The sequence below is a fragment of the Leptosomus discolor genome, chromosome 22, assembly GCF_034619465.1.
Source record: "Leptosomus discolor isolate bLepDis1 chromosome 22, bLepDis1.hap2, whole genome shotgun sequence".
Classification (NCBI taxonomy): domain Eukaryota; kingdom Metazoa; phylum Chordata; class Aves; order Leptosomiformes; family Leptosomidae; genus Leptosomus; species Leptosomus discolor.
The window spans coordinates 1,502,548-1,563,495 of NC_141412.1; the positions used below are offsets into that span (position 1 = coordinate 1,502,548).

The following is a 60,948-nucleotide window of genomic DNA, read 5'->3' on the forward strand; positions in this document are numbered from 1 at the left end:
GGACCCCAATTTTGTTTTCAAAATGACATAGATAAACTGTTCATTCCCAAGCATAAGAATGAGTCTGCAACAACATCATGGGTGTCACACTAATAAACTGCATTAAATAGTAATCAAAACCCTATTTCTGAAATACTACAGTAGTAAGAGCAGGCAATTGTAGAAGTAGGGTGTAAATGCAGAGCTTTTATGTCTCAATATATGAGAGAAACAATCACAAGTGAGCTACTTCTCACGTTGCTGGTACAAGAGCGCTCTATGCTTCTGCATACAGAGCCATATTTGAGTGGCACTGTAATTTGTGAAAGCCAAACACTCCCAAGACTGCCGCCTGTTTACTTGATGGCAAATGAACCCTTGCAACAGTAAAGAGTCCGAAAGAATGAAATACATCTCTAGCGGAAAGAATAAGAGCAGATACACAGCCCTTCTTCCTTGGCCCCCTTCGCTGGGATGCCCATGTTCTTCAGTCAGCTGAGAGCTGGCATGCTGCTGGCAATCACAGCCAAGAGAGAATGCACAGTGGTGAGAAAGCATAAGACTGAAACTATATTGAGTTTACAATTCATTTTCAGGCACCTGTTTATGAGAGAAAATGATAAAACAGAGAGGGGAGCAGGGGAAGAAGCCATAATCAATTAGCCCATTAAATACTAATGCAAAGCAACACAAACCCACTGACATGACATAGACTGTCGAGAAACCACAATACTAATTATCACTCTAGTTAATTATTGCTTTCATGGCGCTTTAAAAATGTAAAGCATCATGCATCTGCTAAAGCTTATTAACATGACCACAGGCTGGTTGTGACTGTAGTCAATGCCTCTGGGACTAGTTCGGCTCTTCTATTGTGTTCCTCTTTTGCGACACCCATTTTAAGCAGAGGCTTATGCTGCAAGAAGCTCTTGCTCTCTTAGGCCCAGCTATAAAAGTCTCTCAGACGCTTCTTATTTTAACGTGGAAGAATAAAGCACAAACGATGTAAGATTCTTTGTCCTTTCTGGGCTCATACGTGCATGGAGTTGGTCAGGAACCTCAGCTTCCTTAGTCTACCAAGTAGGGCAATCAGGCCTCTACATCTCAGCATTTTTTTTTTATTATTATTTTTTTTTAAATTTACTTTTGCCCTTTCTGCTCTTATTCACACTCCGCTAAACCTACTGCTAGCTTGAAGCAACAAAAACCATGACAAATAGTTGCTGACAGCAAATGAGCCATTGGACTGACGTGGGTTAGGCACGCTGTGGTCTCTCTCTGGGTCTGCAGTCTGAAATCAAAACCAGCCAGAACCCTCTGCTCTGTAAATATCTTCATCTTTTTTTTTTAGGCTTTATGTCACAAGCTCGGACAAAAATGAATGTCAAAAGGAAATCCTTTTAAAAATCAGCCTCCATGCAAACAAATATTCTACCTCCAAACTTTTGAGGTTTCTCCTACATAAATGAAAGCACTAAGACAAAGAACTGCTGCAGTTTACAACATCTCCTATAAACTCGAGACTATGCATTCAGGAAACTGATTTTGCAGAGGCTTATGTCTGGCTGGAAACCTTTGCCTTTGGGCAAATTCTCATCAAAGTTACTGATGCATCTGTCTCTTAAATGCTTTTTTAATCACTGAGTATTCATCTGTCACTCAGGCTTCAATGCAGTCATTCTTTCTTCCTTCTTTATGCTGCCTATGGTTATGTATATCAGAGCAGAAATAACTGAAGAATAGGTATCTTATTCATTCTATTTTCAAATGCAGTAGGACTCTATTTTTATTAGAGGAAAATATACTTTTTTCATCACATGTCAAATACAGCAGTCCTAATAATTGCTATTAAACTTAATTGGCAAAGTTCAGTTTCAATAGCAAGAGAAGCAAAGAGAAAAAGGCTACTGGTAACTAGAAGTGTGATCATTAGTTCTTTGTCTTTATCACAACATGTAGGGTGTCAGAGAATTTTCACTGTGAATTAAATTCATTTCGTTCACAAAAAAAAAAAAAAAAGTGAGGAATATCTATCCCAATTTTTTAAACTGAGAAATGAAGGAAAGCTCCTGCTTCTCTACTGCCGATCTTTGCTAGGTATAATTGCAAAAAAAATGTCTAATAAAAAGCTGTAAGTACAATTAGAGGTGCTCGGGATATAAAATTAATGTATTTCCTTCCTAACCCTTCTTTGCCATGCTTCAGAGACCTGTTTAGGCTCCTACATAGTTCTCTCTCACTTCGAGGAGACTTGCACCCCCTTTTGTTGTTGGAATATAAGCCCAGGGTCGTGTTCGCTGTTTGGGCTGCCCAACTCAATACAGAGCAACAGGATAGAATTAGGAAGGACAAAAATCACACTAGCCTGATGCTCTAAAGAGTGGTCTGGATGGAGCAGAGTACTTCCTTTGTGTCCATCCCATCATTTGAGACCTCTAAACTAGACAGGGCAAAGTCCTCAAAGGCACTCAATGGCAAACAGTCCTACTTGACAGGGCATGTGACTGATTGCAAGTGGCCTGATTCCAGCTGGAACTACTGTAGACAAAATTTTGATCCCTCTTGAACCAGCAGAACTCCAGCTACAAGCAAGCATCTATACCTTGTGCAAAATTCTCCCTTTAGACCCTCTCGAGAGCGTATCCCCACAGAATTCTTTTACTGACCTCATTCTCTCTTTTTGCAGGTGGTTGGTGAGTGGAGGTTTAGTCGGATCCACTGTGATATCTTTGTAACTCTCGATGTTATGATGTGTACTGCCAGTATCCTCAACCTCTGTGCCATCAGCATCGACAGGTGAGGGCTCCATGGCAGCAAGTTGTGTCAAATCCACAGCAGCAAGTCACAGCCATCTTTATATGGTCTAATTTTACCTGTGACTCAGAGATTCCAAAATGGTGAGAGCTATTGTTGTTGACTTTTGACAAGCAATTTGGAGGACCTAACTGACATCTGAGCAGGGATTCCATCAGTAGCAGACATAGAAACGCTGAGAATGTAAATGGAATTATCTGTGTACGTCCTCATTAGTTGAGCCCTTCTGTTTATATACTTGAGTGGCGGAGCAGATACCAGTGGGAAAGCAGTAGCCCAGAGAGAGTGGAAGAAAAATGCTGTGCTAAGCTGACCTCAGCCTCGTGCCTTCCCAAACAGGGAATGCAGACATCCTGGAGACTCACGAAACCTGACTTGACCTGTATTCTCTTGCTGGACCAGGCTTTTCAGACACACACTAACTAGGTGTAATTTCCCACAAAGTTTGTTAGCACTGGCAGAATAACAACAGACTGGGTTTGTATCTTCACACTGCAGGTACACAGCAGTAGCAATGCCGATGCTGTATAATACCCGCTACAGCTCGAAGCGCAGGGTCACGGTCATGATTGCTGTGGTCTGGGTGCTTTCATTTGCCATCTCCTGCCCGCTCCTCTTTGGCCTCAACACCACAGGTGAGTCTTATGCCACCTGCAGCTGGCTAGTGGCATCCTCCTGGCTTTACTGGGTCCCCAGATATTCTTCTGTCACAGTCCGGAATAAACATGGGGACCAGGTCTTAGTGCATTGGGATATATCCAACCCCGTTTCAGGTGTCCTTTCCCGGCGTCATCCCAGACTATTTCTGTCAGCTGCTTCTGGATCTGTTTCATCTCCTGCTGCTCCAGACCAGTGCTTTAGACACATCAGAACTGAGGCTACTGAGAAGTTTACATAACACTCGTCAATGTTACATTAACATTTGTCCAGTACAAAATCAACATCCCTCCTACACTAAAAGCAGTGAAAAGGAAAGTCACAGCTTCACTGAGACAGGAGAGAAAAGAACTGGCTGTTCAGCCATCAGTTTCACAGGAAGACTGGATTGTATCCAGCGTGGCATCGGCAGGCTTTTAGTTACAAGACAAGCAATAGCCGAGGACTTTGGGTCGTATGTGACTACCTGTGGCCGAAGGGGAGTTTGCTGTTCTCGTACCACTTCCAGCTGACATGGTGGTCCCCCTTAGAACGCGAACTCCTCGCTCTTTGGGCATCTCTGTGCCTTCCAAAAGAGGGAGAGAAGAGGGGGAAGCCAGTGCTAGCTCCTAGCAGCAGGGACAAGCCTGAAACTTTTTTGTCTTCCAGATGAGAATGAGTGCATCATTGCCAACCCTGCCTTTGTCGTGTATTCCTCTATCGTCTCCTTCTACGTTCCTTTCATCGTCACCGTGCTGGTGTACGTGCAGATTTACATCGTGCTCCGGAGGCGCAGGAAGCGCGTCAACACCAAGCGCAGCAGCCACGGCCTGGACTCGGACACGCAAGCCCCGCTGAAGGTAACCAGACCTCTGCCTTGCTCTCTGCAGCCTCCGTCCTTTCCCCTTCCTGCTCCACTTCATTCCCCAAAGCACTCCCTCCTTTCCCCAAATGACACTGGCTGGACTAGGTGAAACACTGGATCACAAAGGTGAATGCTGTGTCCTGTGCCATTCTGGAGTCCCAGTTGCACACTCCGGATTATCAGGTCACTGGCTGGTGCTTCACGGGCCTCCCTGCATCTCAGGGGATGTTTCATCAGCAGATCTGCATTAGGAGCTGCTTCATTAACCAGACTGCATTTCCTTTGGCTCTGCAGAGTTTGGGTTGGGGTACGCAGGACTACAGGCTATACTATTTTCCAAGTCAGTCCTGCTGTCGTGATGAAGAAGTTGAATGGAAATGGTTTGCGTGGCTGGGGTGCAAACTACATCACTGGTAATGATACCTCTGCAGTGAAAACAGCCTCTCAAAGCATGAGATACGTATATAAGCGGAGTCCAGCTGAGCGCGAGAAGCGTGAGACCGCTTGTCAAAACGCTACTCTCACAGCACATGCCAAACAGCCAGGAGGAATGCATAGTCCCAGAGCACTACCTCCAAACCGCATTACCTCAGAGGCCAGTGCCATGTCAAGCAAAGGAGGCAGTAAGACAGGGATAGAGTGAAACATAAGCAGATCTTCGTGGTTTCCTTCCTTGGTGAAAAGCACGAGGGATGCTTGCCTCCATTACTGCTTCTTCAGAGTAGTTATCCATCATTCTCAGCACCTTAGTTGCACTGATTAATTCCTGCTTCATGCCCTGTGTTTGTATTTCCACGTGCCTCCCTTACCAGCCTCCCTTCCCAATTACTATCTGCTTGTGTAACCTCTGAGCCGGTGCTTGCCCCTTAGGACAAATGCACTCATCCAGAAGACGTCAAGCTCTGCACAGTTATTGTGAAGTCCAATGGGAGTTTCCAAGTTAATAAACGCAAAGTGGTGAGTGTTAAAGAGAAGTGGTAGCTTTTCAGAGCATTTAGCTTTCCCCTTTTCTCCCCTCAGGATGCAAAATTAATTTATGTAGCGGGGGAGAAAAATAAACTAAGAACAAAGGTTGCCATTCAATCTCAACATTTAAATATTCTTCCCATTCCTTAGAGTGAAGCAGCGGGTTTAAGATCACAGATCTCAAAAAGACAGACTAAGCTCACCTAAAGATCAGCTGTAAAAGCTGTGACATTTTAACATTTTGTGTCTTTGATTTTCTTCTCCTCTGTTATTTATTTTAAGTCTTGGACTGCACTGGCTTTGTCGGGTTTTCCTGTTGATTTCGGGGTTTTTTAATTTATATTCTGAAAACCGAAACAAAATCTATGGGAAGTGGAGACAGTGTCTCTCCCATTTCTTAGCCCCTTTGCACAATAAAGGAGAGTCATTCACTGCAGTTCTCTCGGTCCCATCTCCCCAAAAGTATCATCTGTAAACTCTTTACAGTCTTTTCTCCAAGCGTCTACCAAAAATGTAGGGAGGGACAAGAGGGATTGACTGTTCTTCGACATCATCCAGCTTCACTCTGTAAGGAATGTTCATTGCTCCTCTCTGTATATTTATCTGTCTTTATGTTGTGGACATTTGATTCTTGTCCAGGAGGCGGAGAGTCACATAGAAGACATGGAAATGGAGATGGTGTCCAGTACCAGTCCCCCTGAGAAAACCACCATCAAACCTGCGGCACCAAGTAACCATCAGTTGGTTGTGCCAGTTGCTTCTCATCGGGGCACCAACCCAAGCCTGCAGGCACGCTTGGACAGCCCTGGGAAAGCAGAGAAGAATGGACACGCCAAAGAAACACCCCACACAGCCAAGGTCTTTGAGATCCAGTCTATGCCCAATGGCAAGTTAAGGACCTTTCTCAAGGCTGTGAACAGGAGGAAACTGTCACAACAGAAGGAGAAGAAAGCCACTCAGATGCTAGCCATTGTACTCGGTGAGAGCGCGCATTGGCTTCCTCTCATGTTTCTGCAGGAAACCAATAGCTGCCCAGGATCAGGGTGGCCAGTCTGAATGTCTGGTGTAGACGGTTTTTCCGAGCCTCCACAGTAATCATTTCACTTGATGCACTAGAGGATATGTAGGCAAGTAGGCAAGAGGCTGCCAACAGGAAGGCTACCTCCTTCCCAGCAAGGAACAGTTCACAGTGCTGTGCCAAAGGCTCAGAAAGCTGTCCATCTGTGGGGTGTTTGGACTGCCAAGAGACAGCTGGGTGCTGGGGCAAGAGAGCTCATGGGCTTTCTAGAACACAAAAGGCAGCATAGCTCAGCCAGAAACCAGCACAGGGTCTGGATTTTTTGATGTAACCGGTCTAATTACATCAGCAAAGAAGTTCTTTACTACCCAGAATGTAGACTATGAGACTTAACAGACAATCAGGAGGCTTATTCCTCAGGGAAACATATTTCCTTTATATCCGTAAGAACCTTACTGTTCTCACAGTCTCAAAACTTGTCCAGCTTTCAGCAATCCAAAATCTGTCTCTTTCCTTTTCCCCCAGGTGTTTTCATCATCTGCTGGCTCCCATTCTTCATCACTCACATCCTGAACATGCACTGCGATTGCAACATCCCCCCAGCAATGTACAGCGCCTTTACGTGGCTTGGATACGTCAACAGTGCTGTCAACCCGATTATTTACACCACCTTCAACATTGAATTTCGCAAGGCTTTCATGAAGATCCTCCACTGTTGAAAGTAAAAACAACCACCGCATTTTAAGAATGAGAAAACAGAAACCTATGCCATTCACGCACACAAACGGGCGGCCACGGAGAGGTCTCCAGCTCTTGTATCGGGCGTGAGGCCTACAGTGTCAAAACAGTGCCATGCCCATGCACCTGTTGGTAGGGACGTTACAAGAACCTTCATGGGGGAGGTTTTCTCATCCCTCGAGGGCGACCTTTGGACCCTGGGACACCAATCCCAAGGGCACTTTCCAGAGCTACCCTCACACTGTGTTTAAAGCGGAAGCAAAAATCAAGACACACTCACTTGATTCTTGCCTGTGGCCGTCTAACCTTGAGTGCATTAAACACAGACAGCCGCAGAGCCATGCGAAGGTAGCGGTAAGTCACTGTCGCTACTGGCTTGCGTGTTACGTCATTGATACAATTCTCACCAAAGACAAGATCATCTTTTCCGCTTTGCAATAGGAGCCAGAAAGAGCTTGCGGAAACCCCATGCAATAGCTTTGCCTTCACCTCAAGCTGACTTACCCAGTATTAAACTGCTGAAGCCTTGAGAAAAAAAAACTTTAAGAGGTCCCCAAAGGGGCTAAGAAGGTTCTGCACCTACAGATCCAAACCCTGCAACGATGTGGACCTACAAGCAACGGGCGGAAGGAAGAAGGGGAGCGTAAGTCTCATGTGGGACCACTACATCCGTGTAAATACGAACAAATAGAATGAATCGAACAGAAGCCCAAGCCAAAAACTAGGTGGAGAGAAACTAAAGAAGCGACCCCTTGTATTGCATGGAATACACGCTGGTCAAACAGGACACCAACTATCATCTATCATCAGCCTGCCCAGCAGCAACCTCTGCCCACCAGCATTTCATCTCCAGTCTCTTACAAGAAGTTACAAAGCTAGGTGAGGAATGTTAGTGTGACGAACGTAGAAACGCGACGACAGTGTGCCAGGTGAAGAACCTGCAGCCGTTTCCGCCTCAGATGTGAACTTGAACAAGTCAGTTAGGTCCAGTTAAAGTTAGGTCCAGTTCTTCTCACCTAACTTCAGGGTGCCATGAAGCCAAGGACCGCCTCAGATATGATTTGCCTATGTCTCTCGACAGAGAGCATGCAGAAGAGCATCGTGCCTAATTTAAATTAACTGTAAAGGAGATAAAACTGTGTTTTGGAAAAAGCCAGAATAAAAGCCCAAGAAAGTCCCTAACTGGACCTGCTCCTGTGTCCAAGTCGGAATCTGGAAAGGTCTGGATATTTCCAGCATCTCTTACCCTCTGATATCTATCTTTCATGGATTAAAACAATTGAAAACCCCTAACAGCATAATTTCACCATGCTGACTCCGGCATTGCCAAATTCACACTGCACTTACTAATTGTATTCAGTTCACAATATATTTTGTAATATCTCTGTAAATAAAATACAGTAAGATGAATAAAACAAGACTGAAATAGGTCTGGCTAGAAGTTAATGTAGGATGTGGAGAACTAGATGATGACGATAGCCATATGCAGAGGCAGGCTCCCAAGTTCTAGTTACCTGCCGTTTTCTAAAGATGTTAAAACACAATCCAGAGAGCAATATAATCCCTTTTCTCTCTATGCAGTTCGTGGAACATTCACGTAGTTTCTGCTTCAGAATAGATAAAGACTGCTGCCAAGGGGAGTTTCTTTTATTCTGTGGTTTTCCTATATTACTAACAAACATTTTCCTGTGGGATAGATTGTGCTGGTAGAATGTGTTCCAGCTGTATATCGAGAAGAGATTGTGTCAAGCAGCCGTAACACGTGCTCTCAGCCTTTTTCTGAAATTGGAACAGGAGTCTCACCTCAACCCAAAGGTTTCCATTCTAAACCTTGTGCTCTTGGTAGATGCCAATAACCAGTTCATTAGTGTTTAGCCCATGGACTTGAATAACATTTGAATTCGGCTTTGCAAGGTCTGCCCATAGCTATACATTTAAACAAAGAGTGATCCTACAGATGTCCCAGCTTCGTGAAGAGTTTTAGCATAAGCAGAATGCTTCTGATTTTACCCTCAGCAGAAACAGGTCCCATGTATTAACTGATTAGGAGAGTACCTGCTTATCAGAGCAACATTTTGTTGACATACAGGAACCAGGCGTTACGTGAGGCTGTCAGAACAAAACGTTACAAACATGTAAGATGGGGCCAGTCACTCTTCTGTCCTAGCATTGTAACGCACAGCTAAGGAACCTTTGTACTTTGTATGTTAGTAGGTTTATAGGCAAGGAAAAAACCCCACTTCTTACAGAAGCAAAGGAAACTTTCCAATCTTAATCAGAAAATTGGAAACACTAACTCAAGAGATCTCAGGCACATGTTATTTGGGTTTGTTTTTTTTTTTCCAGTTTTAACCAAGCAAGTTCACTCAGTGATGGGAATCATCTCAGACTGGTATTACTTAAAAGATTCAAAGAGTAATGTAAAGTCAGTAGTGTTTTTGGTGGAAAACCAGTAACAAGATACTCCTCAATTTTCTAACATATTTACAACTGCAAAGCAGAAAGATGCCATTTGACTTAGTGAATTAACAGATGGGGAGCTGAATCAAGATAGAAAATAATATGGATATAGACAAAAAAAAAAAAGCTTTAAAGCATTTGGAAGTTGCTATAGGCAATATTCGCCCTGTACTAAAACCTGGTGTGAGCCCTCAAAATAAGTGGAATGTAAATAATGTGTTAACTTTGTGCCATAATTTTATTTTGTGTTCAGTGTTAACCCGGGACAAAATAATTCTCTTCAATACTGCATACCTTGTTGAAAAATTTTGTTTCTGAATCTAGATGCAGAACCTTATAGCTGAACTCACCTGAACTACTAGATGAAACTCTCCCAAAATGTCATGGAGGAAAAAAGCTGCTGAAAAAGGGCCTATGCCCTTCATGTGTTTGCTAACTCGGACCAAAAAAAGGTGTCATTTCCTAGAGATTAAGTATTTGGTGGCAGAACTTACCTGCAGCCCATCATTCATCCCAATGACATTTTAAGCCACTTGTTCCTAACCCTCCAGACTCAAAGGTATCTTGTGGGAATATCTATGCCCCCACTGCCCTTGGAAAGTGGGTAATGCCACATCCGTTCATGTCCTCTGCAGCAGGTTTTCCTTTCCCATAAAACATCTGCACTTAAAGACAACAAACTAAAGCACTTTCCACCCAGGAATCAAGCCTTCATAACTCTTTTTGAGAGAGGACCAAAATACATCATCATCTCTGGCTGTACAAAGAACAAACTAATGCCAAGAGCAAGGACGGCCTTTGCAATGTGTGTAGCACCTGGCACAATGACAACCAGCCCATAGTTGTGATGGAAGGAGTTTGTAGAAACTTCCAAAAATCGTGAGAAGTCAGTTGCATCACACAGGACGCTGAGGCCTCTTGCCCACAGATCTGAGTCTGGCAAATACAGTCCTCACGGTTATTTCCACTCTGGAAAAAATACTGCTTTCCCAAGGACTTCAGATGGCAGGACATGCTGATGATGGTAAGCGTACTGATATGTTTTTTAAAACACCTTAGTGAGAAGATTCGATTTCTTTGATCCTGAAGAAGAACTTAAGACCCTTGCTATAGTCCCTATTTTGTGATTCATTATTTGTAATTGAAGCTTTGGTTCTGCTTATTGAGTCTTCCTGCTCCTGCTTTTCTTCCCTGTGATTCACAGCTCGCTGAAGCCCGTGTGGCTCTCTGAACCCTCTGAACAGGTCTTAATTAAGAAGCTAGAGAATTCTGCCTGCACTGTATTTGGCGCTTGCCTGCTTGCTCCCACTACAGTCATGATACTGTTTAGCTTCCTGATTGAAGAGTAAACTAATTACAGTAGGTCTAACCAGCTTATTAAATCCTGCCGAAATGAAAAGGAAAACAGGAAAAAAAAAGCCACTACCTCTGTGGTGAAAATCTCCAGTGAAAACACGACTCCCTCAAGAGTCAAGAATGTACGATACCCATCACAAGTAGATGTGACACCAATAAATGTCTTCATGCAGCACTGTAATTAAATAGAGACTTGCACAAGCTACCCTGATGTTATATGCTTATTTTGTTCTTTTTACCAGAAGCAGCAACAATGGTGTTTAGCTGTAAGGGGTCAGACTCTAGGGACCTATGATTACGCTACACACCGTACAAACACGCAACAGGAAAAGATGTCCTCCACACGAGACTGTGCGGTTTTTTCTGACTTGCTTTTCAGATTAGTTGCATTTTTTTTTCTTTTTCTCCCTTACCCCAGTCTATCCGTAAGAATTCTATCTTTTGTCTAGACTGAAGCTAGGAGAATCAGACATGGGAAAGAAAGGGTGCAGAAAGACACAGACAGAAAAGAAAATGTTCTTAAATTTCTCCATCTCTCTTCTCTTCTAGACAGAAGCAGACTGGGGAGGATTTGGAGGAGGAAGGGATGAAAAACAGCTAAGTACCTAAGAGCAGTCATGCTGGTACTTCTGGCATCACAACAGCTGCCTGTATTTACTTTTTGGCACTACTCATTCACATCTGGTCCATAGCAGTACAGGTTCAAGATGGGGACTGAAAGCCACTGCTCTCACTGGGACACCGTTTGTCTACCTGAGCTGTAAAAGTTGAGGAAAACAAACACATACGAGTCAAACATACGCACCAACCTGTATGAGTTTGGTTGGCAACAATAAACAGTTGTGTGGAATCTACAAACTTGCGACCTCTCTGCATGGAGAAAACAAAGAGAAGCTGTCAGACCACTATGGCACTGCAGACAATTGGTATGACAAGTACAATATTTTTAATACTGTATTTTACGCAGAAGTTAATACGCCCCCAAAACGTAATTATGGGCTTCATTTGGCTAAGCACACCTAACGTAAGAATTCACATCAGTGGGAGTATTTCACCTGTCCACTGCTATCACTTGGTCTTGCACAAAAGGTTTTGCTGAAGATGCTGCATGGGGCTGGCAGTGCAGAGGGCACACTGCAGCTGAGCCCTGTGTAGTAGCTCATACCAGGGTTAAGTAACTAGTCACACGGAGGGTTTTTTCCTTCTGTGTTTCACTTGGCTTCTATGCCCGAGAACTTCATTATTTTGTTTAGGAATGTTTACATTTATGTTGCACTTACTGTTGCACTGCTTCCTCAAGCTACCCGCTGAAATGTTTGAAGAACTAATCCAACAGGTGCATGTGAACCTCAGCCAGGCTTAGTCAGCACAACAGTAAAACCTCAGCTTAGGCTGCCACACAGCTGGGGTTCATGGATAGGTCTCTCCAAGATTATTTTGTTTATAGAAAAAAAAAGGGAAGAAAAAAAAAAAAATCTTTCCTACTGCTAGGATAGAAATCTCCAAGAACTAACAAACTGAAATTCCAGTTTCATGGCATTTTGGATCCTTGGCATGAACCAAAGATCTTGGTCTATTCAGTTTTGAACCAAACTGAGCAGAAAGATAATCCCTGCCCTGAAGTCTTCAGCTGATACAGTAACCAGAATCTCCAAAGCTACTAAGTTCAACTGATGCTTAATTCTCCTTGCTGTACGATCCAACTCAATGACACCACGACTACGGAAAATTAGATGCCCAAATGACCCCCCACCCTAACACAACAGAATAAATTATATTCCAAGAGGAAACAACAGGACACACACCAGCTTGTTTTTAGCATGCCTAGCCCCAGCCTGTCAGGATAAAAGGCCAGCCACTATGAGGTGCTCCCTTACAGCAAAATTTTATTTCCGAGCCTATGGACTACAAAACAACCCCAGCAACCACTGCCAGCAAGCACTCTTCACACCAGTCAAAGGAAATAAAGCAGAACTGATCTGTCCATCTCCTGGGGCATTTGAGCGAGTCCTATAGTTTCAGGTCAGGCCTGACGCTAATGGATATGCTTTCTTCTGCACATCTAGCAAAAAAAAAAAAAAAAAAAAAAAAAAAAAAGAGAGAGAGAGAAAACCAGTTGCACTTGTTAAATTAACTCACTCTCTTTAATCAAAGCTTCTTTTAATAACGAAAACTGCTCCCCCAACTCCCATCTTTCTGACGATACCAGACTGTCTGCTTCATAAATAGCTTTTGACTCATAAATCACAACTTTCTTCACCAAAGAAAGAGCAATGACCGTGGACTAAATATAATTAAGGTATAATGAATAATTAACCTAGAAATGCATTTAAAAAGACTTAAGAAACAAAGCAAAACCCAGGCCCTTTAAATGAGGAAAAACATTCTGCATTCCCAAGCTGCCATGCTGGGCCCATGAAAAAAAGTGGGATAATGAAAACAAGTTAGCACATTTAACCAAGCTTAGCATTGCTTCCCTGCTGCATGCAATCAACTGCATCCATAGCTCTGATGAGACTGTAAAGATTACATCACTTAAGTCTCAGCTGCAGGATTTTTTTGCCAGACTTACTGAAGGGAAGCAAGCAAAGAGCACTGAGGTTTTGTGCTTGCCCTACATCAGAAGCCATTGCTCCTGTTTTTACTCAAGCTGCTACAGAAATATTAACACACTAGGGGAGTTTGTAACATGTGACAGGAATACGGCACGTCGTACACTAACAGCAAGTTTTATGAAAGCAGAGCAAAACAGAAGCCACAAATGCACAGAAAGCTGATTAAAATAGGCTCTAAAGGGTGATTGTGTAATTCAGCTGCTGTCACTTCACTGGAGAGTCTCCTCAACGTAGAACAGACATGGTAAATCAGCCTCTCGGGCCCACTGCCCTGTCTCAGATGTGAGAGATTCATCAGCTCTGACTGTGAGAAGCCCAAGAGGACAGGGGACTGCACATCACCTGCCTAACCCAGAAGTTGTTGGAGAGAGGTAGCTATGAAAGCCACACGCTGGTTTCCCACTCCAGCAAGCCCTGCGCCCACACCACAAGCCTTCTCCCCCCTCCCTCCTGCCACCTCATGCACACCCGTGCCGGCAGCAGCCTCCTTGCTTTAGCTTCTCCCCAGCACGCCCCAGGGAGCTGCATCACCCAGCCCCGCTGGAACAGCTGCCTTTAGCCCCTTTTGGGCCAGCAGCACATGCCTAGCTCATCCTGGGGCTGGGGACAGACGCCACATCACCTTTTAACCTGGAGCCCGTCCCATGGAGAGAGGTGGGACAGGGGACATCGTAAGGCACGAAGATTCCTGATCACAGCAAGTCACGCTGCTTTTCAAAATAAACAGGCCCCAGGATCTGAGCAAGCAGAGGACAGGGAGCCACATAAACCTCTACCTGTGATCTCAGTGTAGCCAGAGGACAGAAGATCCAGGCACTGTCCGCATCCTTTTTCCTGTGGGACATATTGCATATAACACAGACAGCAGCAGAAGACTTAAGAGGCACGGTCAGGGCCTGATTCCTCACCAGCAGATACTACCTTCAGGAACCTGGCACACACAGAGGTCCTGTTCAATGTGAAATGCTGCACTGTTTCTTTCTGCTCATAAACCGAGCACACTTCAGCACCACTGGAACAAAATCTGAGACTGATATTGTGGGCTTTTAATAGCGACTACTACATGGAGGGGGGGGGGGGGGGGAACAACAACAACAGTAGAAGACAAGCGTCCTCACGGAGATCTCTGCTTCCTATCTGTATTCATCTGTGGTTTAACCACTACATAAACCCCTTTCTATTGCATGCAGACCAGATGTAAAGGGCTACAAACCTCACTTGGGAGAAAATCGGGCCATAACTTCAGGCTTTGTGACTGCATCAAACATTTTGTAATAACCATTGTTAATATTTATTTCATAATGCAGCCATGAAGCTCATTTTCTTTTCAGACCATGAGAAAAAGCAAGAAAACCCCAAATTAACATTAGCAAGAAATCTAATCTCGTGTCCAAATAACAGCAGCAACACAGCAGCCAACAGCAACAAAGAAAATCTCGGTGCAGATCTCGTGAGCGTGAGTTCAAAGAACTCTGTCAAACCATAAGCTGGAAAGTGTACAAGGCTACAGAGGGAAAACCCAGGAGCTGGAAATATGATGGAATGAGACAGGTTATGAGTTGAGAGCTTGTCTGTGCGAAGAAATGGGCAGTCAGTGCTAGTCAAACAAACATGCCTGTACATCTCTTTCAGAACACCTCCCTCTGGGACAGCTCTAGTCAAAATAGAAGTGACTTTGATCAGGCATAATTCTTCTAGTTTGCTAGAAAAAGCCCAGCAAGATTGCAAAGTAGCTGATGTGGTTCCTTTAAAGAGACTTGCATGTAATGGCATGAGAATGACTTTGCTCACAGCAGGGGACAGCCAATGCCTGGTCTGAAGCAGACATAAATAAGGTGTCATGTGCTCTGGCCAGTAGGTTAAAAACATACTTATGTGCCCATGTCTGGCCTGGATTAAATCCCTTGCATGACACGATTCAGTGACACATGGAGCTGATACTAAAAAGCCGAACTACTGCTTCTACCTCCCTATGAGCTGTGGGCTGGGTTCATCAGCAGGAAATAGTACAGGTAATGACACAGCATGAAGGGGTTTGACCCAAAACAAAACTGGTGAGTTGGGAAACGGGCTACAGAATCTAAATCTAATGAGTAGGCTGGCTAAAAGCAGAGATATCAGGAAAAATGTTTATGCCTTTGTAGCAGCATACACCCACTTTCCACTGTTTTGCTATAAATGACAGTGCAAGTGCAGAACAACAGGGAATCAGCTCCTGCAATATATATGAAGTCTGGAGTCTAGGTGCAAAAGTCACACCAAATTAACCCAGGGATGTAGATTTACGACCGAATTATTGTGGCTTGGTAATTTACTGTGCTACGGTAATTGAGTTTGTGCATGTTTTCAGCAGGTGGCAGATGCTCTAGGTTACATTCCTTCATTATGTTTACATTAACATGCCTACCTTGCACTTGCTGCGAGTTAAGATTATGCAAAATGCGCTTTACTGTGGCTCAGTTAATGTATGGTAACCTGCTTAGCCGAGGAGATGCGTCTGTGTGTCTGAGCCCACCTATCAAAGGAAATATTCAGGTCTACGTGGCAGTTCTCAGGGCATCTTGTAAGAAACATGTCTGATTGTCTTTTTGATAAATGAGATCAGTAAATTACTTCAAAGATGAAGCCAGAATCACTCAAGAAGATTACAGAGTGAAATACTAGGAACTGTACCGCAACTCAAAGCTATCAGTGCAAGGGAAAATGCTAGTAAATTCTACCTTCTTAATTAAAACAAGCAAAGGGAAGTTTTCCCTGAAGCAGACTAATTTTCAGACACTATTCTTCGCCCAGCCAGTCTGACCAAGAAAGTCTGTCTGAGTAAAGCAACGTGCTTGAAAACAGATATTTAAAACAAACAGCCTTGGAGTAAAGCTGTCACCCTGCAGTAACAGCGACTGCACCTCCACCAAAGCGGCGCCAGCAGTGGGGTAGGGTACCCCCATTCACAGGTGAGTCATCCTGGCACATCCTTGGGAAGTATATTTACTGCCTGCAAGAGGAGAAGCTGACTGTATGCATGTGTATGGGCACAAGCATGCTGGACAGGTTAATTCATAAGCAGAAAAGGTATTTTTGCAGTAAGACTTGTCCCCCAGGTGTCTTTTCACCCCAGCTACGTGTTCCACAAAAGTCTGAAATCCATGCTTACGTTTTAGGTGTAATAAAGTGGATTTGTAGAATTTTCACCCCTGTCTACAAACACAGTCAGGCCAAGCCGAGACCCAGAGAGGAGACAGCCCCGTGTTTGTGCAGTACCCAGGGTAATGGAGTCTGTGCTGCAGCGTGGCAAGCAGTGGTACAAAGGCTTTTACTTGTTTCTTCCGGGATTTTTGGTTTTCTCCCCTTTTTGTTTGGCTTTTAGAAGACCAATAGTGGAAGAAACTGACAGTCCGGGTCTGAGCAAAATCAAAGAAAACCCAGTCCCTCCGGTGATTTAGACCTTTTGGGAAAATCCCTCTTCTTTTGCTCATTCCTCAGAGCAGAAAGTCTTCAAGTAAACTCCAATAGGGAGGTTTTCACCTTCCAAGGAGCTGCCAGTCAGCGCCCAAAAAAAGCAGTGCTGCTGTGACAGAGCCCATCAGAGCCCTGGTCCGTCTGGACTGCAGTCCGCTGTCTGCAGGCAGAAACTTCTGCTCTCTGGCTGCAGTAAGCAAAGAGAAAAATCACTGAGGAAAAGAAAGGGAGCTGTGAGTCCTAAATGAAGGGATGGAGAACTCGTCCCCTACTGATGGCATAGGCCCAGTCCCATCCTGAGAGCTCAGCCTAGAGAATCCCATCAGGAGACCTGTGAGCACAGCCTGGACACTCACAGGAAGGGCTGGCACATACCAAGAAAAGAAAGGCAGAATGGATGCATGAATGAGCCTCACCTGAGGGACAGCTGGCCAGCACAAGGATGCATTTCAGACATGACCGACAATTAGCGAACACAAAGCACACGTGACTTCTGCTATCAGAAATGGGAGAATGCACTCTCCTCTTCACAGTGTGCAGAAAAGAGCAGACACAGCCTCCTAGGCAAATAGCCTGAAATTGCCCATAACCTCATCTAATCCGCTTGCCTGAACCCCCTGCATGCTCCACGCTTTCTGCATGTCACCCAGCATCTCCCAGACACCCGTTTCCCTGACCTCGTTCACTAACTCTCTACAGAAGCTGCTTTAACCCACTGTGACACCCTTCCCCACACACAGTTTTAAACCTTTTAATCTCTGCTGAAAACCAAAGATGTGACTCTTTCAGCATGGAGAGTGTGAAAAGGACATGAGCTGAAATATATGCAATAAAACGACTCATTTGGGAGTCATTTCCCTTCCCAAGTCCTCTGTCAGCTTTAGGACCAAAAAATCCCAGGTAAAATTTGAGTAGAAAAACTAAAAGATATCTAAAGCAGATTTTTTTCCTGAAATCAGAGCACAGCTCCAGTTCCCACAGAACTACTCCTTACTGTTTAGCCTACACTGTTCATGCTGATACATCTGGAGCACAGTTCATTTGGCATCAGGTTTCAAGCAGCAAACCTGGAAATCTTAAGCGTCTGCTTTTTTGCTTGGTTTAAGGCTGTTTTATTCCCCCAGCCCAGATCAATACTGCATAAAACAGGCAATTTATCAATTGTGCCTAGCTGCCATGGCCCATGAAACCCAACTGGAGCAGAAAGAATTAATTGTTGCAATTACCCTGGTCTGTGCTGGTGGGCTGCAAGAATCAACACTCCAGTACGTGCACCCACTCACAGGACAGGCTCAGATTAAGACTGGAAACCAGCAGCACTCCCGACTGTCAGTCTCTCCTCTGGGAGTTGGGACCAGCCTTATCCACACACAACACACTGATGTCTTCAAAACTAACAGCTTTTGGAAAGATTTGGTTTGTGACTAAGTATATTTATCAGTGACTAATTATGATGTATGTATATTGTTACTGCTCTGTTGTGAGCATAACCCCTGTAGCGATCGTCCAGGAACTTGATGGTGACTTTTTGGGAAGTATTTGTAGAGCTGTAGATCCATGTAATACGAGTGCCTCTAACTTTAGCTGTGAAAGGCCTTCCTCCTGCCCCAAACCAGGGTCATCATAATAAGGAGCTATTCCAGAGGAAAAGGCAACTTAAATTCCTGTTCTTTGCTCTTAATGCATTTTCTTTCTGCATCAGGGTAGAAATTGCTCAGACAAAGAATAACATTATATGCCACAAAGGCAGAAAGCAAAGACATGCAGCCATCACCTCAGCTTCTGCAGACCTCAAGGGTGTCTGAAGATAAATTTGGCTGGACTTCAAGACCTTCTCTGGCCAGAAAGAAATAGAGGATGCCTGAGAAATTTGTCTGACAGACCCTGCTTGATTTGGGCATCAGTGTCTTTGGAAACGTTTTGAAGGTCTAACTGAAGCCTTTGGATTTAATATAGAAAATCCAGGTGGCTTGCTGTTAAGTGAGCTGATCTTACAGCCCCTACTAACTTTACAATCCTGGAAACCAGCACACTCGGCTTCCTCACCTGATCCCCTCTTCCCTCGGGTAGTGGCATTCTCTGGGCCAAACCTCACTTCAAATTGGTCCTCAGATAAATGTTTCACATTCCCATTGCTGTTGGACAGCAAGTCCGTGGTCTTTCTGCAGAAGCGATGCTTGTTTGAGCCAGCTGAACCACAGAGGATGCAATGTCTTTTCCACTTAACTCCCACCGTATGTCTGGATACTGGGCACAAGCTAAGGGCATCTCTTCTCCAAGAACCTCACCAGATTCTGGATGAGTCCCACCCCTTCTCCATTTTCATCTGTTTATTTGAGGGTAGTGGTTTTCCTCCCTATTACTTTTTAAAAATGTCTCAGTGGGTTCATGTCTTGTGACATTTTCCTGCATTCTCTGGAGTCTCTAGGGACAAGCCATAAATGAAACACAACTGTGCTCAGTCAAAAGGAGCAACATATTGGCCAGCAAATAGATCTCCTCAGCTCTCCTGGGAGAGATCGTGCTGAGCATGAGACAACAAATATTTCTTCAAAATAAAGGCAGGTTAGTCTACAGCAAAATCTTTTGGCAGACTGGAGTCTTTTCCAATAAGACAAATTACTTCCCTGAAGTCCTTATAAGGATTTTTTTTTTCCTACTTGATCAGACAGAAAATTTTGTCCAAACAGCAGCAATAAAATCTTCATGGTGACAAGAACACCACTCCTCTGCCTTGCCAAGAAATAAGCTTGTGCTTAAGAGCAGCAAAAGTGCTGTGGAATGAGTCCAGATATGCCGCAACCTAAATTCTGTTAAAGCTAAGTTCTATCGGTGTCCATAAAGTTTCTCTTTTTCTAAAGTGATGACAGCGTACCACAGGATTAACAGCAGCAAGCAAAGGCTCATTTTATCCTTTATTGCAGCAAATTACTGTACCTCTTTATTGTAAACCCCGGCCTAATCTTCTTCTCTGTAATTGCTCCAGATGGAGAAGGAATCTTTAATGTGATATTTTCTAACTAGTAAGGTTGGAGATTTTTTGCTGTGTTTCTCCCCCCCCCCCTTTTTTTTTTTTTTTTAAATTCAGAAGCACAGTTACCACATATCTCTAAGATGGAGAGTTAAGTCATGTTCTGTGGAGGCTGGCTGAGCTTTCTGTCCATTGGATGATTTTGATCTTTTACCTTCTTGATTTCTCATGTTTCAAACCAGATTTTTTTTTTTTTTAACAGAAATTAAGCACTTACTCATTAAATAAATGGTAGTTCACTATAGCTCACGTTAGTTATGTGATTCACAAACTGCTTCTGTTAACTGACCTATACTCATGCAACTCAGTATATCATAAAGGGACATTCATATTCCAGAGAGCAAAAAAGCTTAAGTATGTTTATTCCAGCAGTTCATGTATGTCCCCCTTAGTAAGTGACATTAGACAGAGGGAGCTGTAATAACATCGGTTAAGTTCTTCACACTGATCCCTTGTGGAAAGTAATTAAGCAAGCATAAATACAAATTAATTCATTAAATGGTTGCACTTTTGCAGGTTTAGAACCCTAAACCCTGGTCTGGTGACCCATGTCTATAAATTCCAACTCCATTGGGCAAAACTGAGAGACTCACTTAAAGAAAAGCATCATGTCTTTGCAAAGGCAGAGCAATTTGTTAAAAACGCAGCAATACTTAGTGACTCATAAAAGCATCAGCAGTCTTTCCTGCTAACCAAACAGAACACAGCTTTTCAAACACAGATACAATGAGCAACTGCCTCTCTACATCATTATGTGATTAATTCTGTTCTCATAGGATTTTATTCTATTTATGCAAAAGAGTTTGGCCCACAATCCAGGGCCTGGTAAATTAAAAATTATAATGTTTTGTATACTTCTAATTGGGACTGACTTAGTTTTTGGTGCAATTGTTTACACCCTTATTTAAACTGCAGCAAGGAAGATACAGATTAAATACTAGGTCACTATTTTTTTTTAGACTATAACAATAGTGCAGTGGAGTGAATTGCCCTTGGATGTGATCTCTGTAGCTGATAGTTTTTAAGTTTGAGAAATGTCTTTTGGAGATGTTTTTGTGTGGAGGACAGGATACAATCCTCAGGGTTCCTTCCAGACGAACTCAAAACACTGTTCTTGGTAGCACTGAGCATTGCCAGAGAAAGAGCCATTTACTTTGAGTAAAGACATTATCCTTGATTTCTTCCCATTTTGAGTCAGCTAACCTGTTGGGCTAGAAATACTCTAAAGAGGAGAGAATTCTTATGCATTGAGTCCATAGGAGAAGGTTTGTACAGGCTGGCTAAATTTGCTTCTTGATTTATTTCATGCTGCTTACTCCAAAGGCAGAACAAGACACACGTCAAACTGAAGCACATGTCCTCCTTCTCCAAAATCCTAGTACCATGTCAGATGTGTTGGGTGGCTTTGCTTGTTTGTTTGGGGTTTTGATAGGTTTCCCCCCCACACACACCTTTTCCTTTCCTTTGCTTCAGCAGTGTGTTCTAGGACAGAATTTGGCATAAACCACAAGCAGGGTTTGCTGGGCCAGGAGAGGCTGTAACCCAGACACGACAGAAAGCATTTGCAAGTTTTTGCTGAACAAAGTGGACAATCTGCAGTCCTCTGCACAGAGGCAGTGCTGCAATTGCATCAGCCTTTTGGATTCAGGTCAAGAGAGGCACTTCTTCAGTTTCATACTCGCAGCTACTCCAGCCATTAACTCCAGTTCTCTCATCAGTCTTCTCAGCAATCATCCTGGCTTTCATTTTGACTGAACCAGGTGGCAGCTGCATCCTCCTGCTATGCATCCTACCAGCAGACAACAGTAACCAGGTTAGGTGGTCACCTCTAAATACTCAGTTTAACTACTAACTACTAGACTTTATTGACAAATGCAGTAGTCTTACCACAGAAAGAGCACAGATGCTTCTCTGGCTTCATTTACATGAGGCAACTCTTGTACTAGGCAGGCTTTCCCATGGCATCTCTAACAGGAGCATTCTTCTGGTGTTTCAGCATTTCTAGGATTTAGCCCAGCCCCAGTCAGAGGTGCAAAAGAAGCTGTTTTCTTTAGATAAGGCAGGCTAGGCCTGGGGGCTTCTCTTGCACAGGGTCCTTGCCCTGCATACAGCAAGTGTCCCAAGCACAGCTCCATCAGCTGCTGAGCACCCCAAACACCAGGCAGCTTCTGGTGGGAAGCAGCTTTATGGTTCTGAGCCCCTGAGGCAGCCCATCTTGCTCATTATAGAAGGGATACAAATCTCTCTTCCTGGTCCTTGTCCGGGTGCAAAAGACTTTTCCCAGGCCAGAGAGGGTGTGAGGAGCAAAGGACCGAATTGCCAAAGTAAGAGTCTGAACCATGGTATCTCCTCGCCAGATTGCCTCCATGCTGTTGAACTCAAGCCTCTTTAGCGCTATAACAACGTAAAGTATTGTTAAGCTTTAAAACCAATCATTGTTAGGTTATGGTTTGGGTTTGTTTGGTTTTTTTTCCAGAATAAGAGAAAGAGTCATTATAACTAGGCCAGTAGCAAATTGCAGAAAAGAAGGGTTTCATGCTGTGCCCTAAGCCGGAATAAAGGAAAGTAGCAGCTGATGAAAGGATCAAAAGATGTTAAACTTGCTGGGGATGAAATACCTGGTAGGAGAAAACAGCAAGTGCTCCTTGATATCCAGTCAGGCATTTTTTCCCATTACTCTAATGGAAGTTAGCTCACACCTGCATGCAGTGATAGAACTGGGTGGAGAGCTGCTTTTTGCAATGATACATGGTTTTATTTCAAAGGAGGAGGACGAAAGCACTCCCTAAAGCTGGGGAGTAGCACAGGTAAATGCTGGACAGTCTGGAAAGAGAGCAGCCAGAGCAGGATTAATTATGACAGGCCATGAAAAACCTGTGAAGGGAGTAAGACATGTCTTACAGTGACATCTGATACAGCACAGATCCGACAACCACCTTCTTGTAATAAAAAGAAACACACAGAATTCACTATTTCTTCTTACATTAAAATCACCCCCTCCTACATTCACATCATTGCTGTCAGAAACATCTTGTTTCTCCACACCTAAGGGGCCATGGGAAAAAAACAAGCATTTCTGCTAAAAATATCTTTTTTCCAAGCTGTATTTATTCAGCTCTATTTTCCTCCAAAATGTAGGATTATTTTAAATTTAATCACATATCTACATAATTCCAACACTGCCAAACAAACAAGCTGTAGCCACTGGGAAGCAGGAGCTTTCCCCCCTCTTCCAGAGTTCCCACTGCTGAGAAGGCCACTCAGAGAAGCAAACACTGGAAACACATCCAGAAGAAAGTAGTGATTTCAAAATGTTTCTGTTCTGAAAACCCACTGCTTTAGAAATTGTTAAGCAAAAGAGTAGAACTGCCTACAACTGCTTAGTCTGAAGCTGTCGTGGTAGAAGCACAAGGCAGCATTATGCAAACAGAGACTTTGAAGATCTAGTTACATGGTAACGTATGTCAAGCAGTTTGGAGACAGCAGGGAACAAAAAGGTCAAGGTTCAGACAAATTTGGATCAGCTGAAAGGTCTGACGTCTTACACCAGGGTGGAGATAGGACAAAAACTAAGGAGTCTGAGTTTTAATGAAGGTAATTTTAAAGAGCAAGGAGAGCACAACAGACAGAGAAGAAAAGCAGTATGCATTTACAAGCAGACACCTGGGATCCCGAGCAGGAGGTGCTATTTGAATGACGCCATGCTATGACCGTACGATCTTATGACCAGATTCACACCAACAGAAGAGATCATTCTGCAAGCGAGGTGTGACTGGGCATGCAGGTAATACCAGGGATGGATTCATGCTGAGAAGTGGCTAGAACTCTTTGATTCCTTCCCAGAGCACGACATCCACCTGCCTACACTGAATTAATGCAGTTATCTTATCGGGGGAGAGATTTTACTTTCCCTCACCCTCTCCCACTCTGGACCATTCTCTGAGCAGGCTCTGCAGTGAAGCTGAACAATCTGAAGGGAAAGAAACACTAAAATCCTTTCATTCTTCTGTCTTCTGTTTCGAACAACTTTGTGATTGAAGCACAAGATGATGATGTGATGTTGGGAAGACAGTTTCCTAGGGCTGGACCTGGATTAAAAAGTTGGGAAACCTTGAAATTTTAGAGATTCCATTCTAGCTGTTGCAAAGTGCCGACTGTGAGGCTTGATTCTAGCTCTGAACTTCCCAGGGCTGCAGTGAATACCAGACGATGCACTTTTCTTTCAAGCTAAAAGAAGGGAGCAACTGAGTGATACAGCTGTAAATCAAAAGGACAGTCAAAGAGAAATACCTTCTTTACAGGAGCAGTTTCTCCTCCTAGCAGGAACAATTGATCTTCCCTTCTCCCACACTTTTACTGTGTCATCTGTTTAGAGCAAAGTTGCCTCAGGGCAAGAAGCACTGCTACTTGCTGTGCAAGTGCCCGGCGCTGTTCAGCATCCAGCACAACAGGACTGCAGCATCTGCTCTCCACTGCGAAGGCTAATCCTTCCAAGTATCAATAACAAAAACAGTAAAAGAAATTCCAAAGGCCAGCAGAAGATGACTAGATGTCTGCTGCAGTGAGGTCTATGGGGAATTATTCTTCCCCCCAGAAAGACTTTCTCTGTATTCAAGACTGTCCTTTTTCTTTCAATGCTATTTCCCAAAGGGCCATTTTGATCAGTGAGTTAGGAGGGATAAACTGCAGAACTGCTGGAGAACCATGAATCATGTACTTGTGAGTGACAGTAGCCCTTAGTGTGGAGAACAAGCTCTTACACAAATTTCTTTCCCAGTTTTGGAGAGGGGCAGACTTTCCAATTCTTTCCTCTAAGCCTGTTCCTAGGAGGATCACAGGACTGGTCTCTTGGTGCAGGCTAGTCATAAATTAAAATTAACCCTCCTCCAGCCAGATGCTTTCGACAGCTCCTCTCTGGAAGAAATTCAAATATTGCAAAGATGCAGAATCAGTGACTGACAAGTCTGTTCTGGTGATCCCTCTTCACAAGTGATATGCTACTTTCTTTTTTCCCCAGAAAAAGCCTTATGACCAGTCCTGCTGTCCCCCAAGACCCATAGCTGCCCTATGCCACTTGTGTTAAAGAAACTTCAGAGGCCAGTTCTGGCCAGCCATAAGAAATTCCAGTTGTGATACTTGCTCTGGTATTTTTTCTGATCTGAAATGAAAGCACTATATTGAGCATTATTTTGAATGCAATAGTATCGAAATAAAAATATCTGATGTTTGATCAATGCAAAACAAATGCAAATGGAAAGATTTCATTTCAAAACATTTTAATGTGAGGAATTCCCCACAGAAGACCTAAACTTTTTACTGAAATACGCACAAAGCATTTTGATCCTGACAAAACCATCTCTCCTGCAAACAAATTTTTCATCAGAAGTTGTATTGCTCCATGCTACACACGATAAGTCCCCAGTTGCTTACTTTCTGTTTGTTAGGTTGTAAATTTCTCAAGTGAAAAGTTGTTTCTAGTCAGATACAGCACTAAGAAAGCAGACAGCACTTTAAAAAAAAAAATAATCAGTAAGTGTCCTAGTTTTTACCCCTCTGGTAAGGATGCGAGATGCTGTAAGGCCACTCCTTGGTTCTGCTGATAGATTTACTCTTTACAAAATTTATTTGTGTGGCGTTTGTCAAGAACCATATCTGCTAAAAGTCACACCCTGGCCATCTCCCCATGGATCTCTTGCACAGAGGTAGTGGAAATCGAATGCAGACAAGCTGGTTCAGTATGCCCAAGTTACATGACAGTGAATTAACAGAGCATGGGGTGGCTTCAGAAAGAGCTCACAGGAATCAAATCAGCTGTACCTTCAACCCGATGCAAAGGGCAGTAGCAGAGCAATCTGGAAAAAACCTAAGTATCATACTGGTTGTGTATTTTTTTTAACAAGCTAGTAAAGGTTGCTGTGATCTAGTCTCCAACCAGAACCATATAGAAATATCTTAAAAACGCCCCCCCTACCCATATGTCAGCAGCAAGGGTTCCATTAACTAAAGGCACCTGAAATTGCCTGAGAACCCAGTCACCTCTAGAACTGATTCTCCATCATCTTCTACCATGCATAGTGTTGAGTAAATGAAAACCACCATGAAACCAAATCAGTAATGACTTACACCAATTACACATGCATGTCTATAACTCTGTAAGATGCCCGATGACAGATTCAGTCTGTTTAGCTTTAATTCAGTTTTCAGTTTCAAAAGTATAAATCACAGAAACTCCAGGTTTCAGCTAAGTTAAAACATTTTTATACCATGCACAGAACTACCGTAAGCTGAACATGGCTCCTTTACACTGTAAGACGTTTCCTTTCCAGAAGGATTTGAGCAACAAAGAAAGAGAAGGTTTTGAAGAGCAATTGGTTTGAAACTATCCCAGTGGTTCACACTGGCTGGAACTGCTACGTGATGCAGAGATGTTAAGTGTAGCACTCCTGAGTCATCCCATCAGGGGGCAAGGAGTAAACTCTGTAGATCTCCCTGACACAAAAAGCCTGTGACAGAAGGAAGCTGCTCAGGGTTACGTTTCACAGCCAAACACAAGCAAAGTATTTGGCAAATTCTCTATTCATTTGCCCATGGACTTTGCATACAGGTTTACTGGGTAATCCAGGGCTGTTCGGAAGTAGACGCAGCGTCTCCCTTTTTCAGATTTCACCCAAACTGGAGGGTTGTAGCACTACATTATTCTGCCAGCTGGAGCCCTGGATCCAAATGCTTCTGAGCATTAGGCTGCTTGAAATCTGTTCTCCAGATCAACCGCAACTGGTAGGGAAAAGCAACACCTCAGTCACAAAAGATTCACCCACCTCACCCACTCCGTACCCAAATCAGACTGAATCTAATGAACTAGCCTCAAGTCTTGGAGCAAGAGGCAGATGTTGCTTTTGAGCTGGGTCTGTTATGAAGGACAACGACACTGTTGGGAGCCCTGCCATTGGGCATCATTGGTGGAGGTGTGCTGCACAGCCCTGTTTCCCAACAGCACTTTTCAGACTGAGACAAGTGACCCAAGACCACAGGTCCAAAGAGAATCAGGGTAAGTTTGGCCTACATAGGGCTGATGCAAAATAAAACCTGGCACTTCCTTTCTGCTTTCCATCCTACAGATCTCGGCACCTTTTACAAATATTAGTAGACCAGTGACCTTCCCAACCCTATCGCAAAAATCACCTTTTTTCCAGATATTGGGAAAGCCTCATCTACTGCCCCCCGTCCCTGTATGCAATAGAAGAAACAGCACTGCAGAAAATTAGATGTGCAACAAGGAGATTAATGTGAAATTTTATATTATTTTTACCTGTAAACTTAGAGTGCTGAGAATCCACTGCTGAAGGTGCTGTACAAATGTCCCAAACACAGGCAAGCAAGGACCCTCAGCACACAAGGCTGCCTTTCATCCTGAGTTTGGGGTACTGTAGGCCATGCTCAGAGCTATCCCTGCAGTTCAAGGCTACAGGCAGTCCTTTCAGTCCACTCAAGACTCAGAGAGACATTGCTAATGCTAACGAGAAAAGAATTACCTTGTGCTGGAGAAGCACTTACACTTGCCTTCCTGAACAAGGTCAGTGGCAAAGTGAGGAACACTGCTCTGTTCACCCAAGCACTTCGCATACCTTAAAAGATGTGATTTTTTGAGTCCTAAGGGTCAACAATTTTGATCCTTTCAAGAGTCTAAACAGTGCACTCAAGAAAACAGCTGTTTAGAAGACTTATGTCCTGTTACTGCTCCCCTCAAAAGAGACTGCTGATGTGTGCTGCCTTAGCTGTCAGCATTGGCAGTTCTTGGTTAAGAACATGATATAAGCGTCAGTATATTTATCAGCAGGGACAAAAGAGTAAAATGTATTCCAATAAGGGAAAAAGGGGGGGATGGAGACCTACAATTAATTTTAGAAATAACAAGCTGCAGGTTGCACAGTCACAAAGTGGAGGCTGGAATGCAGTTTTCCTGAGTTTGTAAAGAGTCATTTAATTTCTATAGAAACTGAGCAGCAAACAGGTAATTTTCTCTGCAAATTGCTTCAACACCTCTGTAATGCTCTGCAAGAGGAATGCATTTCCCTTGTGTCTTCCTAATCCCCTGTTATTTTCATTATAAATTTAATTAAGCTCTTATAGAGAATATTCTATGACATATGAGCCAAGTTTTGTTTTTCTGTCAGAGTGATGACAGAAATGAGCTGCTGAATTATGTGGCAATTGCATTTCTTTTTTCTGTGCAAGTATTTCAAATTCTATTAAGCAGCGGAGACATTTCTCTGACTGAATCAATACAGATAAAGTTGAGAGAGCTGTACAGAAAAGGTCTGCGTGTCTGAAGCATGTCTTCCAGCCATTGCTCTCCTCCTTTTGACAATGCCCACTGCTGCCATTTTGTGAAACATCTCAAGAGGAGATTATCTCTGTACAACTCAGGTAAATGCAAGCAGCTGTAGGACCAAAGGTTTGAATGCAGCAATCTGCGCAGCAGAAACGAATCCAGGAGAATATCCTGCTCTTTGTTGTGAAACCAGTATTTCAGGGTCCTCCCTAGATGAGAGCACAGCTGAACACTGCTTCCTCGTGATACCTTTTTCTTTCTGTGCTGGCTCTCACTGCAAGATATTATTATTCCAGGGAGGACACTTCTGAGTGTCCTCTTATTTTCACCTGGGACTGGTTACCAAGCAACACATGCTGTATTATCAATGGTCCAACAGAACACAACTTGAACTGGACACTTCTTGGTTTGGTCTTCTCTTTGCAAATTTTAAAAAGAAGATTTTTTTTTTTTTCCTCTAGTCTAATTCCCTGTTTCTAAATCCAGCTCATTTCATATAGTTAGCTGACACTATTGGCTAAAATTTATCAAAACAGGTTTACCAGTGTCCCAAGTTACACAAATTACATCTGAAGACAGATATTACTATAATTACCACTTATGTTACCATGTAGAGGTCCTTAAAAGGAGGATCTAGGCTGCCTTGTGTGAAAAACAAATCCATGCTCTCATCCCCTCCCAGTTTTCCATTTTAACCAAGTGACAATTGAAAACATCTGACAAGCAGCTGGTGGAAGCACTGATAGGAGTAAAGCCGTAAGTCTTGCAAAAGCTTAGCACTCACAACTAAGTCCAGATTTCTGAAGACCCATACAACCTGCTTTCTGTATTTCAGCTGCAGGATTTTCAGAGCTGGACATAAATATCAAGAATAAAACCCAAACCATCCTTACTGAATAATTAAGCCTTTAATGCCTGTCATTGCTCAACATTTGTGAAGGATTCTAGTACCTAAACTTTTCAACTTTGCTTCCTGAGCAGAGGGAGAAGCCAGAACAGATCACATGATGTTAGCTGACATCAAAGTCAAATATGTAAAAAGCATACTGATCCTTAAAAAAATAAAGTAAAATTAGAAGTCCTTTGTTTTCCTTATCACATTAGGACATTCCCCAACTGCTTTTCTATCGCTCGCCTCATCTATCACAAGTGCCATCACATGTAGGAATACACAGAGATCAGCAAAGAAGTGCGTACATACGGATAAGGCATCAGGAAGTGAACCATGCTGCTTTCAATTCTCACGTCTCTACAACTTGGTGAAAGCAACAATTGCTATCAACACAGACAAGCTGGGAAACATGTGCTGTGCACAGCAGGCAGAAGTCAGTCCTTCATGCCTCGCTTCCCCCTGCCTGCCCCCCGCCCCCCGCATCTGCTACCTGGAGATTAACAGCAGTAAAACGAACACCAGAAGTTCCTGACTCAAATTCGAGCCCTTGAGAACATACATTTTAAAAAAAAAAAAAAAAACAAAAAACTTGACCAAAACCACAAAACCCCTCCCTGGACTGACTGCAGTTACCACTGAGGTTTGGGGCTGTTATTTGGGCTGTTGTATTTTTTTTTTCTTTTTTCTTTTTCCTTTCTTCAAGACTTTACTAGTACAGGGATACCAGTATTCACACCCATCATCTCGCAGAATTTCAAGCATCACTGCTAAAAAAACATCTTCAGGGTAATATTGGAGTAAAAATGTCGCACTCAGGGAGAGCTATCTGCCTATGCCTCATACTTCTTTAATGTTACGCCTTTGACAGCCTAACAACAGCTAAACAGCTTAGGTCTCAGCAAGAGATTTCCAGGCTGTTTGAGTGTGAGAAGTATGACATTTTAATTAGAGGCAAAGCTTCCGATTTGCTACAAACACCCCTCTGTTTGAGGCTAAGCATGAGGAGTGCAGTTTCTGCAGCACAGCACATGCCATCAGCAGTGGCTGCACGGGTTTGGGTCCTGCTCTTCCCACTGGAGCCCCAGGCACCGCTGCAGTCAGCGCTACTGGTGCTAATGGGGCCTTCCCACAGAGAAACGGCCTGTCCTCTCCACCCCACACAGGACCCACTGCCAGCAGCAGGTCGAGTTTAGGATCATCTTAAGCTTTAACACACAGGCAAAGCGAAACAGGCCTCACATGCTTTTTCAGCAGCTTTGCCCTTTTCTCTCTCTCCCCCTCGAGCACAGGTCTGTAGTTTCTCCTGCCTGCCACATCCTGCGAGCCTCCCAGCAGATGCCTGATAGCTATGAGGCTGGCTGGGCCACCAATCTCCTAGGCTCCCCCTTGTCCTGAACTTAAGGGAAAGGATGCTCGCTGTGCAACCCTGAGCACTCTCTGGAGAGCTTTAGAGGCAGCTCGCTGCTGCCCAATTGCAGTTAAGCAAAGAAAAAATGTACTTGCTTCAAAATACTCCTGTTAAATAATGAAGCTAGGGCACCCCATCAGAATGTGCAAGTGTGAAGGACACTGTTATGGGAGCAAAGTTTAACTATTTCCATTGCAAGTGTTACTATGAAGGAACCCTCCCCCAGAACACGTGTATGGGTGGTTGTTAGCCAGACTTTCATTCCAATTTTTGCCATTGTTGATGACGTGTAATGAAATTTTCTTTTGGCATGACGCAGAATCCAAGAAGGTAACTATAACATCAGCAAGATGTCTGCAAAGGCGTTGTTTTTCTCATTCTCCTGAGACACAAACCCATGAGGAATAGAAGATACTAGCCGCAGTCCTGCTATAGGCATGATATAAGTAATAAAACCATCTTGAATGTCATATCAAAGGCACCGAGAAGCACAGAGGGCAGACAGAACTGTATCATTTCACAGACCTCAACAATTGTGACTAGTTTCAGTGCATTAAATTGCAGGCTTTCCCTGACTAATGAGAAATTGATAATCCCACCCAGCCATCTCTGTGTGTGAAAGGTCTATTGGAGGAGGGTGGCATTGTGAGAGTCACTTGGGACCTTGGCATTTAGTCTTCAATTAGCTGCCTTCTCTCAATTCCTTGGCGACCAACTTAATGCAAAAGATGTCATTATCCTCCCTCTCTTCCACTTCAACTAACGAGTAAGAAAAAGCACTAGCAGCAGAACAGCCTCTTTCAAAACACTGCCTGGGTCCATGCCCTGGACTGAAGACAGGGCACATTTAGCAGCCAACACTGGGAAACGGCTCTGGATTTCAGAGCTAGGCTTCAAAGCTAAACAGATGGCTTTAGCTCTTTGGCAGGGAAATACTGTAATGGCTAAAAAAAGAATGGGGACTGTATTGAGCAAGCGACATCGCCCCATCATCTGAGGGGCAATTCTGCAGATGCTCTCTCTGTGCGTTGCGCTCCATTCTTACAAAAGTGAGCATCATCCGTGAACGAGAACTAAACTGGGAAGTCATCTGAAATAATCCAGTTTGTGTGCATGCAGTCTTTACATTACTGTTCTTCCTTTCTTTCCCCAGTTGTATTTCCCCAAGAGACACCTTGTGTAAAGAGATAATAGCACAGGTGATGGAGAGTTCACTCCATATTGTATGATGGGTGCAAGCTACACAGTTCCATCTCAGTCACAGCAGCCTCTAATCCCACCCTCTACATTCCCTTTCCTCCTTCATCCATTTGAAAACTTGACTCTGGAAGGTAGACAGCATAAGCAGGTAGGCAAATACTATTTCCATTCTTGAGGAATTTCCAAATACCTCAAGCTTGTTCTTGTTGGAAAAAAAAAAAAAGCATACCTCCCTGCAAAACAAAACCTCGCCAGCATTTCAATTAATAACCTGCACAGTTCTTTGCTTCACCAATGACAAATGCTAAAAATGAATCATTTTAATATAACCCATTTTTAAATAATATCTAAAGGTTTTGCTTTCATGTCAACACATCACGAAAGACAGAATTCAAATATATTACACATTAATATTTTAAGTTAATGTAAAAATGAAAGTGAAGTTACTAGAGGTTGGGCTTTTTAACCTTTTCAAGATTTGGGATGTTACCAGGCAGCACTTCGTGAATCACTTTGGCTTTTTCCATAAGTAACATCATCCATTTCCCCATAGAAAACGGTTCAACTGAAAACAACATCAACTCTATCCCTTCACAATGCAATAAAGTTAACCTCTTGTGCACAGCCAGAAGAAAACCTTTTTGGCACACAAAACATTTGGAAGGTTTCCTTCAAGATCTGAAGGCAGAGCATTGCAAGGCCGTGTGGCACAGACACTAACTGTATTCCATGTGCAAGGCAGGGTACTGGACACCGCCGTGCAAGGAGGCGGCAAGTCTGGAAGCCAAAGACTTCTGTGCCCTGCAATAGGAGGGGAGAGCAAACCAGGCAGCTTCCTGCCTTTGTGGTTCAGGAAAGCACCTTGCTCCCGCACCTGCTGTTCTCCAGAGCTGCGGCTGCTCCAGTCTCTCCCACAGAAAAACGGCCCATAGCCTGCCCTTGGGGATGCAGGCTGCCCCCACCTCTACCCAGTTGATAATAATGTCCCCATGACATGTTCCATTGGTCAAATGTCAAAAGGAAAATAAATACATGAGAAGGGACTAAGAGATCTTTAATAGCAGGCACTGTCGCTACAATCATCCCTCCTGATCTTTTATTTGGCGTAGTCCAGAGAGCTTCAGTGGGTTAAAACTAATTTAAGGCAAAGCAGGCTGTATCAAATAATGAAATATAGTTATGACTCACACATCACAATATAGCTTAGTTCTCACAGAGCATTTTAAACCTGATGTTCTGCTCTGTCTTCATCAAACAACTGCCAGCTTTTCCTGGACAAAAAGCATTTCTCAGGCACACCAAGCCTAGAGGAAGCCACCAAACAGAACCTCTGTGTACTAGAGCAATTGTAGTGGTTGGCCAGAGCCAAAAAGGAACTCCCTTTCGCATGCCATTCACCCTTGCTCACACGAGGTGAAGAATCGGTACAGTGTTTCTGAATGACGGTAAGCACTCAAGGTGACACGGGAATACCAGCAGAGCAAACAATTACCAATGTTCAGCTAGAGGAGACAGTCTCCAGCACAGTTACATTTCTTTTCAGCCCAAGCACAGCTACTGGAGCTTTAACAGCTGTCTGTTCAGACCTAGTAAGCCTATTTGTCTGGAGCCTACCCTTCTCTCACCATAGGAAGGAAATTACATGTTGCAGTATTTGCTTTGGCATGCTTGCTAGGACCTGAAGTGTGCTGCATGCACAAATAGGCTTTCCTATTTTTCCATCTATAAAGGATAAAAAGCAACACTTGCTAAAGTAGCAACTGCCAGCTAATAACGACCATCAGGAAAAAGGCATCTTCTCCCCTGCAGAGCTGTAGATTATTTGTTTTCATGGCAGCATCCTTCTAGCTAAAATGACGAAAGAAAGGCATCACCCCCAGGCATGTTTTGGAAGAGCTTAGCAAGTTACGGATTATAAAAAGCTGCACAAAAGTGCTACTTACTGTGACAAAAGATCAAATCCATGAAGACTGCATGTTCTCCAGAGAAGCCATCAAGCTCTAGGATAACTTCTTCTTTGGGGCTAAAAAGTGTCCTTTGCTCTCCAGCCAGCATACTGAGTGATCTAACCTACTATTGAGCAAATCCCCTGATTTTTCATCTCTAAAAATAACCCCCACAAATAGGGCCAGACATAAAAACAGGATGCATTTGTCATAAAGCCTGTTCTACTCATCCACAGAAGCATATTTTCAGCAGAAAAGATTGAATGCAGGCAACTGAATTCAACACCTTAGGCACAGCTTCCCAGAGGACACCCCCCCCCCCCCCCCCCAAGACTACGTGAATGCTCTTCAACACTAGCCTTTTAAGCTAATACCTACAGCTAACCCCACCTGTCCCTTTCCACAGTTAAGTACCTGCTAACTTTCCCAGCTGCTCAGTGCTCTTAAAAAAAAATAAAAAATAAAAAGGCTGTGAGAATTTGGAGTAACCCAAATCAGATACTGCTTTTCCAAGTAGGAGCTCTTTCAATCGGTCTATGAAACTCCCACAGCAGCATTTTGTAGTTAAGACTCGAGGTTATTAGTAGCCCTCATGGCAGGGAACAGGATTCAGAACTACACTCACATTTTCACTTATCCTTAGAGCCATCTTTCTACTGACAGCCTCAGTGTTTAAAGTCTGAAGTGTGGAGGCGGTCAACGAGTAGTTTGAATGCTTAGGGAAAAAGCTCTTGGCTCTCTTTTTCTGAAGGGATGGAGTGGAATTATTCTGGAATTTTTTTTTCTGTGTTGCATTCATTTAAATACTTTCTACTAATGATTTTTCTTCCTTCTTTGTTTTATTTTATTCTTGTTACAAAAATGAGATGTCAGAAAATCTGACACGTTGTCGTACCATATGCTTAGTGTCTGTTTCCAGCAGCAGGTGAGAATCTCATGATTCAATTCCCACCTGTGCCAAGGCCATTTTACACCAACTTGCTCTGTAGGAAAGCATGGAATAAAAGCAATAAAATCTGTGAGAGATGTGTATACGGAAGATGTGTGCTGTGCACAGTTTCAGCACTGCCTGTATGAAAAGGGACTACATATATCCATTTCCAGCCCTGCACAGTAAGTATCAAAACAGGAAAGCATTGCCTAAAGCCAGCATCACCAAGCCAAAATGTTCTACAATCTTGGTCAGACTCTGGAAAATAACTTCTCAGCTTCCTTCTGCAACTGCATTTTCTTTTACTTTTTTAGTGTTCATGCTTAGAAAGTTCCATCAAGAAAAAAAAAAAAAAAAGTATTTTCCTGTAATCACCAGGCGATAGGATATGGTGGTTTAAGGCATAGTAATTGGAACTGGAAAACTCAAGTCATAAGTGCCAGACTTGATGAAGCTACAAATCTGTCCTTCCTGGAACAAATTTGGGTCTTGAAATCGTAGCATCATTCACCAGAGTTCTATTCCCCGACTTATTCATCACCGAGTCCTGGCCTTGAAGCAGTGTAATGATGTTTTCTCTCTGATGTCTGATGGCCAACTGGAGGGCTGTACAGCCAGTGATATCTTCCACGTCAAGCAGAGCGCCAGCCTTAATCAAGGTCTTTATAATGGCCATATTGCCCTTGAGGACAGCAAGGTGCAAGGGTGTCCAACCCACTTTGTTCTTCGCATTGACATCTGCCTTGCACTCCAGAAGATTGATAACGGTCAAAAAGGAGCCCCGCTGGACTGCAAAATGGAGAGGGGCCCACTCTGACTTCTCAGCGATGTTGGGATCTGCCCCACATCTCAATAGCTCACAGACTACCGGCTCATCGCTGTAGCGAGTAGCCAAGTGAAGTGGGGTCCAGTCCATGCTTCCTTTGGCATTCAGTTTGGCGTGGCTATCTTTTAGCAGGTGGATGATTTCAATGTGTCCTTTGAAAGAAGCCAGGTGCAGGGGAGTCCAACCTTTGTCTGTCCTCAGTTCCACGTTGGCTCCGTACTTGATGAGTTTCTCACAGATGAGATACTTCCCCCTCACCACAGCCAGGTGCAGGGCGCTGTAATGATTTTGATCCAGGCTGTTGACAGAGGTCCCATTCTTCAGCAAATAATGGACCACTCTGAACTTCCCCCTCTCCACAGCAACATGAAGTGGGGTTCTATGGTTCTTCTGCTTTTTCTCCAGGTCGGCTCCTTGACTGGCAAGCAGTTTCACCAAGCTGACATGTCCAAAGCAAGCGGCCACATGGAGGGCAGTTTTTCCATCCACCTCCTGGGTGTTGGAGTCAGCCTGGCGAGATAGCAGTACTCGGGCCACGTTCTCAAAGTTGTTCTGTGATGCCAAGTGCAGAGGGGTCCACCCGTCATGTTCTTGAGCATTTACCTGTGCCTGGTGGTCCAGCAAGAGCCGTACAATTCTGTCATCCCCATTCTGAGCAGCGAAGTGGAGAGGTGTCCAGCCATCATCGTCAGGCATATTGATGTCCGCATCATGCTCTATCAGAACCGAGCAGATCTCTGGCGACCTCTTCTGAACAGCCATGATGAGGGGGGTGTAGCCACAGGCTACCTGGCTGTTCACGTTGGCTTTGCAGCTCAGGAGAAACTTCACCTTTTCCACGTTTCCCTGGATCACCATGAGGTGAAGTAACGTGAGGCCATTTTCATGCACTCTACCGATTTCCTCAGACAGGATGTCCTCTGGACTTTCAGCCTCACTGTAAGAAGGTGGGATACGAACCTCCTGATTAGCCGTTTCTAAAGGCAGGGGAAACAAAACAGGAAGAAGAAAGTAAGACCAAGTGAAATAGCTTGGTGTGCCTCAAGACGGGAGAGAGAGCATGTGAATCTTTGTCGTATGAAAGGAAATCAAAGTCTTTTTAAAGACAGGGAATATGAAATGAGGCAAGACCGTTACATGCAGTCTCTTAGAAAGCAGTGAGAATTCTGGCTTCTCCCTCATGGGAACTCTATCTGCTGTTTCCTGTACGGTTCACTTTCCTTAAAGTCACCCACATGGAAGACTTCTTGAGCCACATCCTTATCACTGGAGAGAGAGGAAATAGGCTGGGTTTTGTAGGTTTCCCCTTCTTTATTTTTGATTTACAAACATCCCCTACTTACCACCACTTCTGGTGTCTCGAGGGAAGGTGAATTCTTCTTTGCCACTCTCGTTTTCAGGAAGGGGAAAAGAAAAAGCCGTAAGACAAAGTTGCTTATTTGCATTCTACAATGTTTGCACACAGTTCATCTTTGCTGCTGCTCTGAAATCTTGTATATTATTTGAGTGGTTTTGATCCAATCCTGTGACTGAATTCAAAACTCAGCAGAGCAAATCATGACAGTAACAGGAATGTGGGAGCCTGAAAATAGTCTCTGGATATCAATGAGATTTTCCTCCTCTTACTCATTTGCTCCCAAACAGACATATATTCTACTTCCTTACTGCAGCACATGCCCACGGCAGCATCCCAGCTAGTAATTTTCTTTGTTGTATAGGGCACCCTAACACCCCCACCTCCTCAATCCTCTATACTCAGGCATCTTGTTTCTTGCTGACTGCACAACTAGGCAAAACCTCAAAATAGCAATAGTTCTCAACTGTCGCTTCTCCGTACACGAAGTTGACTTCTAGGCACAATTACACTCTAGTAGCTGGCCTAAAATTGTGACTATCCTGAAACCTTTCTTAGTCAGAGAAACACAGGGATTTAAACCTTTTTTTTTTTTTTCCTTCCATGAGAGTTGTTTCAACTGGAACGTCCTCCCTTTCATGGAGCTGGAAAATTGTCATGTGGGCACATACGCCAGTGCCACGAGCAGAACCCCCACGATTCTGTGTCTGCTTGAGCTTCTTTTAATGACTGAGGCCTACATGATAAACCCACTTCACCTGAGCAGGTAGAAAGAAGGATCTTCCTCTCAGACTGTCTATCGTTTAGCACACTAGTCAGCTTGCTAAATTTATTTGCAAGTTTCCTATCCCCATAAATTAATTACAGATGTACAACCTATGCAAACACACTGCGCAAAGGTCGCTGAGGTGCCCTTGTCTGATGATAAACAGTGATGAGAGAGGAAACACACACTCAAGAACCAGTAAGAACAGGAAAAAGGATTCTGGAATTTCCTGAGTGGTACTGGGAAGCCTTCCTCACCTGCTGGTTCCCAGAGATGGCAGGCTTGTGGGACATCTTCCTAACAAGACGCTCATTTTCTGGATCTACTACAAGGCTTTGTATCAGGGACAGCAGCATGTCTGTTTCTACAGGGATATCTACCAGAGCAAAAAGACTGTTAGCTGTGCAGACCACCCAGATGCTCAGAACTTAGTCAGTAGCCAAGGTTGTGGAAGTCTTCCACGTATCCTCCACACGGGGAGGAAGGAAAGAGGGAGAAAGAGGATGCGTGGATGGCAAACGTGTACCAAGCATTGCCAAGGCAACAGGCAATCTAACTGGCCAAGAGCTATGCACAAGCTCATCCCCCATGCTCATCCCTCCGTGGACCCTTGGCTAGTCCATATCGCCACCAGCTACTACACCTGTAAAGCTTGGCCTTTGCTTAGGGTCTTGGTCCCAACACCTCTTCATCAAGTCCACCATCTGCTGGCATTCCCCTGGCCAGTCATCGCTGATGGGTTCTAGGCAGGGCCTTTTTCCTGCTGCAACCTTGACTATAATAGCCATCATGTTGGCTCCTGAAAAAGAGCAACAAGCACTGGGCTTTTCCTCTGTGAAGATGGCCGTAACAAATATTTAATCAGTGCAGTGCATGTAAGAAGCATTCATATTTACCTGCATAAGGTTTCTTCTGCATAAGTACCTCCCAAATGACAATTCCAAAGCTGCAGGCAATGAGAGATCATGAGCAATCACTCCCATATGTACACAAACATAACATTCCCTTATTGCTTTCATCTTCTTGAGAAATGGGAAAATTAGGAAAGAACTTCTTCAGGATGGAAGGATTTCATCCCCCACACCAAAAGGACAGGTTCTTATGAATCATCACATACATCTGACACCTCAGCGAAAAGGGTTGGTGTAGTGAATGAGTGATTCCCTGTGAAACTCGGGGTCTCGGTGCCTTTTTTTCACTTCACTTCGCTCACATTGGGTTTTAGAATACTTGAATACTGAATACTGAAAGTTCATGTGACCGTGCTAATTCTCCTTTACTTCTTGTCTTGGGTTACTGTGTAGTGTAGTGGCTAAGGAGCTGACAAATTTCCAGAACATGTACGTTTAGCTTGTGCAGGTGGGCTGCAAAGCACTTTGGCCAAAGGAAAAAAGTAAAGTTGAAATCTTTTCTCTACCTGTTACTGACCAAAACGAAGCTGAATACCAAAGTTGACAAGAAATATTGCAGCTGTTTTTAAATCAAACTAAATCTGAGCAGCAACTGCTGTGAAAGAGCAGGCACTCTGTTCTGTGCTCTAATCTTAGTCCTTTTCTAGAATAACTTCCAGCAACCTAACTGGGTATGATGGAACCTAAAGCAATACAGTCTGCAGGTCACAGGGGATCAGAGCTGCACAGAGGTGCATCTGGTAAGAGACTATACAATCATAGATAGATGGTTATCCACAGATAAACTCCCCCTTCCTCTCTACCACGGAAGTTGGAGTTACCACATCTCACTCCCAGTGTGTTCCCCACCAAGGACATTATGCAAGGCAGAGCCAGAATATAAACAAAAAGCAGCAATGTGCCAGTCTCTCTTGCTCTGTGTTAGAGCTAGGGGTGGCAACCCTGTGCGATCCCTGGATAGAAAGGCAGCCCTTACCTGTACACATCATATTTGATTCCTGGGGGCTTGCTGTTCTGGAGAAACATTTCGGGGGGGATGTAGCTCAAAGTGCCTCTCAAAGCAGAGCTTTCAATATACTGCATTCGGCTAGACCGCTCCATCCATTTTGATAGCCCGAAGTCCGAGATCTGCAAGCAGAAAAAAGGAAAGCTTCCCGCATAGTGCTCACAGTCTCACCCCTCCTTCTGTTAGCTGGGAGATACCTCCATCCTTCACGATTAGGGATATGAGGGGGTGCCTAGCAGCTGAAAATTGATAAAACCCCGAAAAAAAATTGTAGTCAGTGCTTTTCACTGAGTCCAGCAGATCAGCATTTCCTCTTAAGTTGGAGCCTTAAGTTCCCAGTTCTGGCACAGATTAACTGTACGATCTTGAGAATACCATGCAATTTGTTTATCAGCTGCTTCTTAAAAACCCCACTGGTGAATCTTTCATTGAGCACTCCTGAAGAACCTAACTTACTAGGATTCTGGACTCACTTAGCAAAAATAACCTTCTCCCTATTTGAGGAATAACCCGTCCCTGCAAACGCAGAAATAAGGTCATACCTTGACGTGCATATTCCCATCTAGGAGAATGTTCCCTGGTTTTAGATCTAGGTGCAGCAACGGAGGTGTCATGCTATGCAGGAAATTCATAGCCAAGCCCATTTCATGGATAACCCGGAATTTGAGCTGCCATGACATTTTGTGAGTGGGAAGAATTTTCTCCAAGGACCCTCTCGCCATATATTCCATCACTATCCCCAAAGGGCTGTTGCAGACCCCATAGATAGTGACAATGTGCTGGAATTTGATTTTTTCCATCTTGGTTGCCTCTTCCATTAGACAGTTCATACTAGTCCTGGAAAAAATAAAAAAAAGTGGAACCAAGAAATGGTATCAGTCGTTTCACAGGCTAAGTTACTGTATAGTAGCTCAGTGATATCCAGCCTTTCCAAGCAGCCCTGCTACCCCAAAAAGATTCATTCCAATTTGCCCCTCGAATCAGTGATAATGCAGCCGCGTCATCATCTTCTGCGGACTAAGACCTAACATACAAAAATGAGCCAAGGATTGTTTGGGCAAATTCAACCACCAGGCTCCTAGAGAAAGAGCTCAAAACGTCCATCTTGGTCCAGCTCTCAGAAGACCTTCAGTGATGACAGAAAGCCTCGCCCACATCCTTGTTTTTACACTGTGATGAAATTCTCAAGTGATGCTTCCCTGAAAGCACGATGTCGGGACCTGGCACAGCATGAACCCTGCCTTTTTCATAGGCCACATGTCCCCAGGGCAGTCTCAGTGACAGCCTGTACACTGTTTGCAAGCAGCTGTGGTCCAAGAACACGCTAACCTGCTGAGCTTGAGTATATGGAGGCGTGCATGGCCAGAGGGCATGCCTTGGCCATACCTATGCCTTCACCGGCAGCTTTCTGTCTATAAGCATTGTGAACCTGGTCCCATGGGGAGTCTAGACATGTCTGTCCATTGTTGCCAGTTTTGGCAGACCTGTTTTACCAAATCTTTGTATTTCCCAACCTGCTGAACGAGTTGGGGTGCCCAGAGCATGCCGACAGCAGCCAAGCAGTAAACTGCCAAAACTGCATTTAAAAAGCACACCCTGGGAATGAATCTGAGCTTGCAACAGCATTATGCCAGGCCACTAATAGCTCTAAACATAGTTCATCTAGGCAAATCCTTCTGCCAGACTTCCTCTAGCAGGCTCCCCACAGTCAAACATACCTCTGTATTGAGGAATCTCAGGTATTGCCTTTCCTGCTGTGGGAGAAAGGCTTAGCGCAGGAAGACACAACACAGAGGGTTGCAGAAAGATTCTTCTCTCTCCCAGGAAAATGACGGACGTGGAGAAAGAAGAGAATTCTGTGATTTCTGGGTCCCTTCCTGGGACAGAATCACGGGGCACGGCCCCTGTCTGCCTCCCCTCCCAGGCACCCCAGGGGCTGGCGAGAGCTGACCTGCACAGAGGGTTAGGCTGGATGCTGTGGCAGACCAGCGTTGTGGAGAGTAACAGAGGGAGTCAGGTTAGCCCAGGAGGAGGCATTTGCACCATTGGCACAGACACGTGCGAAGGTACAGCAAGAAGGTGGATGTCGGACAAGCAGAGGGACCCCCAAGAAATGAGGCTTGTAAGGGAGAAAAAGAAGATACCCAAAGTGATTCCCATATAAGAATCTGAGCGTTTCATCCCTCTGGGAAATACTGTAAATGCATCTGTGCGTGTATTTTCTTTTTCTGCGAGTTCCCTGCGATTTTTTTTTCTCTCCTCAGCCTCAACAGACCTGCGAACGATGAGCCTTTGCAGCTGACAGAAGTTGAGGCAAGAGCCATGTTCCAGCCACCTTTTCTTTCTCTCAGGTGATAGATAGCTTCAGTGCTATTCACTGAGCACCTCCCCTCCTTGCTTTCATGTACCCACAGGGATGTCTTCCATCATCCCACAAAAGCCATCTCCTGTATTCTCCTGACAAGCAAAACCATCCCAGGTTAATAAACTTGCTGTCAGTTTGCCCCATCATTTTGAAGGAACAGTGCGAAGCGGTTGGTTATGCATCAGCAATGTGAGCAGATGGAAGTCACCACACTATTGTCTTCATTCCCAGCTACTAACAAGACACATTGTTTTTGCAAGCCCACAAGACGGGAGTGCTAAGGACTTTCAAATGCTCCTTCTTTGCGCCCCTTCCCAGACAACTGTGCTGCTCTTACCTTTTTTTCCAAACCACTGAGCGGCCTGGAAACTTTCAGTTTTGCATTTGGGGTTTGTACTTAGTGCTGATGGATAAACCAGACCCATTTTATGACACACATGAGAAGGCTCACGACAGATTCACATGCCATGCACTCAAAGATGTTCTCTGTGGGTACGTGTGCATTAAACAAACTGCACACTGAAGGTCTGCCTCTCCCAAATGGGGAAACCTAAAGCAAGTAGAAACTGCTACGGAACAATACCCTCCAGATGCACAGGACTACAGGACCAATGCTGGCCTTCTTACAACCCCCACGGAAAGGAAGGATTTTTGGCACAGCCATAGTGCAGGACAGCACGGTCCGGCCTCCTAATCCAGAACTCACAGGGGTTACTGAGAGGTATAATATAAACCAGAGCAGCCTCAAGGCTGGTTGGACATATGTAAGGGGTAGGAAAGCCTTTTAGAACACTACATTGGAGTGCAAAGTTGTTTTAATAACAAAATAGTATAACTTCAGTCCCTAGGACACCGGTACAGTAACTATTAAAGGCACATGTTGTTAGATGTTCTTCCCAAATTCAGATTAGTCTTTTAAATCTTGGTGATTGCAGACGTAGGTTTTTTTAAAAAGAATTAATGAACATTTCTGTTCACCATTCTTCTGGAGTATACACTAGGAGTTGTTGAGATAGTCCGTGAAAGACATATGATTAAATTTACTAGAATTGATACACGCAGAAGTAAAACTGATTAACTTGGCTCTTTTTTTTTTTTTTTTCCCCCAAAGAGAATGAAATGCAAATGTAACTTCTGAAGAGCAAAAGCAGTGCAAACTACAGGACAGTCGCTGCTCATATTGAATTGAACCATCTCAATTGTTGTCAGTAACATGACAAGAAAAGTCGTACAGGCATGTGATTTTTAACCAGGTAGGATCCTTCCAACTTGAACGCAATGAAATTTTAGAATAACTAACTTCATTGACTCGGTTGCTTTTTCATCAGGACCGCCTGTATTGTATGTGGTATCGGCGGGGGTTGCAATTACCTGGCCTTTTTCTATCCCCAGACCCAAGGCAGTCAGCGGAAGGGTCTCTGCATGTGAGGGACAGAGCAACAAGTAAACTGAAGGTTCAGGTGCACCATCAAGAGAAAAGAGCATGTCTGGAGGGTAAGACAAGTGAGGGAGCAGAGAGCTTTGCGAGCCCAGCAAAAGCAGCCGAAAATTCTGTCCCTCAGCTTTAACCCTGGTGATTTTAACAACTAATTTTGTTTAAAAGATACCCATTAGTCCCAATGTCCAGTGAAAGCTGCAAATAAGTAATTAGGCTGCTTTTATTCATGTCCCCTTGTTTAGTTTAAGATGCTTACTTCAGCCTCCAGATTTCAAAGCTAATCATCCTGATTAAGTGTTCCTTTCCCACTTGCACATGCACATAGACACGTAAGAGAGAAAGAGAGGCAGAACTCCAGATCACTAGTGTTCTTTCCACTCCCTTCAGGTACCAAAATCTCACTCCTGAGGGAGAAGCAGCCAGCCATGCGAACATTTCCTTCACAGTTTTAGCACCAAATCACCAGAGAAGGCTCTAAGGGACAGTTTGACCTGCCGAGCTAGAAGAGACTGCACAGTTACCTCTCCACGCTGGAGTCCTGCAGCAGGTACGGAGAGCATTTCACTGCATAAACTGTTCTCCACCTCTTGTGCTTGACTTGGTACACATGCCCAAAGCCTCCGCTGGCCACTTTGACCCAGTCTTCTTCAAAATCCTCCTTATTAAAGACAGTTAAGCTGCCCAGTTGCCGGTCTCTCTCTGAAGTCATGACAGAAGAGGCAGCCTGGCTGTCAGCCTCCTGCTCAGGCGGTATCAGAGAAGAAGAAAGGAGCTCTTCCTGCTTCTGACTTGCATAGGGAGGTAGGGAGTTACCTGAGATGAGCCGTGCTACTTACTGGCAAGAGGCGGATCCTAAGCGTCCCTCTCATTTGGTATGCAGAGGAGCTGCATTACTTAATTCCAGGCACTCATGCCAGGCTACAGCGCAGAGCTTGGCCAGGCTGGGCACATGCCTACATTTCCGTGAGGCTGCCCTGCTCTCTCGTGTCGAGCACGGGGTGGGCAAAAGCTGAGAGAATACAAGATGGAAAGCAGCACAATGCAAAAAACCTTCAGCGACTGCACTGTGCTGAAGGTGGGATTCCTCACCTGAGGCACCAGTGTGCGCCGAGTGAAAGGGAGGCGGACAGGGAAGGAAGGCCTTACCCAGAGAGAAAGCCACAAGCTCCTGTGCAGCATTGCATGTGAGATGGAAAGCGGGAAGCACAAGAGAAAGAAAACAAACACAGAAGGCCCCAGAACTAGTGCGTGGCGGAGATGAGCACTTGAACCTGAGAAATACACATAAGCAGAAAGACGACAAACGCGGTGAGCCAGAGTGGTTACCTCAGGGATAAATATGCCACCAGATGCCTGCAAGGGGCATTTGAAGACACAAGAGAATACTGAGGAGCTGGTCTGAGCAGTTTAACCGTGACCATGTGAGCACCAGTAACATCACGCATGCTCGTAGCTGCTTTATGCCTTGACGGCCCAGCTGCAGAAAGGGTTTAACGACACCCGTCTGGGGCCTGTGCATACACGTCTTCAACGACTTAGCACAGGGACTATCTCTGTAGGTAAGTCAATGTCAAATACAACGTGATGCTGGTTTCCTCGGCACTACTGCAAAACGAGTAATAATTACTATTTTTGATGCCAAATTGTCATTGAGTCTTGACCTGGAATGTCTAGCTACGTATCAGGTCTGGAGAAATACTTGGAAGAAGACTGATCCAGGTGGAAGCGCAAGCTGCTCCTCTGTTGCATTTGACACGAGGTACTCTGGCAACGGCCCATCGCTCCCAACTGCAAGGCTTTAGGGAAAGAAGGAAAAAGGAAAAAAGCCGAGAAAGAAGGAAAAAAGCAAGCCAGGCTTTGCAGCCTTTTAGGGAAAAAAAAAGCGTTAGAATCCAACATGTGATTTTTGCTCATTCCCTGCCACTCCCTAAGAGTTCCCACCAACTGTGATGCTTCCGGCCCAGGTACCACCCCTGGCCACCTCCACTCCCGCTTGCCGGCACCCATCTGCCAACACCACTTCAGAGCTGGGACAAGGACAACAGGGTTCTGCTCCGCTGCTGCTGCCTCACTTCCTCCACAGGGGTTACTTACAGGCATGCTGCGTTTCTTAGCAATTAGCTCAGGTACGCTTCAGGATCTGTCTCAATTTTAAGAGCATTAAAATGAAAACGTAAGAACTGAGGAAGTCAGGCCAATCATTCACACTTTCATTGACAACAGCAACTTAGTTTATTGAAATGAACCTTTCTGGCTTTTGCCCCAAACTGGGGCAAAAGTAGCGCTCGAACTCATGCGTTCACAATTGTCACACTTTATTTTGAATTTCCTAAGGCACAGGCTTGTGGTGCTGCTCTGAAGCTAACGGGAACACTGCAGTTATTGATTTTGCTGGCATTAATTAAAGCAGAGCTGGGCCGGAAAGCAGCTGAACGGGAGCACACGGTTGGCGAAAGCGTTTTATTGGGTTCCCCCAGCCCTGCAGAGCTGGGAAAAGGGCGGGGGCAGACGCCGTTTGGGGACAGGGACAACCCCTTCCCACGACGGCCTTCCTCCTGCCTCCTCTTCAGTCCGCTGCCGCTCCTCCTCTCGCTCGCTCTTGCCCCGCCGGTCCTTCTCCAGCAGCAGCTGCAGCGAAAGCCGGAGGACGCGGTCAGGACTGAGACGGCCCCGCTCCTCCGCCTGGAGGACAGCGGGACGCCGGCCCGGCCCGGCCCGCACCCACCCCTATCTACTGACACGTGACACCTACACCCCCCCCCCCCCCCCCCCCCGGAAAAAACCTCGCAGATCGGCTTTTCTCACCGAGTTGGCGCTCCGGTGATCCCCCGGCGCCACCGCTGCCGCCCCGGCGTTCCAGGCGGTGCTGGAGGCGAGCACCCTGGGCAAAGGGAGCCGGGCACGGGAAGCGGCGCCCACAGAGGCCGCACAGCCCTGCTTACAGGGGGCTTACAGGCTCCTTCTCTCCGACTCGGGGGCACCCTGACCCGCACCCCGCTAACGGGGCGGTCGCCCCACGCAGGCTGCGCTTTCTGCCCTGGAGGCAGGGGGATCGGCAGCGGCGGCCGGTGACTTTGGCCAGGGCTTTTCCCAGGAGGATCTGGGGGCTTGGGCAGAACTAACTCCCCAAGGTGGGTTCCTCATCGCTTGGGAGAAGCTGCCGCTTCACTGGGGAGCAGCTGGCTGGAAAGTGCCTGGCGCTTGGGGCCTGCAAGCGCTGCTTGCCACCCTGAATCTCCTGCCCTGCCGTGCCCTCGCCCCCTCCCTGTCTGCTCTCGGCCCCGGGAGCAGAAAGAGAAGCACGCGGGCAGGGGCCCATCCCGGGGATGGGGGAGGCTCCTACGAGCAGGGCCCAGGTAGCAGCCGTGGCACCGGGAAGCCCTTGTCTTGCCCTGAACTGGGCCACCACCCTGGAAGCAGAGCTGGGGCCTCTGCTCTTGAAGGCACCACACAGGGAGAAAAGCGGGTCTGAGATGACTGAGCCCCGAGCAGCAGAGGGCAGAGGGGGGAAAAGCAGCCGGCAGTCAGGAAGCGCTGCGGGGAGGTCCCCCCGGGGGCCGGCGCCCCCCTGTTCTCCGGGCGGGGGAGCCAGCACCTGACTGCTCCCTCCCTCCCGGGAACCAGCTCCCAGAGAAGAAAGAAAGAAGCGGCATCCATCGTGTGCGGAACTGTGAGGCAAGAGCAAGCAAGAGGAGGAGCAGCGGGCCGAAGATGGGAAAAAGAAAGGCACTCCGGGCAAAAGGACTCCCCTGTCACCGGGGCTGCAGTCAAACAAGAGCATCCTCGGTGCTTTTGGGATGGTTTGTAGGGCACCGGGGGAGGTACTTGGCTCAGCGCCGTTCCCTCCCCTTTCAGAAGACATTCCAATTCTGTGTCAAGAAGACACGACTTCCAAATTTTCGCCCCTGAAAGGTTGGGGCCAGGGACATCCACCTGCCTACAGGGGGTCCCTCCCAGCACCTCTTGCCGAGCGCTGGGGACATGCACAGCCCTGCTTACAGGACGGTCCCCCTCAGCTCGACACTCCCAACAAGCCCTGTGGAGCCCGCTCACGGGGCGGTCACCCCACGCAGGCTGCCAGCGGAGCACAAAGGCTCTCCGACCCAGACCCTGAGTACAGGCGGGTCGACACCCGGGGGGCCAGAGAGCTCAGCCTTCCCCCACAGCAACAGGAACGAGACTCAACAGCCAGGCAGAGGAGCTCCACGGCCAAAGGCCGGGGGGCCGGGGCACACGCCCGGCCCCGCACATCCTGGCCCCACGGGGCCAGAGATACCCGCCTGATTACAGGGGGTCCCTCCGAGCACCTCCCGCCGAGCGCTGGGGACGCGCACAACCCTGCTTACAGGGCGGTCCCCCTCGCCTCGGCACTGCCAACAAGCCCCACGGAGCCCGAGGCTCCCGCCTGCGCCCCACTTACGGGCCGGCCGGCCTGGCTGCAGCACACCACCACCTCTCCTCTTCTCTTCAGGAGCCCAGGGAGCGACCTCGACCCCAGCTGCGGGGAGGTCACCCCAGCCAAAAGCCGCGCCAAAGGCGGGACTGCGCCCTCCGGCACAGCACTTCCTCAACCTGCACCCTCAAAAGGGCGAGGGAGGGCTCGTTCCTGTTGGCTGCCTAAAGCAGCCTCCCCAGCCCTGCTTACAGGGACCTGGGGCTGCTCCTGGGGACACAGGGGGACAGAGGGCTCCACGGCTCGTGACACACGCCCCGACTGCAGGGCTGTCACGCTGGCAGGTCGCCAGCAGGACAGGCAGCCACGCAGGCAGACCCCGGCCCTGGCTACAGGCGGGTCCCCTTGCCCGCACGACGACTAAGCGGCTTCGCTCCGTCCTTAGAAAGAAGGGGCAAGCCCGCGCGCTCCCTCCGCTCGTGGGCTGCTCGGAGGGGACCCCCCTGTTACTGCACAGAGCCCCTCTTTCCCTCCTGGGAAGTTTAAGCTAAGCTGCAGCAATTTTAACAGAGGCCTAAAGGACAAGCTCATTCACACCAACAAGGATAACGACAAGGACAAGGACAAGGACACACAAAAACTTCCCAGAAGAGGGAGCAAGCTCTGTGCAGCCAAAATCTGGGGAGCCATCCCTACCCCCGAGCAGGAGAGGAGAGCCTCAGACCTGCCCCCCGGGCTGCGTGGAGGCCACAGGGGCCTCAACACGCCAAGGGGCTTCACGGGTGGCCAAGGGGCAAAAGCAGTGACGCGCCCCGACTCCCGGGGGTCACGCTGGCCAGGCCGCCAGCAGGCGGAAAGCCGCCGCGGCCGGCCAAAGGGCCCTCCCCTGCTTACAGGGGGGGCTCGGGGTCCAGAGAGCTCCATTTCCCCCGTCGGGTGCGGAGACGGTGGCTCTCACCCTCCTTACAGGGTCGCCACTCTCTCCGGGCAGCCAAACTATTGGGCAACACGGCAAAAGGCCAAAGACCCGAGCCCTGGTTACAGGGGGGGTCGCCCAGCACAAAGCCAGCCAGGGCATCAAAGGTGCTGGCCATGGTCTGGTGTGACCGCAGCCCGGGTGACAAGGAGGCCCCTTTGCCCAAAGCGCCTTCCCCCTGCTCAGCCCACCCCTCCTCCTCTCGGTTGCTCTTGCCTCACAGTTCCACATGATGCCCTGTGTTTCTTCTCCGGGACCCGCTAACAAGGAACGAAGGCGCAGTCAAGCACCAGCTCCCCCGCCCGGAGGAGAAAACGACGCCAGCCCCCGGGTGGAGGTCCCCACAGCGCCCCCCGCCCCCCAGCCGCCCTTCCCCCCTCCCACCGTTAACCCCCCCGCCACCGTCTACCCCCCCGGGCTCAGCCCCGTTAGACCCACCCTTCTCCCCGCAATGGTGCCCGGTGGGAGAAAAAAAAAACAAAGGCCCCAGCCCCTCTTCCAGAGCAATGGCCCGGCTCAAGGCCACAAAAAGGATTCCCAGCGCCAGAGCCGCCCGGGCAGGACCCGGGCCCCACTTGCAGGCATGTCCCTGATGCCCAGAACAGTCCCCTTCCCCCCCACCTCCCGCCTTTCCCCACGGCTCTCCTTCTCCCAAGCTGCTCCGGGGGCTGAGAGCAGAGAGAAAGAGACCTAGGGCAGGGCGTGCTCAGCCCCGCGCATCCCGGCCCCACGCCTCTGAAAGGCCGGGGCCAGAGATACCCGCCTGATTACAGGGGGTCCCTCCGAGCACCTCCCGCCGAGCGCTGGGGACGCGCACAACCCTGCTTACAGGGCGGTCCCCCTCGCCTCGGCACTGCCAACAAGCCCCACGGAGCCCGAGGCTCCCGCCTGCGCCCCACTTACGGGCCGGCCGGCCTGGCTGCAGCACAACACCGCGTCTTCAGGAGCTTCCCCCCCCCCCCCCCCCCCCCCCCGCTCCGGGTGCGGAGACGGTGGCTCTCACCCTCCTTACAGGGTCGCCACTCTCTCCGGGCAGCCAAACTATTGGGCAACACGGCAAAAGGCCAAAGACCCGAGCCCTGGTTACAGGGAGGTCGCCCAGTGCAAAGCCAGCCAGGGCACTAAGGTGTTGGCATTGCTCTGATGTGCCCACAGCCCCGGTGACAGGGAGGCCCCTTTGCCCAGAGCGCCTTTCTCTTTCCTCTGCTTCGGTCGCCCGGGCTTCCTCTGCTCCTCTTCTTGCTCGCTCTTGCCTCGCAGTGCCACACGATGGATGCCTCCTGTCTGCTCCACCAGCTGCTTCCTCGGCAGCAGGATGCGGTCAGGACCGAGAGGGACGCCAGACCCCGGAGGGAGCGTCCCACGGCACCACCGACCCCCGGAGAGAGCGTCCCACGGCACCACCCGACCCCCGGAGGGAGCGTCCCACGGCACCACCGACCCCCGGAGGGAGCGTCCCACGGCACCACCCGACCCCCGGAGGGAGCGTCCCACGGCACCACCGACCCCCGGAGGGAGCGTCCCACGGCACCACCCGACCCCCGGAGGGAGCGTCCCAAGGCACTACCGACTCTCGGAGGGAGCGTCCCACGGCACCACCGACCCCCGGAGGGAGCGTCCCACGGCACCACCGACCCCCGGAGGGAGCGTCCCACGGCACCACCCGACCCCCGGAGGGAGCGTCCCACGGCACCACCGACCCCCGGAGGGAGCGTCCCACGGCACCACCCGACTCTCGGAGGGAGCGTCCCACGGCACCACCCGACCCCCGGAGGGAGCGTCCCACGGCACCACCGACCCCCCCGGCTGTCCTCCCACACTCACCCCCTATGCCCGACCCTCTAACCCCCACCGCCCCGCCGGAAAAAACCTCGGAGATCGGCTTTCCTCACGAAATTGGTGCTCCGGTGCTCCCTGCAGGGACGAGTGCGAAGCGGTCCTCTGCTGCTCCGGGCTCCTGGTCGCCTCCGGCGGGGACTGGACTCTCCTCGGCTCCTTCTGCGGCGACGGCTCAGTGCGCCTCTTCGGGACGGGACGGCGCCCGAGCCCAACCCTCCCCACGGCACTCGCAGACCCCCGAAGGCGATGGTCGACCCCCGCCCGCCCGTCCCAAGGCGATCGAAGACCCTTCCCCGACGGCGCCGGCGCTCGCCCGCCCCGAGGCGACCGCGCACCCTCCCCACGAAGGCGATGGTCGACCCCCGCCCGCCCCGAGGCGATCGCGGACGCTCCCCAGGCGGCGCCGACCCTGCCCGCCCCTTCCCCAGGCGGGTCCCGCTCCCCTTCCCCTCAGGCGCCCAACTCTCCCCTCACACACTCGCGCGCAGCTCTCCCCTCACAGCCGCGCGCGCAGCTCTCCCCTCAGAGACCCTCGCGCAACTCCCGCCTCGCAGACGCTCGCGCTACTCCCGCCTCAAACACACGCGCGCGCAGCTCTGCCCCTCGCAGGCGCGCGCGCAGCTCTGCGCCTCGCAGACGCGCGCGCAACTCCCGCCTCCAACACACGCGCGCGACTCTCCCGCTCACACGCGCGTGCGACAGCGGGCGACCGCCGCGCGCGACGGCTGCGCCCGCGCCCCTGCGCCCGCCAGGCGCCCGCGCGCCGCCCCGGGGAGGGGGCCCGCGCCCCGCGCGCGCTGCAGCCGCCGGGCCCGCTCCCCGCCGTGCGGCGGAGCTCTCCGGTAGCGCTGCTCAGTGTGTGCGGCAGCCGCGGACTGCCCAGCGCGGCCTGGGAGTCGCTGCAGTGTCAGCAACGACCTCGGCTCTCGGAGCCGTCAACTTCTGCTCAAAGACCTGTCCCCAGCTGCCGCTCCCCCTCCCCAGTGCAATCCGACACACTACGGCAGCTCAGCCCGTTACCGGCGTTCTCCGTCAGCAGCTACCCCTGCTGGAGCTACCGTACGCGCCACCGGCGCTCCAGCGGTCCCTTAGGATCCGTTAGTGCCCTTTAGAAGCTAGTAATGCGATCACCGTTTGTGATCACCGTCCGTATTAGCCACTTGGAAACTGTCCGCTGGCGCGTGTGGCCGGGGCCCCACCGGGTGCACCCCGGCACCCCCTCCCTTCCGAGACGGGCTGCACGGGGCAACCCGGCACACGCCGACCCCCCGCAGGGACCGAGCACCTGCAGAGAGGGCGTTCCGTGCTCAGGCGGTGCACAGCCTTTGGCAACAGGGAGATCCTCCCTCTTACGGTGTACTCCATGCAGGGGCCACCAGTACGAGGCGCTGGGCAAACACAAGCAAGAAAAGCAAATTGCCATCAGTGAGGAGATCAGGTCCAGCCTCACGGGACCCTAGCGAAGAAAGGCTCTGCCTTTTAAAATGAGGTTTCATTACACACACGCAGAACGGGTAGGTGCTTGGTCTTCATTAAGAGGGATTTCCAGTTTTAGAACGCGCGCAGGTACTTAAGTCCACACCGCCTTCGTGAGAGGCACTGCAGTAACACACAGCGCCAGGTTCAACAGGACGTAGGCCTCGTTTTCCAGATCGGCAACGAGCGCAGGCGCTGCTCGAGCACCTGGAAACAACACACAACGCTCTACCGCAGAGTCACACGCAAGCGTTGGTTTATCTCCTTCCGAAGGAGCAGCTGCATCTCTGCCACCTCCTGGCGGCTCAGCGCCCTGTCACAGGACTGAAAGGTCAGCCTGTAGCAGAGGCTCCTCCGTCCGGTCTCTGACGGCTGGAAACGGTCGATTAACTGGATGGATACGACCGTTTCACCCGACACCTGCCTAGCAATGGTGTGAAAAGCAACTTGGTCAAATTGTTCCCCGTCGGGAACCCAAAAACTGACATCGTGCACGTAGGAAGGAGGATAAAAACTGTTGAAAAGCCACAGGGCAGTTAACCACAGCCCGTACATTGACGCCCCTGGACAGTCTCTCTGCTGAAAGAATGAATGTCACTCAAGACAAACCCGGCTTTTGCTGCCACGGACAACCATGTGCCCTCTCCTTGGCTGATGAGGTGTCCCACCCCATCCACTGCAGAGCTGGAAGGAAAGCCAGACAGTAAGGAAAATTCTTGAAAAGCTTTATAGTGCCAAACAAAACATCTGCAAAGTGGTAGACATCTGTATCGCAGCAGTCAGCATAGCACTCTATGCAGTTTATTTACCAAAAAAAAGAGGGCAGAATGCTGCTGCTGACCACCCCTGCCCCTCTGACTCTGAACCCCCTCACCCAGAGACGCTTGTGTCCCCCCCTGCCGTGAGATGAATGCTCAACACCACTTTCCTGAGATGCTGTTACTGTCCCCAAAAAGGCTGTTGCCAATCCCCTTGAAGACAGGTCCCGACCTGCCCCCAAAGGTAGTTGTTGATTCTCGTTGCTGAGGCAACTGCTGATGCCTCACTGCAAGCGGGCTGCTGGGGCCCCCGCCTCCCAGCCATGGTCCCCATCGTGTCAGCTGTGGCATCCAGGATGCGACACCCCACTCTGCCCCTGGGGCACCACACCAGACTCCTTCAGAACCAAAAAGCTCTTGCATCTCTGTTTCTAAGAAGCCACTGTACTTCAAACGTGACTGCATTTCAGGTGCGTTTTAGGGCAAAAAGCAGTACGGCTTTTTACCTTGTATTCCTTTCACTGCTGTTCTGTACAGAGCCTGCCATGTCACAAGCATTTTAAGCTCTGCTCTCCCCTGTAGCGGGACCACTACTACAATTCGTCCTCTACTCTGCAGTTTGTGGACTCGCTCACGCAGAAGGAAAGAAAGGAAGGAGGGACATACTTAAAGCAGAGATTGGGTACCTTGCTCCCTGGGTCAGCAGAAGCTCTACAAAAGCAATACAGTGTGCAAAGCAAAATCATTTGCTTTTCTGATCGTTGTAGCAGTGGCATGGGGTCTGCAGGACCAGTCAGCTGCTCGTAGTTCACAGGCCATGGATGTCTCCAAGTTGTGGACAGCGTGTGTTTTTGGTTTTCTGTCTGTGATGGAGCCAAAGGCTTACGAAAGCACTGCCCAGGGCAGCAAAGCCAGTAAGGGATCCCAGCAGAACAGGTACCAGCATGGCAGAACCAGGACCTGGAAATAAAGGAAGAATTAATCAAGCAGTGAACAGCATCGAGAGAGAGGGAGAGGAAAGGCAAGGTTAAACTCCCGTTCATCTTTATAGCATGCCAGGTAGGTATGGCTAAGTTTCTTTCCAGTGAGTAGTCCAAATGGGTAGTGCCTTTTCAAACACACTACCCTCTTTGCCATAAGATCCCAGCAGTAAATATTCTTTGTATAAACAAGTAAAGACACAAGAAGTTCGGTGACTCTCAGGGGTGGTGTCAGTGAATTTAAGAAGTCTCTCGTGTTCATGATGTACCAGGTTCAGCATCACTCCTTTCTAATAGCTGAACAACATCTAATTAACGTTAACCAGCTGCTGTATTTCACCTATGAACAGAAAGGAAAAACGCTCCTGACTCACAACCAACCTCATTCTGCACCTAATGTTCCCAAGTTAGATTTTTTGTCCAGTTACCTGTGGATGGTGTTTCCTTGCTGTACCAGATAACTGCCTCTAAATATGGGGACTCTTCCCTGGGCTTCGTACAAAAAAGGACTGCATTGCTCTTCAATTCTAAAAGCTGCGAAGCTAACAGAGAAAAAATATCTAAAAGGAGGTCTCTATGCCTTGACTCCTCCCATCTTCTCTCACCTAAAACTCAGCCACTTGAAGGAAAAGTTAGCAAATATCTCTCACAATTATTTTAATGATGATCCTCATCCTCAGTCAACATGGTTCACCAAAATACTACAATATCCAGGGAAATTCTTCTTAGCTAGAGGGCATTCTGCCTTATTTATCTTCCTTCTCCTCCTTCTAAAGCTTCAGTACCTGCAGAGGATGCATTTGGCTGTGTCTCCTGTCTGAAAGCCTCTCAGATCTGATACTGATTAACCATTACGTTTGGGATTTAGGAAGGCCAAAACAAAGCTGAAGAGTTGTGGGGATATAACCTAGTCATACCAGATGGCTATCAAGAAAGTTCTTACAGCAGGAAAATTCAAACAGAAACTCCTGCAAGAGAGGCAGAGAGAGAGAGAAGAAAAACCAGGAGACCCACCTTCCACAGGTTTATATAGAAACTTATTGCTCATTCTCAAAACTGGACCAAACGAGACCAGGTTGTGCGGGTTTCCATGGCTGTTCCTGTCACTTGGCTGGAGAAGTGGCTCCACGCTTTTGAAGCAGTCCTGGGAAAGACATACGAAAAACGTTTGAAAACGTACTGGCGGTGCCTGAACAGAATCTCCTGCGCCAGTGACTGTGCACAGTCCACAGCAACCACAGTGCCGATCGCAGCAGGTCTCCTCAGGTTTAGTCTTTGTCTAGCTCTGCGGTCACTCCAAAAAGCAAGCCGCCTAATGCTTGGACCAGCCCAGGTGTAAATCTCTGTCCCCCAATTCCTTTTCACTAGGGATGGGCAACTATCAGTACCATTTCATTTCGTTAAAACTCATCTTCCAGACTTTTAACAAAGGGATTGACCAGATATGGGATGATCCTGATGTGGTGACTTTGTTACAGGAGGCGGCTGAGTTCTTTCCCAGAGTCCAGCCCTCTTTTTAGGCCCAATGGTTGTGTCTACAGGCCATGAAGTCCTGTTAGAGCAAGCAGGGCATATGCAAGATGCAGACATTCATCCTTCACATGCCCATGCAACTGATTTCCCAACTCCTGCCAAAGCTTCTTAAAAGCAGGCTCAGCCCGACTAGCTGAATTTTTGGAGGTTTTCTAGCTCTACTGTGCAGCTCAGCCACTCAAACTGTCATGAATCTCTCTTCTGCATCCCTCTCAAACACTTCTTTGCACTACTTCTGCAGTGCTGTGCCTTTTAAATCCACAGCGTGGCCTACAGCTAAGTATGAGACGCTGCGCCAAGTGTTTCACAGAAGCCTTATCCCTGAGCCCTCCAAGCTTGTGGAAGCCTGAACATTTCCATGTCCCAGTCCCAGGACAATCCAATACACAGACAGATTTGAGCCCTTTCATGTAATTCTGATGCAAAATTGTATAGCTCTGCTGAGCCTTTTCCTTGCGATTGCCCTATAAAGTTGCTACTTGCTTGTTTGTTGATATGCTGCTTATGCTGATTGCATGTAAAGTGAAAATAAAGCACTGTGAGCTCAGTTAGCTTAATGGAGAGTAGGAAGTCACCTGGGGCTTTAGGAGACAGAGTATGCAGGAGATTAAGAAAGAACTGTATAAACTGGAATAACGTGGAGCTCTATAATCTGCCATTGAGATTCTTTACTTGATTGACTGTACTTGCTGGAAGCACCAAATTTTTCCAAAAGTTCCTTAGACCAGTGAGAATGGACCCGTCCCGCGTACCTGTTCACATCCTGGTTTGCCATGCAAGCAGACATTAAGCTCACAGTGCAAATAGGCCACTGAGTGATTCAGCATCTGGAACAGCTGGATGGTGAAGCTAGCAGCTCTGGGCTTACTGCGCTGCAGTAACTGGATGTGTCTGCATTCAAATGGCAACCTGGCAAGGACAAATGGCAAAGATTTTCAAATTCCAGCTCTCCCTGACTAAAGGCAGGAAAGATGGGGATCTGCTGACACAGGTCCGCACAAGGGGGCCTATAAGAAAGATGGGGCAATATTTTAGCAGGACCTGTTGTGATAAGACAAAGAGTAATGGTTTCAAACTAAAGGAGGGTAGATTTAGACCAGCTATAAGGAAGACTTTTTTTAGAAAGAAGGTCGTGAAACACTGGCACAGGCTGCCCAGAGAGGTGGTAGAAGCCCCATCCCTGGAAACATTCAAGGCCAGGTTGGACGGGGCTCTGAGCAGCCTGATCCAGCTAAAATGTCCCTGCTCACTGCAGGGCGGCTGGGAATAACGCACAGCACTTCTACAGCACATTTCGTGCCCCAGTGGTTTTACAAACAGCGACTAATGAATCCTCGAATCTCCCTGTGCTCAACCCCGACAGGTTCAGCAAGAAGAGCCGTGAAACGCTGATGGGGAAGTGGAGGTCTGTGGAGAAGCCTGGCTCCCATCCGTGGACTGCTCTGCTCCTAGGCTGTGCTGGGAGGATGTGCAGGAGGATGCTGTAAACCTGACATCTGTGTCAGCACTTCGAGGAGAAGCAGGACGGCTTATTTACATAAATCAAAGGGTGGAGGAGATTTTTTTTCCCCCCCTTAGAGTTCTTTGCCTTATCAAGTCCTCGGTTCTAATTACAAGACAGCTGAGGGAGCAGAGCACTCTCAGACCTGTTCTTACTGCTTTGAGCTCACGCTGAACTCCAAAGGGACCAGACTGCAGGATACAAGAGAGAGGGTCCTCTAAGGATCAGCCCATCCCCAGCCCGGGCCCAAACGGCAGTGCGCAGCTACGCCCACCCCTGCAGCTCCGCGTCTGACCTGCGGAACAGGCAGCACATGGCGCCTGGTCCCCCTGGGCTGGCAGAAGGCGTCACACAGCACGACTGGATCTGGAGCACGGGATGGCTGCTGTTACTCTGCACAGCAATTAAAGCCAGGAAAGTCTCCTGGGAAGGCGACGAGCCTGCGACCTCAGGACCTGCTTCTGCAACAGGGCGCAAGCTCATCTGCACCGTGTAGTTACCGGAGCCGCAGACATCGTCACTCACAACTGCAAGGCTTTAGGGAAAGAAGGAAAAAAAGCTGAGGCCCAGCTAGGCTCCACAGCCTGTTAGGAATAACACAACATTAGGGCGAGTTTCCTCAGTGAAACCAAACAGTGACTTGAAACAAACGAACACATAGACCCCAGCATGACAGAGGCTCCCAGGATCGGGGACACCTCCTGCCTCTCTGTGCAGCCAAATCATTTGAACTGAGGGGTATTTGGAAGTGCTTTACTGGGTGGGAATATCTACTTTCTTTGCTAGCGCATTTGATCACTTGAGTAATATCAAATGTTCCCACTTGCAAAATTGCACATAGATTGTCTTTGGGAGGAGAGGCAGAGAGCCAAAGGCTATTGTGAAAAACAAAACTAGGTCTAAAGGATGGTATTGGTACCCAAAATCTGAACCCCCCTTTTTTTCAGGTGATGTCATTGCTGAACAAACTGAGCGTTTTTAAACCCACAATACAGCATACCCATGTTACTGAGCCCATGGAGCAATTTGGATACTAACACACACCCCCCCACACCCCCTGACACCCCCCCCCCCCGCATAGATACACAACAGCAACTACGCTGAGATAATTACCCATTCAGAATGGTGGCATCTGGCTGCAAAACCCTCCTCTGATGTGATTCACTCAGCAGTGCACTGGGCTCCAAATCCAGCAGCGTTAGAACAGTTACTAAGCCTTCAGCTGCTTCTTCTGTGACTTCGTTTGTTCTAACCACCTCCTCTGCCTCCGTGTTCAGGAACAGCCTCTCAGATTGACCAGTGTTTGCAACACCCAGCAAGGAATTCCCCTGTGGCGTAAGCGCTACCAGACTCCGAGAAGAATACAAGGGGCTCTCTGAGACTGGAAGGAACTGGATCAGATCTCTGGCTAGGAGCATCTCAGCGTCATTGACAGCTGCTTTATTGAAGACAGCTGACTGGTAAGTAGACTTACTTACAAGCCTATTAGCAGAGACAGAAAAGGCTTTCGTTGTAGATGGCCCGGTGGCATGCGTAGTGCTGTCAGGGCTGGAATGACCAGTCTCACGTTCGACGGTATCTTGCAGTGATACCTGCTCCAAAGGGTGTCTTGCTGATGGCTGATGTGGTGAAGACAGGAGTGTCTGAGTGGGCACCTGGCTAGCGGTGGCTGCATCTCCTTTCACTAGCGTGTCCTTGCTCTTCCCTGCTGATGTAGAGACGACAGCCGATTTGTTCACTCTGGCAATTGTAGGCAGCACTGTGTTTGGATCAGATCCGATAGTCGTGGGCAGGTGAAACGCTTTTTTGTTCCTAGGTGAAGTAGCGATGTAATCATTCTTAGCTGCAGAGAGAGAAGTCATTGCTAATGGAGACTGTGATGTGCTCTGTGTCAACTTAGGCTGTCTCTCAAGAGCAGTAATAGATCCTGCAGATGCAGGTGGTTGTACCGGCGAAAAAACAACCTTATTCCTAAGAACTGCTGTGGGGGGTTGCTGTGTCCTTGTGTTAAACACGGCTGAGAGAGACATGCTTGTTCCCAAGAACTTGCCAGTTCCTATTTTTCTTGCACTTATGCTGATTTCAGTCGGCTTTGTGTTTTCTCCCATGTTGGCCTGTGAGAACGGTTTCGTAGGGACCCGATGGATTTGGTCACGTTTGATGGCTGATGATAGCAGGGCAACGTGTGTAGACACAGGTGAAGGTGGGCTTTCAGGAGAGTTGGTATACGTCCTTGGATGGGTCACTGTAGCCAGAAGTTTCCCAGAAACTGTTGTTTTCATTTGGATCTTTGTTGAAAATGAAGTATGTGCTGGTGCTATTGTTGGTCTCTCTGTCATTGCAAAGGGCTTAGACACAATGGGAGTAAATTCCAAATGTTTAGTAAGATCAGGTCTTATAGAAGTGGTGCGGGTTTGTGCTGCTTTAGGAGGCACAGTGACTCCTCCTGAACAGGCCGTGCCGCCCGCTGCTGAATCTTTGTGATCGCTTCCAGCTGGAGATGTTGAGAAAGCTGATGACGTGCTGGGTGCCAACGGAACTTGTGATGGCAGCCTTTGAAGTGACTCGGTACTTACGAGACTTTGCAGCATGGACTGCAAAGGCGTGATGCCTGTGGCCACCTTTAACGGGTATTTTACGGTTCTAGCCGAGCGCAAGGTCAAACACTCTGTGCATCGCACAGGGACAGAGGAAGGTGTGGTCACTACGCCTTGGTGATGGCCAGTAGCTTGCAGCATTAGCTTCTTACTGTGCTGAACCTGATCTACAGCCCCCATGACAGTAAATGGAGGTTGGGCAGGCATCTGAAAACCAGGGAAGCCCTTTGCTGACAGTAAAGGGATTACAGAAGAAGAACGTGGCTTTTCAGCGGCGGAAAATACTTTGGGGGAAACACGGGGGCTGTGCTGTGCAGTCCCCACTAGCGGTGGCGCAGTCGAGGTGAAAGGCTCTGCTAACACACCGTTAAGTAAAAGTGAGTCAGACCCCTTGGCCTCCTGGGAGCTGGGAGCGGGTACTTGCATCTCTTCAGGCAGCCGGTGCAGATGCATGGCCTGCACTGTAGTGCTAATCCTCATCCGTGGGTCCAGCAACTGCTTGGTAACAGCCTGAAACAAACTAGTGATGGCTGTATGATTAGGACTAGTTAGCAGTGGCGGAGAAGTTACTTTTGTTTTCTCTGCTTGTGGATTAGACGCAGTGGAGAGAGTAGTTTCAGGCCTCAAAGACTTCCTAGTGGGATAAGAGGAACTGGTTTTCACTGGGGTATCATGGCTGCTTACAGGGGTACCCAAATTCAGATCTTGCTTGTTTGTGAACAAGAGGGCAATTTGGTGGTCATCTTCACCCTCAGGAGAGGGCACCACCTGTAAATCTGGTCTGTCCCTGGGCAAAAGGATAAATACAGGCTTAACCAGAATTAAGCTAGAAGGACTCAGATTTTTTAAGCTTGTAAGGTCCAGCGCTGAAGAATTTGAGGCTGCCAGGATTTGCTGAATGGAAACCAGACCCCCAACACTGGTATTTGGGAATTTCGTAGGTAGAGGGGAATCTTGCATGGGCTGCAAGCATATCATGCCATTCGTACTTTTAAGCAGAAAGGACATGTGGGGGGGTGATGGCAGCATTGCGGGCTGATCACCACTAAAAGCACTGAGGTTTTTGGTAGCCACATCATGTGACATACCAAACTGCTGCATTGGTGCTTGTGCCAGATATGCCGGGATCTCATCAGAAATGCTGGGCACCACCAATTCTGGACGGGCTGTTGTTGAGCTGGGCTGGCTTCCCTGCACATGGACTGAGGGCAGTTTTGAAGCAAAAGCTGCCAGGCTGCCAGCTTGCTGGATCTGGGAGACTGAAGGGGCAACGCTTTGAAGAGGAAATTTCTGCTTCCTGTTGTCATGCAGTCCAGAGGGGCTGGGGACTGGGCTGGCTTGTGGAGTCAGTGGGGAAGGGCCAGTTTTACCTGTCTGTTGTGGGAGAGTTTTCTTTCTCTTGGAGCCTTCCACTGTGCTCGTGTGCAGCATCACAGGGAAGGCTTCCTGAGATACAGGATGGGCAGAAATGCCTTGAGCTGGGGACCCAGAACCAGTAGACGTGGATGAAGTTGGTATGTGAAGTCCTTCCCCAGCAGAGGTGGGGATGCCCGTTAGCTGCACTCCAGCATAAGCAGGAAAAGATG

The 60,948-nt window shown here is 47.5% G+C and overlaps 3 protein-coding genes across 4 annotated transcripts in view; 1 reads left to right on the forward strand and 2 right to left on the reverse strand.

The window, feature by feature from the left end:
• DRD2 (dopamine receptor D2) overlaps positions 1 to 6,997 on the forward strand; it is a 7,557-nt gene extending 560 nt beyond the window's left edge. The window contains exons 2-7 of one of the 2 annotated variants that reach the window (XM_009953881.2): positions 2,666 to 2,775; positions 3,292 to 3,428; positions 4,099 to 4,289; positions 5,165 to 5,251; positions 5,900 to 6,239; positions 6,804 to 6,997. In XM_009953881.2, coding sequence (XP_009952183.1) covers positions 2,666 to 2,775; positions 3,292 to 3,428; positions 4,099 to 4,289; positions 5,165 to 5,251; positions 5,900 to 6,239; positions 6,804 to 6,997 — 1,059 coding nt within the window. The remainder of the gene's footprint in view (positions 1 to 2,665; positions 2,776 to 3,291; positions 3,429 to 4,098; positions 4,290 to 5,164; positions 5,252 to 5,899; positions 6,240 to 6,803) is intronic. The other variant, XM_009953882.1, reaches the window with a different exon arrangement.
• A 28,100-nt stretch (positions 6,998 to 35,097) lies between these two features.
• On the reverse strand, positions 35,098 to 44,018 carry ANKK1 (ankyrin repeat and kinase domain containing 1). Its single transcript, XM_009953884.2, has 8 exons — positions 43,831 to 44,018; positions 40,049 to 40,343; positions 39,477 to 39,628; positions 38,486 to 38,535; positions 38,233 to 38,388; positions 37,847 to 37,965; positions 36,813 to 36,858; positions 35,098 to 36,446 (listed from the first exon to the last, which is right to left on the reverse strand). Exons 1-8 carry the CDS (start codon positions 44,016 to 44,018, stop codon positions 35,098 to 35,100), a joined length of 2,355 nt encoding a protein of 784 aa, XP_009952186.2.
• A 9,541-nt stretch (positions 44,019 to 53,559) lies between these two features.
• On the reverse strand, positions 53,560 to 58,627 carry LOC147413945 (uromodulin-like 1). The gene is made up of 5 exons (XM_086476773.1): positions 57,879 to 58,627; positions 57,061 to 57,300; positions 56,017 to 56,173; positions 54,746 to 54,875; positions 53,560 to 53,711 (listed from the first exon to the last, which is right to left on the reverse strand). Exons 1-5 carry the CDS (start codon positions 58,625 to 58,627, stop codon positions 53,560 to 53,562), a joined length of 1,428 nt encoding a protein of 475 aa, XP_086332899.1.
• Between the last annotated feature and the right edge of the window lie 2,321 nt (positions 58,628 to 60,948).

Excerpts from the sequence above, each read along its gene's own strand:
- LOC147413945 (XM_086476773.1), bottom strand. The coding sequence starts at position 58,627 with ATGACTTCTCTCTCTGCAGCTAAGAATGATTACATCGCTACTTCACCT. Across the intron at positions 56,174-57,060 it reads ATGTGCTGCCTGTTCCGCAG|GTTGCCATTTGAATGCAGAC; the intron begins GTCAGACGCGGA and ends TGTCCTTGCCAG. Across the intron at positions 54,876-56,016 it reads GCAAACCAGGATGTGAACAG|GACTGCTTCAAAAGCGTGGA; the intron begins GTACGCGGGACG and ends TGTCTTTCCCAG.
- ANKK1 (XM_009953884.2), bottom strand. The coding sequence starts at position 44,018 with ATGACTTCAGAGAGAGACCGGCAACTGGGCAGCTTAACTGTCTTTAAT. Across the intron at positions 39,629-40,048 it reads ATGGGAATATGCACGTCAAG|ATCTCGGACTTCGGGCTATC; the intron begins GTATGACCTTAT and ends TTCTGCTTGCAG. Across the intron at positions 38,536-39,476 it reads ATCAAATATGATGTGTACAG|CTTTGGAATTGTCATTTGGG; the intron begins GTAAGGGCTGCC and ends CATTGCCTGCAG.